General features: G+C 47.0%; 2 protein-coding genes across 4 annotated transcripts in view; both read left to right on the top strand.

Annotated features, from left to right (window-relative positions):
- EIPR1 (EARP complex and GARP complex interacting protein 1) overlaps positions 1-3,081 on the top strand; it is a 21,034-nt gene extending 17,953 nt beyond the window's left edge. For all 3 annotated transcript variants that reach the window (XM_078778152.1, XM_068116999.2, XM_068116998.2), the window contains 2 exons: positions 891-1,067; positions 2,476-3,081. In XM_078778152.1, the coding sequence (XP_078634278.1) occupies positions 891-1,067; positions 2,476-2,644 (346 nt within the window). In that variant the 3' untranslated portion in view covers positions 2,645-3,081. The remainder of the gene's footprint in view (positions 1-890; positions 1,068-2,475) is intronic.
- Positions 3,082-21,975: 18,894 nt separating this feature from the next.
- TPO (thyroid peroxidase) lies at positions 21,976-63,140 on the top strand. Its single transcript, XM_068118455.2, has 10 exons — positions 21,976-22,303; positions 23,245-23,338; positions 25,308-25,474; positions 26,917-27,034; positions 36,995-37,124; positions 37,314-37,517; positions 41,693-42,196; positions 42,296-42,554; positions 60,046-60,213; positions 62,362-63,140. The coding sequence occupies exons 1-10, from the start codon at positions 22,204-22,206 to the stop codon at positions 62,796-62,798; spliced, it is 2,181 nt and encodes a 726-aa protein (XP_067974556.2). The 5' UTR covers positions 21,976-22,203; the 3' UTR covers positions 62,799-63,140.
- The last annotated feature ends 8,949 nt before the right edge of the window (positions 63,141-72,089 follow it).

Here is a 72,089-nt window from a genome sequence, read left to right as displayed (position 1 = left end):
AACAGATTTCCTCAGAACCTTTCCTCAGGATCTTTCCTCAGAATCTTTCCTCAGAATCGTCTTTCCTCAGAATCCCAACGTTAGACATGTTCGTGTTTTCTACAAAAACAGATTTCCTCAGGATCTTTCCTCAGTATCTTTCCTCAGAATCTTTCCTCAGAATCTTTCCTCAGAATCGTCTTTCCTCAGAATCCCAATGCTAGACGTGTTCGTGTTTTCTACAAAAACAGATTTCCTCAGAATTTTCCTCAGAATCTTTCCTCAGAATCGTCTTTCCTCAGAATCTTTCCTCAGAATCGTCTTTCCTCAGAATCGTCTTTCCTCAGAATCGTCTTTCCTCAGAATCGTCTTTCCTCAGAATCGTCTTTCCTCAGAATCGTCTTTCCTCAGAATCGTCTTTCCTCAGAATCTTTCCTCAGAATCGTCTTTCCTCAGAATCGTCTTTCCTCAGAATCGTCTTTCCTCAGAATCGTCTTTCCTCAGAATCGTCTTTCCTCAGAATCGTCTTTCCTCAGAATCTTTCCTCAGAATCGTCTTTCCTCAGAATCTTTCCTCAGAATCTTTCCTCAGAATCTTTCCTCAGAATCGTCTTTCCTCAGAATCGTCTTTCCTCAGAATCTTTCCTCAGAATTTTTCCTCAGAAACTTTCCTCAGAATCGTCTTTCCTCAGAATCTTTCCTCAGAATCGTCTTTCCTCAGAATCGTCTTTCCTTAGAATCCCAACGCTAGATCTGTTCGTGTTTTCCACGAAAACGGATTGATTTTTGTAGATGTTCAGCTGGAACATTTTCACGGTGTATTGTAAATAATACTTGCATAATAAAGGTGGGATGTTTGTTGCGATGTATGAAGATGCAATGGTGTCGTTGTGCGGTGCACTTGCCTGGCAGGGTGTGGAGCGTGCGGTACAACCACGCACACGACCAGCTCGTGCTGAGCAGCAGCAGCGACAGTCGCGTCATCTTGTCCAACATGGCGTCCATATCGTCCGAGCCCTTTGGCCCGGTCGTGGATGAGGACGATGAGGAAGAGGAGGTTACGAGCGAGAAACGCATGGATGAAAAACGGTGGGTATCTCGATCTGCCGGTACCATGGATTTCTTTATATTTTTTTGTATACAAGGTCCAGGCTCATGTAAGAGCTAACATTGATCTCAAAAAGACAAACTGACACATAAAACATAAAACATATGATAAAGGCAGTGGGAGAACAAGATGGAGAGCAGGGACATCGGGAGATCTGTGGGAGGGAGAGGGCTTGGGCAGGGGTGCATGGGAGGGGGGGGGGGTGGAGAAGGAATGGGAATGGGAAGGGGGGGAGGAGGCATGCGAAGTGGGGGGAGGAGGCATGGGAAGGGGGGGAGGAGGCATGGGAAGGGGGGGGGGAGGAGGAATGGGAAGGGGGGGGGGGAGTGGGAGAGGTAAAAACTGCATGGACACTGCTGGGACCTCCAGGAAAGAAGTTGGTATTTAAAAAAAAAAGTGTATCTGGGGTGAATTAACGGGGGTAGAAAAGATCAAGGTTTTGGATGGGGGAAGATAAGAGATGGTGGTGAACAGCTGTTTTAAAGACCTGGAGGGAGGAGTGGGATTGAAGAGAGTGAGGGAGTTTGTTCCAGAGGTGGGAGAAAAGAGTGAAGGTCAATACAATTTCTTGATTTTGGCAATTTCACCAGAAGAGGGTTACTGGCAGTTATTGTGCGACCTGTAGGAATATTTGGGGGACAGAACACAGAGAGAGCTGGGGAAGCAAGGCCGTAGAGGAGTCGGTAGAAGACAGAAAGACCACCAACCTGCCTGCGGTGAGTGAGTGAAAGGCCCTCGGAGATAGCTTCATCGCGGGAGATTCCAATGATTCTGAAAGCTTTGGTTTCAACAGCGTGAAGACGAGCTAGGTGTGAGGCAGGAGCACCAGCCCAGAGGGGGGAACAGTATTCCATTGAGCTGCGGATGAAAGCCTTGTATGTGGTGAAGAGCTCAGGGGTGCCAAGAAAGGACTTCGCACGACGGAGGATGCCCATTCGGCGACTGGCTTTGGAGGCCAGCTTGGAAATGTAGTTTTCCCAAGAAAGATCATGGCAGATAGTGAGACCCAAAAGCTTGAGTTACAGAACTTCTTGGAGAGGATTGTTGAGAAAGTAGATGGGAGGGTTTTCCAGTCGGTCTTTTTGTCAGGATTGAAAGACATGTTCCACTTGTTTGATCAGGCTGTGATTTTGTCCAGGTCTGCAGAGAGTGAGGAAGCTGCAGACTGCCGATCTGAGGGATGAGGAATGGAGCGGCAGAGAGTGGAGTCATCAGCAAAGAGATCGATATAATTTTTCAGAGAGTCGGAGAGATCATTGATGATCTTTGATGTTTTGTGATTCGTTTTTGTGACTTTGTGGGGTCATCATAGTGTTTTATTTATTTATTCCTAAGCAAACGTATTGCCCGAGAGATTGAATAACAACTTAGGACATTGTCTGTCTACAGGGAACCCCTTGCAGACAGCATCATCGCCACATATGAGGAGCATGAGGACAGCGTCTATGCCGTGGAGTGGTCATCTGCTGACCCCTGGCTCTTTGCCTCCCTCAGTTATGATGGACGACTTGTCATTAACCGTGTCCCACGCGCGGTGAAATACAACATCCTGCTTTAGCCCAAACCATTCTGTGTCCCATCCCGTGCCACGGCTCCTTCCTTATTCCTGTTCACTGTTCTTTTTTTTCTTTTTTTTAATACAAGGTTGAGGCTGGCGGAAGAGCTAGAATACAGAGGGGACCAGAACGTACTTAGCATCGTTGGGAAAGATGGGAACACACCGACAGCAGGGTAAATGGACACTTGTAGGAATAATGGGATCAAGGGGGCGGGGGAGGACATATGGAGTGAAGCTGGATACAAGTTCCGGCGCAACAGGAGGAAGGGTAAACGGGATGAAAAATAATTGGAACCAAATAGGCAATGCCCAATATTGCTGTTGTCTTACACTTGTCATTTGTCTACGTATTGATCTTTCTGGCACAGCCATGGTACGAGTTTGTCCGTAAAGGTTACATTTGTGGAATTTGACTGACTATTAAAGGATGAAATTCAGTTATTGAACCCATCTGTTACAGTTCCACACCAAGGATACGAGGCACACAGAAGTAGACAAATGGCCGTAACGGGAACTATGCCCGATTGACATATGTACAGTATAAAGTACGGGAAGTGACAACGATGAATGAGTTGAGTTCTTCTTCCACTTTCCCCTTTATCGTGTGCCAGCATAGCAAACCTGTTGTACATTTTTGATAAAAACACCAAAATTGCACCATAACTAGATAAATGTATTGTCGTGTGATTGCCCTCGGTGAAAACCAGGTAATCATGGATGGAAACGAGCGTTATTCGAGGCGTTGTTCAAATACGGATTTCACTATATGTGCACGGGAGGAAGGGAGGAAGAAGAAGCGGGAAGCTTTTACCTGACACGATCTCGCCGGGCAGTCTTCAAACCTGCAAAGTAATAACTCAAGCGGGAAACGGCTTTTATGTACAAAAATAAACAGGTTTATTACCACGGATGCCGATAATACAAAATAAAACGCGCCGGTCTAATCCCTCTAACTGGAGCGCTCCTATTACAGACACACACACGTACAGATGGGGAGGATATATGAAAAATAAACGTGTGTTTTATCATGCACTTAGCTCTGATCGCTCGGTGCGTCGTCTGCAATCGTCCAGGCCCTCCGTTCCCGCTTGGGGATAAGGCCACAGTCCACTTGGTTCCACGCGCCGCTAGGCCTCACCACGCTCCAGCGGCAAGCAACGCTTGTCCACGCGTCGTTCCTGCCTGGCAAAACTGCCGCTCTCTGTCTGCCAAAACTTGGCACGTCTCCCGGTGGCGTCTCCGATCACTGCCTGGAGCCCGCTGTCTTGATCTCGTTTTCTCGCGAGGTCCGGAACGAGGGACACGAGCCGAGGGCAGAGGACAGCGTCAGGAAGGTAGCAAGAGGAGGAGGGAAGAGCGTCGCACGAGGAAGAGAAGAGGAAGAGTCCAGGGCAAGCCGAAGGTCCAAGCTCAAGAGGGCAGTCCAAAAACCGAGAGAACAAAAGGAGACGTCGATGCTGACATAGCCAAAATGCGACCGCTCGCTATCGGATCCAGCACGAGAAGGAAGAAAATGTCGGCTCGCGGTTCGTGGTGTGGTTCGTCGTCTGACGTCACTGGCCCTTCCTCGACCAATCGTGTGATCTGCCCATCAAACCCTCTTACCAATCCATCGCGAGGTAGGAGTGGCCTCAGCCTGCCTGAGCAATGAGTGTTGCCATGCAGGTTGGTGTTGTAGCTGGCTGCGGCTCTGTTGGCAGTGCCCCGAACTGGCTTCTGGTGAGTTTTCTTAAAAGGGGGGAATTAATTAGTGTTTGTGTGGTGGAACTAGTGGGCCTAACTAATATCTATGGTTTGTTGCCATATGGGACACAGATATGATCACAGAGGAAACGACACACGGGAATTAGCATAATCCATACAACTACTTAACATCCCCCGCCCCCTAGTGGCGGGGACACATCCAACTTATCTGACATCCGGGCTAGACAGGTCCTCTACTTATTTACATTGAGATGGTTCTTGTTCCCCCCGATCATCGGAGCACCTACCTATGCAGATCTACCTAAATCTATATATCTATATATGCCCCTACCCCAAAATTCATAACAGTATAATGAAAATTTTCAGATATTGGAGCATTTGATGTTGCACATGTGTGCGTGTGGCCGATTGCAATCGTCTATCTGAGCTTGGTATAACACATGGTGATGGATATTTCAACCAAGAAGATGTGAGCACAGTTCATAAAGTTGTGAAAAACACAGTTAAATCTGTAAACCGGTATGTAATTATCATTTTTACACGTGTCTCACATGATACATGTTGATTAGTCCCAGTTAGTTGTACTTGAATAGGCCCACGGCATGCAGATGGCCGATCGATCTTCCGGGAGCGACTCAGAGATTCCTCATATCCAAGTTCTTGTGCTCTTGCCTTCATGGAGCCAGGACCACACGGTCTTCCATAATGTGTTTTATTGCGTGTGGAGCGGCTTGGCGGAGATTGTAAGTGTCGTCGGTGGCGTCGTCAAGTCCATCATGTTTGTATTGTCAAAGCTGTTAGGTAGAGTCCACAGCGGAGGTGTGAAAGGTGAACACGATCAGACTTGGGGAGTAATTTATCTGTTGTCGATGGGTGGAGGGTTTAGTGCCCAAGATACTGTTTGGACCGAGGTTGTTGATTGCGTTTAAATTGATAACAAAATTGATATGTGCACATGCACTGTCATTTTAAACAGGAGCAAACATGGTTTAAAACCCCATGGTTTTAGTAATTTTGTCATATGAAGTTAAAGGCCACCAATCAGCCATCTTTGGTCGGATTACAAAACAAAATCTTCTGCATATGTATACTCTCGTGTATTGTCGTTGTGCCAACTTTGAACAAGATCGGTCCATGCATGTCCAATAAATGGTTGGGAACACATTTTAGAAACAAAATGGCTGCCACTCCGCCATATTGGATCTGCCACTCGACATAATTGCTACCACTCAGCCAGAAAATGGCTGCCAAAGTGCATATGTAAGCCGTCATTCATTACATGTGAGCCATGTTTGAACAAGATAGTTAAATGCATGTCCGAGAAATGGTTGAGGACGTGTTCAACCGGGGTTTTTTTCAACTAAAATGGCCGCCAGTCTACCAGTCAGCCATCTTTGATCAGATTGCAAAATAAAGTGAGCTGCACATGTATGCCATCATGTACTGTGCTTGTGACGAGTTTGAACAAAATCGGACCATGCATGTTCAAGAAATGGTTGGGCACAAGTCTAAGTAACAAAATGTCCACCAGTCGGCCATCTTGTATCTGATCTCAAAAATAATGACATGCATAATGCATATGTAAGCTATCATTCATTATCTGTGTGCCAAGTTGGAACAATACCAGAAAATGCAGGTCCGAGAAATGTTTAAGGACATGTAAAAAATAACCGATTTTGAACAACTAAAATGGCCGCCAGTCGGCCATCTTTGATCGCATCGCGAAACAAAATGATGTATGTATGTATGTATACCATCATGTATTGTCTTTGCGCCAAGTATGAACAAAATCGGTCTATACATGTCCGAGATATGATTGCAGACGGACGAGACCCAATCCATAAGCCCCTGTTTTTGGACTATGTCCAATGGGGGCTAATAACCTCGATTTTAGCCTGATGTAACACAGAGGCTCATCTGTAATATAAAAGTGCATTTGTATATTTACCCTGCGCTCGCGAAGCAAAAAGCGGGGTTAAGCATTTACGTACATACGTGTGTGTGCTGTGCGCCGTGTCTGCATTTTTTAAATTAATTTTCTCGGCAACCTTTGGTCCGATTGACATTAAATTTTCAGCATAGGAGGGCCTCCTCCTGTAGAATATTCTAATGATTATTATGACGTCATAGGTCACGTGGTACAGGCTCCATCTTGGAAAAACTTCGCACCTCTATATCTCTGAAACCACTCCATGGAAAAAAATTGAGGCCTGGCTCATTGTCAACTACTCCCCATGGGGAATAAGATATGTTAATGATGATGTCATCGGTGCCTTCGTTATGACGTCATAATTCGACAAATACAACACTTATCCATCGGATCATTATTTAAAAAAATTCAGCAACTGTTGGTCTGATGGACACGAAGTTTTCACCATCGGAGCACCTCCTCCTTTCGTGATGGACACGAAATTGGACCTGGGCTTTCGAATATTTTAATGATAATCATGACTTTGAAGGAGCTGGGGCTCCCACGTCGATCAGAAGAATGGACGCGACAAAAAGCTGGAATTCATCTGAGTTGCTTTATTGAAATCAAACACTCAGGCACTCTGAAAACCCGTTTATCGGTCAGCAATATATATCTATTAACCCAGGGGGTTTGCCCAGGCCCGGCGCCAGGGGGCGTGGCCCAGCGTCCTGGCTGCGGCCTGGCAAGTTGAGGGCGAGCCTGCCCGGGCGTCCTGGACGAGCCCGGCATGGTGATCGCTCCGCGTCCTTGATAGGTGCAAGGCGATTGTGAAACCCCAGCGGCAGCCGCTACACACGTCCCCCCAGAATCGACTTGCACCGGCAGGGTCAACTTGAGGGGGGTCCTGATGACCCGGCCGAAGCGACCCCTGGCGGGTCGTGGGAGGGGGTCCGGTGAGGTGGTGGGCGGTCGAATGGGGGGCCCCGTGGACGGGGGGCGGCCTCGCCGCGGCGGAAGGGCCACCCGTGGTGGGTGGTCGACGTCCACGTGCGCCGGCTTGAGGCGGTCCACTGCAATCCGGTCCGACCTGCCGCCGATGTCGATGACGAACGACTTGTCGTCCCGTCGCAGCACCCGGAAGGGCCCGTCGTACGGCGGCTGGAGTGGCCACCGATGTGCGTCGTGACGCACAAAAACATACTCCGCTGTGCGGAGTGCTGGGGGGACGTAGGACCGGGGGTCACCGTGGTGGGATGTCGGCACGGGGGCAAACCGTCGGGCGGCCTCCTGGAGGTCCGAGCGCTGGTGAGCTGCGGACCAGGGACTGGTAGCGTCGGGCACGAATTCGCCCGGGACGCGTAGCACCTGGCCATAGACCAGCTCGGCGGTGGATGCCTGGAGGTCCTCCTTGGGGGCCGTGCGAAGGCCCAAAAGGACCCACGGCAGCCGGTCGGCCCAACCGCCGTCTTGAAGGCCGGCCATGAGCGCGGCCTTCATGGAGCGGTGGAATCGCTCGCACAACCCGTTTGCTTGGGGGTGGTAGGCCGTAGTACGGTGGAGCTTGACCCCCAGGTTGCGGGCGACCGCGCCCCACAGCTCGGAGGTGAACTGTGGTCCGCGGTCTGACGAGATGTCCGCCGGTGCGCCGAAGCGGGCGACCCAGGTGGCGATGAAAGCCTGCGCCACGTCGGCGGTGGTGGTGGAGACGAGGGGAACGGCCTCCGGCCACCTGGTGGTCCTGTCCACCATGGTGAGCAGGTGTGTGAACCCCCGTGATGGGGGGAGGGGGCCCACCAGATCCACGTTGACGTGGTCGAAACGTCGTTCGGGCACGGTGAAAGGTGCCAGCGGGGCCTGGGTGTGTCGGTGGACCTTGGCCCGTTGGCAGGCCGTGCAGGCGCTGGTCCAATCGCGGACGTCCCGACGAAGGCCGTGCCAGACGAAACGCGCCGACACCAGCTTCTGGGAAGCTTTCCGGCCCGGGTGGGAAAGGCCGTGGAGGGAGGCGAAGATGCGGCGTTGCCAGGTGACGGGCACGATGGGGCGAGGCTGGCCTTGGGAGACGTCGCAGAGCAGGACAGTGTCCGCACAGGGGATGTCGGCCAGGCGGAGGCCCGTGTCCGCCGCCCGGAGGGCTTGCACCGTGGTGTCGGTGGTTTGGTCCGCCGCCATAAGCGCAAAATCCACGCCCAGGTGGACCGCGTTCGCGCTGGCCCGGGAAAGACAGTCGGCCACGGCGTTGTTTTTGCCGGCGACGTGCCGGATGTCCGTGGTAAACTCCGACACGGCGGAGAGGTGGCTCTGTTGGCGGGCCGACCATGGCTCCGTGACCTTGGCCATGGCGTAAATCAACGGCTTGTGGTCGACGAACGCCGTGAAAGGTCGGCCCTCCAGGAGGTGGCGGAAATGGCGGACGGCCAGGTGTAGACCGAGGAGCTCCCGGTCAAACGTGCTGTATTTGAGCTCGTTCGGCCGGAGCTGCCGGCTGAAAATAGCGAGTGGCTGCCAAATCCCGTTCACCCATTGCTCATGGACGGCGCCCACCGCGTAGTCGGAGGCATCCGTGGTGAGGGCGATGGGAGCGTTGAGCACCGGGTGAGCGAGCAGTGTTGCGTCGGCGAGGGCCCGCTTTGAGCTTTGGAAGGCCGCATCCATTGCTGCGGACCAGACGATGTCGTGCTTGGCCGGCTTGCCCCGGAGGGCTTCGTAGAGGGGCCGCATGAGGTGAGCAGCGCGGGGCACGAAGCGGTGATAAAAATTCACCATTCCCAGGAATTCCTGCAGGGCCTTTATGGTGCGGGGACGCGGGAACGTGGTGATGGCCTCGACCTTGGTTGGCAGCGGCACGGCCCCGTTCTTGGTGATGTGGTGGCCCAAAAAATCAACGGCCGTCGTGCCGAAGTGGCATTTGGCCGGGTTGACGATGAGGCCGTGCTCGCTGAGGCGCTCGAACAGTGTTCGGAGGTGGAGGAGGTGCTCGGCCCGGGACGTGCTGGCGACGAGGATGTCGTCCAGGTAAACGAAAAGGAACGGCAGGTCACGCAGCACGCCGTCCATCAAGCGCTGGAACGCCTGAGCCGCGTTCTTGAGACCAAACGGCATCCGCAAGAATTCGAATAAGCCGAACGGCGTGATGACTGCCGTTTTAGGGACGTCGGCCGCCCTGACAGGTACCTGGTGATATCCCCGTATGAGATCAATTTTCGAAAAAATGACCCGTCCCGCCAGACGGGCGGAGAAGTCTTGGATATGCGGGATCGGGTACCTGTCGGGGGTGGTAGCGTCATTCAGACGGCGGTAGTCGCCACACGGGCGCCATCCACCCCCCGGCTTTGGCACGATGTGCAGTGGCGAGGCCCACGCGCTATCGGAGCGCCGCACGATGCCGAGGTGCTCCAACGCGTCGAATTCGGCCTTCGCTACGGCGAGCTTGGCTGGGTCGAGGCGGCGGGCCCTGGCGTAGACCGGCGGGCCCGTGGTTGGTATGTGGTGCTCGATCCCATGCCGTACTGCGACGGCCGAAAACGTCGGCCGCGTGAGGGCCGGGAACTCCGTGAGCAGGCGAGCAAACTCGTTCGCCGCCGGGACGGCGCATGCCAGCTCGGTCGGCGCGGAGCTGCTCAATGTGCATACCAGGGAGCTGAAGGTTTCAGCGTTGATTAAACGACGCCGTTGGACGTCCACCAGCAGTCCGTGTGCGCAGAGGAAGTCGGCGCCTAGCAGAGCCACGGGCACGTTGGCGGTTACAAACGTCCAAGCAAAGCGTTGGCCGCCGAAGCAGAGGGTGACGTTGCGCGGGCCGAAGGTGCGGATAGTCGATCCGTTGGCCGCAACTAAGGAGGGGCCGCAAACCGCGGATTGCCTGTCCTGGTCAGAGGCGGGTATGACGCTCAGTTGGGCGCCGGTGTCGCACAGGAAGCGCCGTCCGGACGCTTTATCCGTGATGAACAGTAAGTTGCCCGTATGGCCGGCGCTCATGGCTGGTAATGAACGCCGGCCCGGCCGTTTCCCGGCCTGCCGAAGGTGCACGGGGGTCGGCATGTCCGGGCCTTTTGTCCGAACCTGGCATGATAGTAACACCACGCTTGGTCGGGTGGAGGTGATCGGCACGGTAGAGCGGCCGCCAATTGCGTCGGCAGTTCGGCCGTCGACCGTGCCGGGTGTTCGGGCGCCATGGTTGTTGCGTCGGACGGCGGTGGGTCCCATGTCGCCGCTGCGATGCGCCGTCCTGCAGCGGAGATCTTGTCGGCTTCTCTGGCAAGGGCCCGGGGATCTGTGATCGTCGTGCTTGCCAGGGCGAGGCGTACCGGGTTAGGCAGCTGACGGAGGAACAGCTCCCGGAACAGGAATGCCGGAGAGTGCTCGCCGAGCAGTGAAAGCATGTAGTCCATTCGCTCGGAAGGGCGCGTGTCGCCGAGCTCAGGCAGTTCGAGCAGGCGCCGTGCGCGTTCCGCCGATGGGAGGGCGAAAGCATCGAGGAGAAGCTGCTTAATCGCGCCGTATTTGTCAGCGGCTGGTGGGCTTTCGAGGAGGCTCAGGGCGCGGGCTGCGGTAGCCGACTCGAGCCCAGCTACCACATGGTGGAAGCGGGTGTCGTCGGCTGTGATGCCTCGCAGGGCGAACAGGGACTCCGCCTGTGCGAACCAAACCGCCGCGTGAGCCTCCCAGAAGGTAGGCAGTTTAAGGGCGACTGCCGTGTCCATGTCGATAGGTCACCAATGAAGGAGCTGGGGCTCCCACGTCGATCAGAAGAATGGACGCGACAAAAAGCTGGAATTCATCTGAGTTGCTTTATTGAAATCAAACACTCAGGCACTCTGAAAACCCGTTTATCGGTCAGCAATATATATCTATTAACCCAGGGGGTTTGCCCAGGCCCGGCGCCAGGGGGCGTGGCCCAGCGTCCCGACCGAGGCCTGGCAAGTTGAGCGCGGGCCTGCCCGGGCGTCCTGGACGAGCCCGGCATGGTGATCGCTCCGCGTCCTTGATAGGTGCAAGGCGATTGTGAAACCCCAGCGGCAGCCGCTACAACTTCATCGGTCATGTGTTACACTTGGAAAAACCGGAAAATGTTGCACCTCTATATCTCCAAAACCGCTGCATGGGAAAAATTGAAACATGGCTCATTTTAAAGAACTCCATATGGGGAATAAGTGTTGTTAACGATTACGTCATTGATGCCATAATTATGACGTCATAATTCGCCAGGGACAACGCTTAGTCTGATCAGTTTGAAATGTATTGAGCGTGATCTATGCAACAATTCTATTAAAGAATATAAATTTATGATGTCATCGCTTACGTGGTCTGGCGGCCATATTGGATCAAAGAAAAAAAAATGTTCAAAAACAGATGAGTTGGCTCGCAACAAGTTGACTGCGTAGGGTAAGTATTCTATGAATATCATCTAGTTCTATATTTGTTTATTTATATATGCTTCAAAAGCTAAAAGAAAAGACCAAAAGTCTAACAGTGGCGTAGCCGGGCTTGTAAAATATTATAAACCACGAACACACATTATTAGCTTTTCAGTCTTTAATGCTGCTTATAACATTAAACAAAGAAATTTGGAGGAATCCCGACATCCGTGAGGTAAGGTTTTCTTGCAGAACTGAAGGAAGATCTACTGTAGTCTATATACCCCCACAAGGGTTGGATTAATAACATGCTATAAAAAAACCAAGGCGAATTCCTTACTTCCGCGGTTGTTAGTACTATACATCGCTTATCATTGATTCATGAACCATACACCGCTTCAATCCATTAACTCTCCATTCACGACATTGGAATTGAAGTGTTATGGTCATATTTACTATTATGAAAACGATACCACTGTAACGATAAACAAATGTATTAAGAAACCTGGGCTTAATTTGTCCGAAGCAGCCCTAAGGTGAGGCATGAAGCCTAAGGCCTATACGTACCGTATTGTTGGAAGAGCCGTAACGTCTATGCTTTCGATATTTGAGTCATTTTAACAATCGGTTTGTTTGTGTTTCACACTGAATGAAAAACGTAAAGGTAGAGCATGGCGATTGTGATATATGACAGGTTCGACGATGTTCGGCCTGAACGAAATTGGAATCAAAATGCCGGAGTGTGGAGAGTCAGCTGCCGTAATGACATCAGATGTAATCACATCACCCTGTCATGTGACCAGATCCTCAGCTCCGATTGGTATACGTTTGAGGGGACATACATACATACATACGGACGGACAAACACTTTTAGACGGCTTTGCCCTAATGGCTACGCCATAAAAAAAAGTCAGCGGTATTGGATGTACTGACCTATAGACTGATATAATTTAATTTCAGAGTTTCTGGCGGCAAGTCAGTGGGATGAACTCCAGAGCGAAGAGGGAATCTGATGTTCTGACTCTACTTGGAGGTAAATGGGTATACCATCAGAGGTGTTTTTTGGTCTTGTGGGGTGACAAAACACCACATGATCAATTTGTGCATCAAAATAGTTCCTTTAGCTTGTGTTTATTAAGTGATAACCTGGTATGAAGGCAATGTGCCCACATTAAAGACATTGTCATATAACCTGTTTGACGCTGTACATCGTCTGACACCATGTTTTCTATCAGAAGTTTGATGGTAATTTTGATCCTGAGATTTGATGTCAAGATCAGTTGCATTTTGCGCATCACTACCTTTGGGCCTGCACAATCTGAATTGGAGGATTATAAATCGGGACTTTTCATTTCATCCAACTGCCCTGTCCTTGGGATTCTTGACTCTTGCTCTCTCGTATAATAGGGTTCATCACCATGAATATACCGGAGTCCATTTTGATTCTTGGGAAAAATGCTTGGGGCATAGAAAAGGCCCCTTAATATGGTATGTGCCATGTGGTAAAGTATAGAAAATAAGGGACATTCCATAGCTTGTAGAAAATGCCAAACAATAGAAAAGAAGGGACATTCTGAAAATCTCATGTGCATGCTGGACTACCCTTGTGTTCTCAGGAGGAACCAAGTAATGCTCTAGAAAAGTTCATATACAGGGGTGCCAATTTGATTCATACACCTGCATGAAGAAGTAAATGTATTTTATTTGCCAGATGGCGGGCACACCTTTAGCATGCACATGAGATTTTTTTGAATGTCCCTTATTTCCTATTGTTTGACATTTTCTACAAGCTATGGCATATCCCTTCTTTTCTATACTTTGCCACATGGCACATCCCCTTATATAAAGGGGTCTTTTCTATGCCCCTGACATTTTCCCCAAGAATATATACATACAATATTTATTAATGTATATATATTTATATGTGGATTTAATTTTAAAGCAAAAACGATGGCACCTTTTATTTTATTTTATTTTTCTTATTTTTTTTCGTATACAAGATCGTGGCTCGTGAAAGAGCTAACATTAATGACAAAAAAACAAACGGACACATGAGACAAAATAAAGGGAGCGGGAGGCCAGATGAGTAGATTGGGAAGCACACAAATACAACATTTGAGAGCTGGGACATCGGGAGATCTGTGGGAAGGAGAGGGCTTGGGGGGAGGAGGCGTGGGAAGGGGGGTGAGAGGTATAAAACACATGGACTTCCGGGAAAGAAGTCAGTATTTCAGAAAAGTGGATCTGGGGTGAATTAACGGGGGTAGAAAAAATCAAGGTTTTGGAAGGGGGAGGATAAGAGATGGTGGTGAACAGCTGTTTTAAAGACCTGGAGGGAGGAGTGGGATTGAAGAGAGTGAGGGAGTTTGTTCTAGAGGCAGGAGAAAAGAGAAATGAAAGAGTGAAGGTGAGCAGGGAGTCTTGATTTTGGCAGTTTCACCAGAAGAGGGTTGCTGGCAGATCGTGTGCGACCTGTAGGAGTATTTTGGGAAACAGAGCACAGACAGGGCTGGGGGGGGGGGGGGGGGGCGGCTAGGCCAGTGAGGAGTCGGTATAAGACAGAAAGACCACCAACCTGCCTTCGGTGAGTGAGTGAAAGGCCCTCGGAGTGAGCTTCATCGCAGGAGATTCCAATGATTCTGAACGCTTTGGTTTCAACAGCGTGAAGACGAGCTAGGTGTGAGGCAGGAGCACCAGCCCAGAGGGGAGAGCAGTATGCCATTGAGCTGCGGATGAAAGCCTTGTATGTGGTGAGGAGCTCAGGTGTGCCAAGGAAGGATTTCGCACGACGGAGGATGCCCAGTCGGCGACTGGCTTTGGAGGCCAGATTTGAAATGTGGTTTTCCCAGGAAAGATCATGGCAGATAGTGAGACCCAAAGGCTTGAGTGACAGAACTTCTTGGAGAGATAGTGAGAGGAGAGATAGATTGAGGTAATATGCAGAATGCATATTACCTCAATGCACAAAGCATTTACTTCTGAAATTTGGAACATATTACCTCAATGCACAAAGCATTTACTTCTGAAATTTGGAACATATTACCTGAATGTACAACGCATTTACTTCTGAAATTTGGAACATATTACCTGAATGTACAACGCATTTACTTCTGAAATTTGGAACATATTACCTGAATGCACAAAGCATTTACTTCTGAAATTTGGAACATATTACCTGAATGTACAACGCATTTACTTCTGAAATTTGGAACATATTACCTGAATGTACAACGCATTTACTTCTGAAATTTGGAACATATTACCTGAATGTACAACGCATTTACTTCTGAAATTTGGAACATATTACCTGAATGCACAAAGCATTTACTTCTGAAATTTGGAACATATTACCTGAATGCACAAAGCATTTACTTCTGAAATTTGGAACATATTACCTGAATGTACAAAGCATTTACTTCTGAAATTTGGAACATATTACCTGAATGCACAAAGCATTTACTTCTGAAATTTGGAACATATTACCTCAATGCACAAAGCATTTACTTCTGAAATTTGGAACATATTACCTGAATGTACAAAGCATTTACTTCTGAAATTTGGAACATATTACCTGAATGCACAAAGCATTTACTTCTGAAATTTGGAACATATTACCTGAATGCACAAAGCATTTACTTCTGAAATTTGGAACATATTACCTGAATGCACAAAGCATTTACTTCTGAAATTTGGAACATATTACCTGAATGCACAAAGCATTTACTTCTGAAATTTGGAACATATTACCTGAATGCACAAAGCATTTACTTCTGAAATTTGGAACATATTACCTCGATGCACAAAGCATTTACTTCTAAAATTTGGAACATATTACCTGAATGTTCAAAGCATTTACTTCTGAAATTTGGAACATATTACCTGAATGTACAACGCATTTACTTCTGAAATTTGGAACATATTACCTGAATGTTCAAAGCATTTACTTCTGAAATTTGGAACATATTACCTGAATGTACAACGCATTTACTTCTGAAATTTGGAACATATTACCTGAATGCACAAAGCATTTACTTCTGAAATTTGGAACATATTACCTGAATGCACAACGCATTTACTTCTGAAATTTGGAACATATTACCTGAATGTACAACGCATTTACTTCTGAAATTTGGAACATATTACCTGAATGTTCAAAGCATTTACTTCTGAAATTTGGAACATATTACCTGAATGTACAACGCATTTACTTCTGAAATTTGGAACATATTACCTGAATGTACAACGCATTTACTTCTGAAATTTGGAACATATTACCTGAATGCACAACGCATTTACTTCTGAAATTTGGAACATATTACCTCAATGCACAAAGCATTTACTTCTGAAATTTGGAACATATTACCTCAATGCACAAAGCATTTACTTCTGAAATTTGGAACATATTACCTGAATGTACAACGCATTTACTTCTGAAATTTGGAACATATTACCTGAATGTACAACGCATTTACTTCTGAAATTTGGAACATATTACCTGAATGCACAACGCATTTACTTCTGAAATTTGGAACATATTACCTGAATGTTCAAAGCATTTACTTCTGAAATTTGGAACATATTACCTGAATGTACAACGCATTTACTTCTGAAATTTGGAACATATTACCTGAATGTACAACGCATTTACTTCTGAAATTTGGAACATATTACCTGAATGCACAACGCATTTACTTCTGAAATTTGGAACATATTACCTCAATGCACAAAGCATTTACTTCTGAAATTTGGAACATATTACCTCAATGCACAAAGCATTTACTTCTGAAATTTGGAACATATTACCTGAATGTACAACGCATTTACTTCTGAAATTTGGAACATATTACCTGAATGTACAACGCATTTACTTCTGAAATTTGGAACATATTACCTGAATGCACAAAGCATTTACTTCTGAAATTTGGAACATATTACCTCGATGCACAAAGCATTTACTTCTAAAATTTGGAACATATTACCTGAATGTTCAAAGCATTTACTTCTGAAATTTGGAACATATTACCTGAATGTACAACGCATTTACTTCTGAAATTTGGAACATATTACCTGAATGTTCAAAGCATTTACTTCTGAAATTTGGAACATATTACCTGAATGTACAACGCATTTACTTCTGAAATTTGGAACATATTACCTGAATGCACAAAGCATTTACTTCTGAAATTTGGAACATATTACCTGAATGCACAAAGCATTTACTTCTGAAATTTGGAACATATTACCTGAATGCACAACGCATTTACTTCTGAAATTTGGAACATATTACCTCAATGCACAAAGCATTTACTTCTGAAATTTGGAACATATTACCTGAATGTACAACGCATTTACTTCTGAAATTTGGAACATATTACCTGAATGTACAACGCATTTACTTCTGAAATTTGGAACATATTACCTCAATGCACAAAGCATTTACTTCTGAAATTTGGAACATATTACCTCAATGCACAAAGCATTTACTTCTGAAATTTGGAACATATTACCTGAATGTACAACGCATTTACTTCTGAAATTTGGAACATATTACCTCAATGCACAAAGCATTTACTTCTGAAATTTGGAACATATTACCTGAATGTACAACGCATTTACTTCTGAAATTTGGAACATATTAACTGAATGCACAAAGCATTTACTTCTGAAATTTGGAACATATTACCTGAATGCACAAAGCATTTACTTCTGAAATTTGGAACATATTACCTGAATGGACAAAGCATTTACTTCTGAAATTTGCAGCCAATTTCGTCCAGTAGAAGCCGAGACAAGAAATGTATATTCAGTCTCCATGTTAAAGCTGCACCCAGAGTAACGATCCCTTATATAAATGGAGGTGTGCTTTGCGCCTCCCTTGATTTGAGGAACGTAGTCCGAAGAAGGTACAACTTCTTCTTATTATAATTCATTGATCCCCAACAAGATGCTCCATCAGACAGCAATGGCGACCTGCAACAACTCTGTCATAAGTTTAAAGGTACAACTACTTAGTCGGTGGCTACCTGCCATTTGTCTTTGTGAAAGTGCATGCACTTCTTGCTTGGTATGATGATAGTTATGTAACACGTTTTAACAAAAACAACATGTACCTGTGTCCCGTGAAGCACAACAAGAGTTCAGTCAAGCTGAGGGCTAAAAGTACACCTGATCATCGCACTGCATCACATCGAGAGGTAAAGGACGACCAGGAATCCCCCAAAAAGAAAACAAAAACCTTTTAGAGCTTCAGCGAGTGCCGCATGTCGAGTGCAGGTAAATACGAGTGTTTTACCTGCAGATTGAAGGTGCGTGTCCATCCCATAGAAACGGCCCTTATCCGACCTCTCACAGACACACAAACGTCTTGATGACCGAGGCCGAGGTGATGTACACTCTCTTTGACATTCATGGTTACCTGGACATGTACCTACACAAGGTGCACCGATCCGTGCGATTCAAACCTCAGTGCTGTCCGTGCACGTGGCTCGTTCACGTGTAAAGGATGAACGTCACGTGACGAAGGAAAGACAAATAGGACTCGAATTCATGATGATTTTAAAATAGTCAAAACATTCAGGTAACCAGCGAAATCGATTATGATATCCAGGAAAATCGATTATGATATCAAAGGAAAATCGATTATGATATCAAAGGAAAATCGATTATGATATCAAAGGAAAATCGATTATGATATCAAAGGAAAATCGATTATGATATCAAAGGAAAATCGATTATGATATCAAAGGAAAATCGATTATGATATCAAAGGAAAATCGATTATAATATCAAAGGAAAATCGATTATGATATCAAGGGAAAATCGATTATGATATCCAGGAATATCGATTATGATATCCAGGAATATCGATTATGATATCAAAGGAAAATCGATTATGATATCCAGGAAAATCGATTATGAAATCAAAGGAAAATCGATTATGATATCAAAGGAAAATCGATTATGATATCCAGGAATATCGATTATGATATCAAAGGAAAATCGATTATGATATCCAGGAAAATCGATTATGAAATCAAAGGAAAATCGATTATGATATCAAAGGAAAATCGATTGTGATATCAAAGGAAAATCGATTATGATATCCAGGAAAATCGATTATGAAATCAAAGGAAAATAGATTATGATATCAAAGGAAAATCGATGATGATATCAAAGGAAAATCGATTATGATATCAAAGGAAAATCGATTATGATATCAAAGGAAAATCGATTATGATATCAAAGGAAAATCGATTGTGATATCAAAGGAAAATCGATTATGATATCAAAGGAAAATCGATTGTGATATCAAAGGAAAATCGAATATGATATCCAGGAAAATCGATTATGAAATCAAAGGAAAATAGATTATGATATCAAAGGAAAATCGATTATGATATCAAAGGAAAATCGATTATGATATCAAAGGAAAATCGATTGTGATATCAAAGGAAAATCGATTATGATATCCAGGAAAATCGATTATGAAATCAAAGGAAAATAGATTATGATATCAAAGGAAAATCGATTATGATATCAAAGGAAAATCGATTATGATTTCAAAGGAAAATCGATTATGATATCAAAGGAAAATCGATTATGATATCAAAGGAAAATCGATTGTGATATCAAAGGAAAATCGATTATGATATCAAAGGAAAATCGATTATGATATCAAAGGAAAATCGATTATGATATCAAAGGAAAATCGATTATGATATCCAGGAATATCGATTATGATATCAAAGGAAAATCCATTATGATATCAAAGGAAAATCGATTATGATATCCAGGAAAATCGATTGATATCAAAGGAAAATCGATTATGATATCAAAGGAAAATCGATTATGATATCAAAGGAAAATCGATTATGATATCAAAGGAAAATCGATTGTGATATCAAAGGAAAATCGATTATGCTATCCAGGAATATCGATTATGATATCAAAGGAAAATCGATTATGATATCCAGGAAAATCGATTATGATATTAAAGGAAAATCGATTGTGATATCAAAGGAAAATCGATTATGATATCCAGGAAAATCGATTATGATATCAAAGGAAAATCGATTATGATATCCAGGAATATCGATTATGATATCAAAGGAAAATCGATTATGATATCCAGGAAAATCGATTATGATATCAAAGGAAAATCGATTATGATATCAAAGGAAAATCGATTATGATATCCAGGAAAATCGATTATGATATCAAAGGAAAATCGATTATGATATCCAGGAATATCGATTATGATATGAAAGGAAAATCGATTATGATATCCAGGGAAATCGATTATGAAATCAAAGGAAAATCGATTATGATATCAAAGGAAAATCGATTATGATATCAAAGGAAAATCGATTATGATATCAAAGGAAAATCGATTATGATATCAAGGGAAAATCGATTATGATATCAAAGGAAAATCAATTATGATATCAAAGGAAAATCGATTATGATATCAAAGGAAAATCGATTATGATATCCAGGAATATCGATTATGATATCCAGGAATATCGATTATGATATCAAAGGAAAATCGATTATGATATCAAAGGAAAATCGATTATGATATCAAAGGAAAATCGATTATGATATCAAAGGAAAATCTATTATGATATCAAAGTTACGTTTATAATTCATTAATTCACAAGATCGAACCAGGATGATCCTGAATCCATTTATGAGTGATTGAGGTGAGGATGTGATTTATGGGTGATTCAGGTGAGGATGTGATTTATGGGTGATTGAGGTGAGGATGTGATTTATGGGTGATTGAGGTGAGGATGTGATTTATGGGTGATGGAGGTGAGGATGTGATTTATGGGTGATGGAGGTGAGGATGTGGTTTGTGGGTGATGGAGGTGAGGCTGTGATTTATGGGTGATAGAGGTGAGGTTGTGGTTTATGGGTGATGGAGGTGAGGATGTGATTATGGGTGATGGAGGTGAGGATGTGATTTATGGGTGATGGAGGTGAGGATGTGGTTTATGGATGATGGAGGTGAGGATGTGGTTTATGGGTGATGGAGGTGAGGATGTGATTTATGGGTGATGGAGGTGAGGATGTGGTTTATGGGTGATGCAGGTGAGGATGTGATTTGTGGGTGATGGAGGTGAGGATGTGGTTTATGGGTGATGGAGGTGAGGACGTGGTTTTATGGGTGATGGAGGTGAGGACGTGATTTATGGGTGATGGAGGTGAGGATGTGATTTATGGGTGATGGAGGTGAGGATGTGATTTATGGGTGATGGAGGTGAGGATGTGGTTTATGGGTGATGGAGGTGAGGATGTGGTTTATGGGTGATGGAGGTGAGGATGTGGTTTGTGGGTGATGGAGGTGAGGATGTGATTTGTGGGTGATGGAGGTGAGGATGTGGTTTATGGGTGATGGAGGTGAGGATGTGATTTGTGGGTGATGTAGGTGAGGATGTGATTTGTGGGTGATGGAGGTGAGGATGTGGTTTATGGGTGATGGAGGTGAGGATGTGGTTTGTGGGTGATGGAGGTGAGGATGTGATTTATGGGTGATGGAGGTGAGGATGTGGTTTGTGGGTGATGGAGGTGAGGATGTGATTTATGGGTGATGGAGGTGAGGATGTGGTTTGTGGGTGATGGAGGTGAGGATGTGATTTGTGGGCGATGGAGGTGAGGATGTGATTTATGGGTGATGGAGGTGAGGATGTGATTTATGGGTGATGGAGGTGAGGATGTGGTTTATGGGTGATGGAGGTGAGGATGTGATTTATGGGTGATGGAGGTGAGGATGTGATTTATGGGTGATGGAGGTGAGGATGTGATTTATGGGTGATGGAGGTGAGGATGTGGTTTATGGGTGATGGAGGTGAGGATGTGGTTTGTGGGTGATGGAGGTGAGGATGTGATTTATGGGTGATGGAGGTGAGGATGTGGTTTGTGGGTGATGGAGGTGAGGATGTGATTTATGGGTGATGGAGGTGAGGATGTGGTTTATGGGTGATGGAGGTGAGGATGTGATTTATGGGTGATGGAGGTGAGGATGTGATTTATGGGTGATGGAGGTGAGGATGTGATTTATGGGTGATGGAGGTGAGGATGTGGTTTATGGGTGATGGAGGTGAGGATGTGGTTTATGGGTGATGGAGGTCAATCCATGTTCATATTGTACAAGTTTATGAAGGTACACACACCTGCAATATACACACACGGTAAAATAATGATGAAGTTAACATTTGTGTAACACGATGCGCAAAAACCATTACATGCACGAATGTGGGTACCAACGTCGTCTACAAGTACGTAGGACAACCTGAGGGTACACGTCATCAGGTAGCACTTTTGGGGAAGGTCCCACTTGAAGGTGCACACAAGTCACACAAACGGTGCTGCAGACCGAGAGATTCTCTGTGTCGCTGACATTCGTGGTGCGATCGGTGCACAGGTAACATTACCTGATTATTTCACATCACTCGTACCTAAAGGTGCTTACTTTGTACTTTAGACCGTTCCACCAAAGCACGGCCGTTGAACGGATTTCGAGTTCCTTCTCTACCGCACGAACGTGTTCGTTCACCTGGCGGGTTCGATTCCGGACGCTGTTCATGATGAACCTTCGAATGAAGGTGCTCGCAACGGCGTCCACCTTGACCTTTGTGTGCCTGGTCTTATTTTACGAGTACGTCGATGTGGAACTCGCCCACGGTGAATATACGTGCACATATACATGTATACATACACATATACATACACATACATACATACATATATACACATATACATACATACATATATACATATATACATACATATACACATATACATACATATATACATATATATAGATACACATGTACACATATATACACAAATACATACATATATACATATATATAGATACACATGTACACATATATACACAAATACACACGTACACATATATATATATACAAATGTACACATATACATACACATAGACACATATAAATACATACATATACACACATATAAATACATACATATACACACATATAAATACATACATATACACATATAAATACATATATATACACATATACATACGCACACATATATACACATATACACGCGTACACATACATACACACATATATATATATATATATATATATATATATATATATATATATATATATATATATATATATATATATATATACACATGTACATATACATAACCTTCCCTTGTACTTTCAGGCCTATTGTGCTTAACTTCTCATTCAAAACGAAATCTGAAAACTTTTAAACTTTTCTACAAACATTCACATCCATCTTAAAAATGTGAATGAATAATAAAATAAATATATAAAAATAAAAACCCTCTCTAAGGCTGTAAGCACTACAGCACCAATTTCAATGCGTTTAATCACCCCCGCTAAGTGGTACTTTGTGGTACTTTACCACAAGCACCACAACTGTATCCTTCGGGTGGTGCTTTACCATAAGCACCACATCTGTACACTTTGGCCTTATTGGGAAAATTATATACAGGGTGTCCATAAAGTCCTTGTTCAACTTTTAACCTTTGTAACTTTTGATGTACACATGATACAAAACAAACCGTCAGTGTACAAATGCAATAACCGATGTATGTACCTCTTCTCAAGGTTCACATTCATGTCCATCAGACCCGCTAATGCTGGCGGTCTTCCAGAATGCAACCCGCATGGTCACCGAGGCCCTTCAGAGAAGCAAACTCAGGTAAATTGGTATGTGTCAGATGTGAGTACCGGTTGTGCATACCTATTTTAAGCAATAGGTAATGTCGGATGTGAGTACCGGCTGCGCATACCTATTTTAAGCAATAGGTAATGTCGGATGTGAGTACCGGCTGTGCATACCTATTTTAAGCAATGGGTAATGTCGGATGTGAGTACCGGCTGTGCATACCTATTTTAAGCAATAGGTAATGTCGGATGTGAGTACCGGCTGTGTGTACCCATTTTAAACATTGGGCAATGTCAGATGTGAGTACAGGCTGTGCATACCCATTTTAAATAATGGGTAGGTGTTGGATGTGAGTACCGGTTGTGTGTACCCGTTTTAAACATTGGGTAGTGTCGGAAGTGAGTACTAGTTGTGTGTACCCGTTTTAAACATTGGGTAGTGTCGGAAGTGAATACCAGCTGCACATACCCATTTTAAACAATGGGTATGGTCGGATGTGAGTACCGGCTGCGCATACCTGTTCTAAACAATGGGTAATGTCGGATGTCAGTACCAGCTGCGCATACCTGTTTTAAACAATGGGTATGTGTGGATGTGAGTACTGGCTGCACATACCCATTTTAAACAATGGGTATGTATCGGCGGTTCTTTGTTGTGGTTGAAGTATTCACAAACAATTGAAAGGGATCGATATGTCATTGGATGAGGCAACTGATCGCAATTGAAAGTGAAATTGTATCACTGAATGAAACGGACACAGCCATGGATGGGTCATTAAAATGACGGATTAATATTTTTATTTTCATTGTTAATTCACTTATGATCAACACCAGGTAAGCTTGTTGGGTGCTGATCTTACCTTTGAGGTGTTATCTCCTGGGTCCCGAATATGACAGAAACACCTCCGTTGTGTTCCGTGACCATGGATGTCTCTCGGAGGAGATGTAAATCTGGCCGTCCCTTCTGAAAGTATTTGTACTGTACCTCTCGGTAGATACCACAAGACTGGGTCTATCCGTACCATAAAGGGGAGGGAGATGAGGATGGCAATGAGATATGGAAAGGAGGGAAGAGTAATCCCTCTGTCACATCGCTGCGTTCTTAAGCTACCATTTTGTTTCGCAGATTCAAACATGCCTTGCCTTGGAAACACGATCTACTCTCACGGACAAATTAAAGTATATAATCAAAATCTGCATTCAGATTTGAAGATCAAATCCCTTACACTAAATAAGTATTGAAACCTGGAGTGAAATCTGAAAAAAGGAAGACGTTAGTGATTCTAGTAACCAAGTGTATATCTTACAACTAAGCTTTAAGCAAGGCTGTCGTTCTTCCTTCTCCATAGTGCCAAAGCATTAAACTTAACTTTTTCTACTGTTTCAACAATTATATTGAGTGAGGAAAATATTAAGGAATGTATCCAAAGTGTGACTTAATTGAGCAAAGTGAAGAAAATTAACTAGCAGGATCGACGTGAAGGCTTCCTCAGTCACACCTTGGTACTCCATGGGGGGAAAAAATCGCTGGAGTTAGGAATCCCTCTTTCCCCCACCCCTCTCCCTCCCCTTACCCTGCTGCATCCCCCTCCCCTTCCACTCACCTCCTCACCCTCCTCCCTCCCTCTCTGTCACTCTCCCACCTCATCTCCTCTCTATACTTCCTCTCCCCTCCCCCTTCTCTTTCTCCCTTCCCCATCCTTTAATATTCTCATCACAAAGTGACTGTGTGTTGCCCGGCAACATCTACCTTTGTTAGTTACCGTATTAAAATGAACTACAGATTGTGCTTCCCTTATGCATGTCCTCCCTTCCATACACCTTATGTGCAGTACCTGACCAGGTACTTATCGATATTTAAACATGGATTCATGACGACGTCGCAGCGCCATCGACTCCATAACACAAGGTCAGGAGGAAAATGTTGTTGTGATTGAAAGTGATGGTTTTGTAAATATAACGAAAGGTTTCTAATGGCAACCATCAAAACTTTCCCTTTGCAGGAGTTCAAAGGTCATGGGCAGCTCCCCTGAGAATCTGTTATATTTCCTCAAAAAGCCTGATCCAGGAAGTGAAATCATTGCAAGTGCAGCAGAAGTATTCGGATTAACAATGGAACTTGCGAAAAATACATTCATTCAACGGAAAAAACGCTCTTCTGCTGCCAAAGGTAACTATGTCATTGTATGAAGGTTTAAAAAAACCTGAATGAGTGAAAGAGCATGAGGGTCAGAGGTCGGCAACAGAGTTGTTTAATCATCGGGGATCGTCACAAACGGAATCTTTCCCTTAATCTACCCTCATTACCGTTAAACGTTGGAAGTAAAATATACCCTAATTAAGGCATTCATCCTTGTTCTCATGGTAAACGCCAGTTACATGTATTATGTACATATATGATATTGTCGTGTCATCGGAGATTAAGACCGCTGGATGAGGGATTGCCGAAACAGTTTTACTCCCAAGGCGGCAGCCCGAAAAATGGCGGTATTTTTGTCGGGCGCGGAATGAAGGAAAGTGAAGCGTTTATCTGAAGGGAACACACAGATGTATTCCGAAACCACAAACAAGTAAACACGACAAGGGAAATTCAATAATGATTTAATAAAAATGAAACAAGAAATAAAATGAATGCTGAGGTAAAACGAATTCCTATCTGAGGTACCTCCACATACGGACTCAAAAACAGACAAGGGGAAAGACAATAAAAATAAAATGTGTTCTTTTCAGTGCCGGCACTTATCTCAGGCCTCACGAGTTCCTCTGTGAGGTTGGCAGCTGGGGACGAGGCTCAGAGCTGGATGTCCTTCCGGCAGGAAGCTCAAAATGGCGACAGCGCCGCGTGTCAAAGGTCGCCCTGATATGGCGATGTAGGACGCCGCGTGTAGAGGGCACCGTGGGCACCCGGGGATGAGGCTTTCTCCACACACTGTTTATCCTTGCAGAGGACAGCGTGACCTTCAGCTCCCTGGCAGAGCACCACCGTCAAAACCTCCTCAAAACGCCACACAATTGTCCTGATCAAGATGATAAAGATGGCGTGGCCTCCTTGTCCAAACCGAGAGAGGGAGAGGGAGAGAGGGAGAGAGGGAGAGAGGGAGAGAGGGAGAGAGAGGGAGAGAGAGAGAGAGAGAAAGAGAGAGAAAGAGAGAGAGACAGAGAGAGAGAGCGAGAGTGAGAGTGAGAGTGAGAGTGAGAGTGAGAGTGAGAGTGAGAGTGAGGGAGAGAGAGAGAGAGAGAGAGAGAGAGAGGGGGAGAGGGAGAGAGGGAGAGAGGGAGAGAGGGGGAGACGGAGAGAGAGACTCTCTCCTCTTCTTCACTAGGTCAGCCAATCATGTCGTTCGCCTCCCAGTTCGCCCCTCCCACAACCTCTGGGCTAATCATGTCCCTCAGGGGCAATTCAGCTCCATTTAATCTCAAAGATCCAGGTGTATATCGTTGGTTAAATGGAAGGTTTTTACACAAATATGCAAAACATCAATGAATTCATTCACAAGTGCAAACATTTCTACATTTACAATTTACACAAGTTTACTGAATCACCATATTGTGTCATTGTGATGGTTTATTTATTTATTTATTTAATCTAATGGCGATGAACGACACCGTCAGACGTTTGGAGGCTGATGGAGAGAGAGTCCGGTTGTTCGTTGCACTCACAGCCCATCAAGTGTCCAATGGAAGGAGTCCAAAAGGAATATCGCACGATGTCAGGGATTTGTAACAACAGGTGAGTCTGAGAGACAAATATACCTGCACTAGATTGCAAATGATGTTACGTTACCTTTGATATTTGGCTGGATTTATAGGGCATTGAGAGGTTAACGGTGATTCTATGTTGCGTTTTCTGCAGTTGGGATACAGTAACACCCTGTGGTAACCAGGAACACCTTGTATGGATGTAGTCATGGACATACGCATACATACATCATCATCATCATACAAAATTGGCAAATTGGTGTCTGTCTTTCTGTCTGACCACGATACATTCGGCCGTTACTTATCCAATCTCAACCAAACTTGCCAGGGGGACTATGGGTCACACGACGGAGGTTGAAGCGACTTAACTTGCCCCCCTCCCCAAAGGGGTTTTCCGTCTTGGACGGACTCCATGTTAAGGTGTATAAATAGCTCAGCGTGACATTTCGTGGAGCACACCTACAAGACGTAATAATTCTTATCATACTGTAGGAGCCGTGCTCCCACGTAATCGGAAGAATGGACGCGACAAAAAGCTGGAATTCGTCCGAGTTGCTTTATTGTCACAAAACAACTCGGGTACTCTGAAAAGCCCGTTTATCGGGCAGCAATATATATACACACATTATCCCGGAGCGTTTGCCCGGGAAAGGCGAGAGGGGGCATGGCCGGGCGTCCTGGCCGCGGCCTGGCAAGTCGAGGGCGGGCATGCCCGGGCGTCCCGGACGCGGCCTGGCAAGTCGAGAGCGGGCGTGGCCGGGCGTGCCCGGGCATGCCCGGGCGTCCCGGCCGAGGCCTGGCAAGTTGAGCGCGGGCCTGCCCGGGCGTCCTGGACGAGCCCGGCATGGTGATCGCTCCGCGTCCTTGGTAGGTTCAAGGCGATTGTGTAAACCCAGCGGTAGCCGCTACACACGTCCCCCCAGAATCGACTTGCACCGGCAGGGTCAATTTGAGGGGGGTCCTGATGACCCGGCCGAAGCGACCCCTAGCGGGTCGTGGGGGGGGGGTCCGGTGTGGTGGTGGGCGGTCGAGTGGGGGGCACCGTGGATGGGGGGCGGCCTCGCTGCGGCAGAAGGGCCAACCGTGGCGGTTGGTCGATGTCCACGTGCGCCGGCTTGAGGCAGTCCACCGCAATCCGGTCCGACCTGCCGCCGATGTCGATGACGAACGACTTGTCGTCCCATCGCAGGACCCGGAAGGGCCCGTCGTACGGCGGCCGGAGTGGCCCCCGATGTGTGTCATGACGCACAAAAACGTACTCCGCTGTGCGAAGCGCTGGGGGGACGTAGGACTGGGGGTCACCGTGGTGGGATGTTGGCACGGGGGCAAACCGTCGGGCGGCCTACTGGAGGTCCGAGCGCTGGTGAGCTGCGGACCAGGGACTGGTAGCGTCGGGCACGAATTCGCCCGGGACGCGTAGCGCCTGGCCGTAGACAAGCTCGGCGGTGGATGCCCGGAGGTCCTCCTTGGGGGCCGTGCGGAGGCCCAAAAGGACCCACGGCAGCCGGTCAGCCCAACCGCCGTCTTGAAGGCCGGCCATGAGCGCGGCCTTCATGGAGCGGTGGAATCGCTCGCACAACCCGTTGGCTTGGGGGTGGTAGGCCGTAGTACGGTGGAGCTTGACCCCCAGGTTGCGGGCGACCGCGCCCCACAGCTCGGAGGTGAACTGCGGTCCGCGGTCCGACGAGATGTCCGCCGGTGCGCCGAAGCGGGCGACCCAGGTGGCGATGAAAGCCTGCGCCACGTCGGCGGTGGTGGTGGAGATGAGGGGAACGGCCTCCGGCCACCTGGTGGTCCTGTCCACCATGGTAAGCAGGTGTGTGAACCCCCGTGATGGGGGGAGGGGGCCCACCAGATCCACGTTGACGTGGTCGAAACGTCGTTCAGGCATGGTGAAAGGTGCCAGCGGGGCCTGGGTGTGTCGGTGGACCTTGGCCTGTTGGCAGGCTGTGCAGGTGCTGGTCCAATCCCGGACGTCGCGTCGAAGGCCGTGCCAGACGAATCGCGCCGACACCAGCTTCTGGGAAGCTTTCCGGCCCGGGTGGGAGAGGCCGTGGAGGGAGGCGAAGATGCGGCGTTGCCAGGTAACGGGCACGATGGGGCGAGGCTGGCCTTGGGAGACGTCACAGAGCAGGACAGTGTCCGCGAAGGGGATGTCGGCCAGGCGGAGGCCCGTGTCCGCCGCCCGGAGGGCTTGCACCATGGTGTCGGTGGTTTGGTCCCCCACCATAAGCGCGAAGTCCACGCCGAGGTGGACCGCGTTCGCGCTGGCCCGAGAAAGACAGTCGGCCACGGCGTTGTTTTTGCCGGCGACGTGCCGGATGTCCGTGGTAAACTCCGACACGGCGGAGAGGTGGCGCTGTTGGCGGGCCGACCACGGCTCCGTGACCTTGGCCATTGCGTAAACCAACGGCTTGTGGTCGACGAACACCGTGAAGGGTCGGCCCTCCAGGAGGTGGCGGAAATGGCGAACGGCCAGGTGTAGACCGAGGAGCTCATGGTCAAATGTGCTATATTTGAGCTCGTTCGGCCGGAGCTGCCGGCTGAAAAAAGCGAGTGGCTGCCAAACCCCGTTCACCCATTGCTCATGTACGGCGCCCACCGCGTAGTCGGAGGCATCCGTGGTGAGGGCGATGGGAGCGTTGAGCACCGGGTGAGCGAGCAGTGTTGTGTTGGCGAGGGCCCGCTTTGAGCTTTGGAAGGCCACGTCCATTGCTGCGGACCAGACGATGTCGTGCTTGGCCGGCTTGCCCCGGAGGGCTTCGTAGAGGGGCCGCATGGGTTGAGCAGCGCGGGCCACGAAGGGGTGATAGAAATTCACCATTCCCAGGAATTCCTGCAGGGCCTTTATGGAGCGGGGACGCGGAAACGTGGTGATGGCCTCGACCTTGGTTGGCAGCGGCACGGCCCCGTTCTTGGTGATGTGGTGGCCCAAAAAATCAACGGCCGTCGTGCCGAAGTGGCATTTGGCCGGGTTGACGATGAGGCCATGCTCGCTGAGGCACCCGAACAGTGTTCAGAGGTGGAGGAGGTGCTCGGCCCGGGACGTGCTGGCGACGAGGATGTCGTCCAGGTAAACGAAGAGGAACGGCAGGTCACGCAGCACGCTGTCCATAAAGCGCTGGAACGCCTGAGCCGCGTTCTTGAGGCCAAACGGCATCCGTAGGAATTCGAATAAGGCGAACGGCGTGATGACGGCCGTTTTAGGGACGTCGGCCGCCCTGACAGGTACCTGGTGATATCCCCGTATGAGATCGATTTTTGAAAAAATGACCTGTCCTGCCAGACGGGCGGAGAAGTCTTGGATGTGCGGGATCGGATACCTGTCGGGGGTGGTAGCGTCGTTAAGGCGGCGGTAGTCGCCACATGGGCGCCAGCCGCCCCCTGGTTTTGGGACGATGTGTAGTGGCGAAGCCCACGTGCTATCGGAGCGCCGCACGATGCCGAGGTGTTCCAAAGCGTCGAACTCGGCTTTGGCCACGGCGAGCTTGGCTGGGTCGAGGCGGCGGCCTCTGGCGTAGACCGGCGGGCCCGTGGTTGGTATGTGGTGCTCGATCCCATGTCGTACTGCGACGGCCGAAAACGTCGGCCGCGTGAGGGCCGGGAAGTCCGTGGGCAGGCGAGCAAACTCGTTCGCCGCCGGGAGGGCGCATGCCAGCTCGGTCGGAGCGGAGCTGCTCAATGTGCATAGCAGGGAGCTGAAGGTCTCGGCGTTGATGAGGCGATGCCGTTGGACGTCCACCAGCAGTCCGTGTGCGCAGAGGAAGTCGGCGCCTAGCAGAGCCATGGGCACGCTGGCGGTTACAAAAGTCCAAGTAAAGAGTTGGCCGCCGAAGCAGAGGGTGACGTTGCGCGGGCCGAAGGTGCGGATGGCCGATCCGTTGGCCGCAACCAAGGAGGGGCCGCAAACCGCGGACTGCCTGTCCTGATCGGAGGCGGGTATGACGCTCAGTTGGGCGCCGGTGTCGCACAGGAAGCGACGTCCGGACACTTTGTCCGTGATGAAAAGTAAGTTGCCCGTGTGGCCGGCGCTCATGGCTGGTAATGAACGCCGGCCCGGCCGTTTCCCGGCCTGCCGAAGGTGCATGGGGGTCGGCATGTGCGGGCCTTCTGTCCAAACCTGGCATGATAGTAACACCACGCTTGGTCAGGTGGAGGCCCGGTCGTCGTGCTGGAGGTGGTCGGCTCGGCGTTGCGGCCACCAATTGCGTCGGCAGTTCGGTCGTCGACCGTGCCGGGTGCTCGGGCGCCATGGGCGTTGCGTCGGACGGCGGTGGGCCCCAGGTCGCTGCTGCAATGCGTTGGCCTGCCACGGAGATCTTGTCGGCTTCCCTGGCGAGGGCGCGGGGATCCATGATCGTCGTGCTCGCCAAGGCGAGGCGTACCGGGCTAGGCAGCTGACGGAGGAACAGCTCCCGGAACAGGAATGCCGGAGAGTGCTCGCCGAGCAGCGAAAGCATGTAGTCCATTCGCTCGGACGGGCGCGTGTCGCCGAGCTCGGGCAGGTCGAGCAGGCGCCGTGCGCATTCCGCCGATGGGAGGGCGAAAGCGTCGAGGAGGAGCTTTTTAATCGTGCCGTATTTGTCAGCGACTGGCGGGCTCTCGAGGAGGCTCAGGGCGCGGGCCGCGGTGGCTGAACCGAGCGCTGCTACGACATGGTGGAAGCGGGTGTCGTCGGCCGTGATGCCTCGCAGGGCGAACAGGGAGTCCGCCTGGGCAAACCAAACCGCCGCGTGAGCCTCCCAGAAGGTAGGCAGTTTAAGGGCAACTGCCGTGTCCATGTCGGTAGGTCACCAATGTAGGAGCCGTGCTCCCACGTAATCGGAAGAATGGACGCGACAAAAAGCTGGAATTCGTCCGAGTTTCTTTATTGTCACAAAACAACTCGGGTACTCTGAAAAGCCCGTTTATCGGGCAGCAATATATTTACACACATTATCCCGGAGCGTTTGCCCGGGAAAGGCGAGAGGGGGCGTGGCCGGGCGTCCTGGCCGCGGCCTGGCAAGTCGAGGGCGGGCATGCCCGGGCATGCCCGGGCGTCCCGGACGCGGCCTGGCAAGTCGAGAGCGGGCGTCCCGGCCGAGGCCTGGCAAGGTGAGCGCAGGGCCTGCCCGGGCGTCCTGGACGAGCCCGGCATGGTGATCGCTCCGCGTCCTTGGTAGGTGCAAGGCGATTGTGTAAACCCAGCGGTAGCTGCTACAATACTAATACGCCATTTGTGTCTGTCCGTCTGTCTGATGAATTTTTGATGCCAATACATTCCGTCGATACTTATCCAATCTCAACCAAACTTGACAGGATGACGAAGGGTTACATAATGAAGGTTGTAGCACATTCATCTGTCCCCCTCCCAAAGGGGGTTTTCACACCCCGAGCGGGTTTTCCCTGCCAATGCCATAAATGGGGTTGCACATTGAGGTGTATATAAATGTTAAATTAGCTTTATCATGGCGTTTTTCCAAAGACGTTTTTAACAGCCGGCAAAGCCAGTGTTGTGAATCAACGCGTACGTATTATGTTGAAAAGCCAGATTTTGCTGGATCCCTTGAGAATTTCGAAGCTTTGACGCACCAAATCGCTCAATGGAGGCCGCCATCTTGCGGATGCGGAAGTATGCATAACAAATTGAAAAAAGTTCAATCGGAGTTTGTTTCACCCGTCATTTTTTGATTCACAATCTTATGCACCTTTAATTTGTAATTAAAATACTTTAAGACCAACCTCGGCTCGCACGGGCCTGGTTATCTTCAACGAAAATCGTCACCAAACACCGGAACCAATGAGATTCGAGCATTTGAAAAAATATTTCAAAAACCAAATCACTCAATGGAGGCCGCCATCTTCCGGATGCGGAAGTATGCATAAAAAAATTGCGAAAAAGTTCAATAGGAGTTTGTTTCACCCGTATTTGTTTGATTCACCTTCTTATGCACCTCTAATTTGTAATTAAAATACTTTAAGACCAACCTCGTTCCCCGGGCCCACACGGGCCCTGGTTATCTTCAACGAAAATCGTCACCAATTACCGGAACCAATGAGATTTGAGCATTTCAAAAAATATTTCAAAAAAGCTTTTTACCACATTTCGGACGCTGAAAACGGCGTCAAATATTCTAAAATTGACAAAGAATTATTTTTTAGAAATCTCGCGGCCGTATGGGATAGTTTTCACGTCCGGAAATATCCGAAGTTGAGACGGAATTCACCGAATTAATCAAGAAGGAAATTTTATAAATTTTAATCTCATCCAGATGCAAATGGTGTCATTTTGAACTAGGTACGGTACCTACTACACCTACCTACTACCAACTACCTAACCTACTGATGGCATAGTGATGGGTAAAATAGTGGCAAGAGGCTTTGGCTTCGCCGGCTCATTGCGGCTTTGCAGTCGGGTACTAGTAACAAAATTAATGATAATCATTCCTTCGGGATTCCTTCGGATAATCAGTCGGGCCTTCTCCCGACTCCTCTCTGGCCTTGCCCCCCCAGCTCTCTCTGGGCTCTGTCCCGCAAATATTCCTACAGGTCGCACAAGATCTGCCTGCAACCCTCTTATGGTTAAACTGCCAAAATCAAGACTCTCTGCTCACCTTCACTCCTTCACTCCTCTTTTCTCCCGCCTCTGGAACAAACTCCCTCACTCTCTTCAATCCCACTCCACCCTCCAGGTCTTTAAAACGGCTGTTCACCACCATCTCTTATCTTCCCCCATCCAAAACCTTGATCTTTTCTACCCCCGCTAATTTCACCCCAATTCCACTTTTTTGAAATACCAACTTCTGTCCTGGAAGTCCTTGGTCTCCTTGTGTTTTATACTTCTCCCTCCCCCCACCCCCCCCCTCCCTTCCCACGCCTCCTCCCCCCAAGCCCTCTCCCTTCCACACATCTCCCTGCTCTCAAATGTTGTGTTTGTGTGCTTCCCCTTTTCTCCCCATCTTGTCTTCCGCTCCCTCTTTTTATATATTTTGTTTGTCTGGTTGATTTGTTTGTGAAGTAAATGTTAGCTCTTTCACGAGCCTCGATTCAGTATACAAAAAAAAAGAAGAAAAAAGAAAAAAAGAATCGCATATTGTTAATGTTATTACAAAACAATATTAATAATGATAATGTCCCACTTCCCCAAAGCGTTTTTCCTGCAGTGATAATGTGTATAAATAGCTATTAGAGTTATAATGGCGTTTCTGTGGGAGCAACGGCTTCTACAGGAAGTAAAAATATTATAAACCACAAACACGTATGATTCGCTTTTTAAACAGTCGCTAATGCTCTTTATAACACTAAATGAAGAAATTTGGAGGAATCCCGACATCCGTGAAGTAAGGTTTACATACAGAACTGAGCGAAGATCTACTGTACTCTATATAACCCACAAATGTTTGGTTAATAACATGGCCGTTTCTGCCACTACCGTGGCATTTTTCGTAGCAAACTTTTGAAACTCGCTCCTGCTGTTTCATACGAAACTGAAAGGTAGAAGGTCGGGTTGTGCTCCTTTACCAAGCAGCCAGCTAGCGCTTGCCAAGCCAGCCGTTCCTTAACGGTTTTGAATGGAGTGTTTGCTCAAATGCTTAAACCACTTGGCGATCTCTCCACAAGAAACTTGGTAAATGAACACACACCCAATGTTCTTGAGACCCACCCAAAGATCGACTGTAATCTATATACCCCAAAGAGGAATGACCCTTCCTGCCCCTCCCGGAGTCTGCGGGTGTGCTAATCTCTCTTAAATTGGGAAAAGTTGTGTGTTGCTGGGAAACAGGATGCATGAAGGGATTTCCAGAGTTTGGAAGTGCGTAGGAATTTTTTTTTATAGAGGAATATCGTATTGTGTTGACCTTAGAAACATAGACAGTGTGGGGTGTGCAGAGGTTACCAATATAATCTGATGGCTAGAAAATCAGACAGGTTATGGGATTCATCATTCATGCGTAAAAACTCATTTGAACACGTTTATTAGCTAAAGATCATCGACGCCCATCTAGAGGCCTAGCAAGTCGAGATGTCTCTGATCCGTTCGTCTGTGGGGGATGCGATAAGCTTACAATGCCTTAAGCACGTCCGGCTTCCTCCAAACTTCTTCCAGTTTATTAGCGCCTGTTTAAAAGGATAATCGTACGTTGGACAGAATTATCTGAAACATTTTTGGTTACTAGTGCACCCGCAGACTCCGGGAGGGGCAGGAAGGGTCATTCATCTTTGCAATGCGAAGCTCTTGTCTGATTATGGTAAAAATGCTGTCAAAAAGGTTGATAATTTCCAACAGACATTGGGATGGGTGGACGTGTTGCCGAACTAGATATATAAGCGACGCATATCTAATAACACGATTAATTACTTCACGCTTACTCTGGACATTCATTTTACGGAAATAACTGCTCTGTAATTAGCATTATTAGCCGCTCGGAGCCATTTCCAATGCAGTATTTTACTTTCATGAACCAAGGGAAACCTGTGATCCAACGCAGCAATAAAGCTATGCCGGTGGACCCTCTAATGGTCTAGGCGGGCATCAGAGGAAGGCTTGATCACGTCCAGATCTATGAAATGAGCCCAGAGGTCTGAAATGAGTATCGCCAAATCAAGGCCAGAGATGTAAAGACCTTCACAATGGAGTTCCTGGAGATGATGTAACAATAGTTAGCTATTTTACCAAGCCTGAGTTCCAAGTGGGCCACCTTCTGTTGTGCAGTGTGTCGCATGGCAACAGGAACATCTTCTCCTTCATCTGCAAGGCACCGAAGGGGCAATTGATTTGTCCTTTCCCATGTGAAACCACCAATGAGGAAATATGAAAAGTTTGGACCGAGGGAAAGAATGTCCTGAAGATTTTGTCACCGGTTCTCGAAAGATGCAATTGTTTCATGCTTCTTGAGGCTCCATAGCTTGGCAGAGAGAAAGCAGAAATGGTCCACTTCACTGACGGAAAATCGCAGGTTGAGTTGACGTTATCAACTCGCCAACAGGAAAGAGGATCAGCTGGGAACATCAACGAGGTCTCTGGTAGCACAAACTAAGTTTAATCATGAAGTGGTCAAACTGAGAACACGATGAAGAAGATAAACCAGGCCCATAGCAACAGCGAGCGGCAGGCCAGGAACACGATGAAGAAGAGAAACCAGGCCCACAGCAACACATAGCGGCAGGCCGGGAACACGATGAAGAAGATAAACCAGGCCCACAGCAACACATAGCGGTAGGCCAGGAACACGATGAAGAAGAGAAACCAGGCCCACAGCAACACATAGCGGCAGGCCAGGAACACGATGAAGAAGAGAAACCAGGCCCATAGCAACAGCGAGCGGCAGGCCAGGAACACGATGAAGAAGAGAAACCAGGCCCACAGCAACACATAGCGGCAGGCCGGGAACACGATGAAGAAGATAAACCAGGCCCACAGCAACACATAGCGGTAGGCCAGGAACACGATGAAGAAGAGAAACCAGGCCCACAGCAACACATAGCGGCAGGCCAGGAACACGATGAAGAAGAGAAACCAGGCCCACAGCAACACATAGCGGCAGGCCAGGAACATGACGAAGAAGAGAAACCACGCCCGCAGCAACACATAGCGGCAGGCCGGGAACATGACGAAGAAGAGAAACCAGGCCCACAGCAACACATAGTGGCAGGCCGGGAACACGATGAAGAAGATAAACCAGGCCCACAGCAACACATAGCGGCAGGCCGGGAACATGATGAAGAAGAGAAACCAGGCCTTCAGCAACACATAGCGGCAAACACCCAAACTAACATACAATGTCCTTGACGCCAAGTGATCTATGTTTTGACCAATGACCCTAAAACCTTCAAAACGGTAGAGGGTAATGTTAGGATTTCTTCTTTAATACGACTTTGTGTTCAACACGTGAAATTAAAAAAGATAATTATTTAAAACTTTATTAAAGTAAATCCTATTTGTTAACATCGAAAAATAGTCATGCAAACATTTGATCTGGACTTTAGGTCAACTTGTCCTCCCTTGCACCAGGTTCCACCCCCTTTGGGGATCCGCAAACTCAGCCCTTGAGCGCTGGCTGGATGCAGATTATGAAGATGGTCTTCATGAACCAAGGGGCTGGAACGCAGGCCGGGCATACCACGGTCATACACTTCCACTGGTAAGGTACAACATGGTAAATAATTAAACATTTGATCTGATGGTAGAACTGGGGAAAAAAAAACTTTTCCCAATAGTTGAGCACACACCAAGTGCAGAGAGAAGTACCCTTACGTGAGGAGGAGAAAGACAAATACATTATAATTTGGGAAAACTTTCTATACAAGTCCAGACGTACACTTGCTTTCAGGTAACTCGCTTGTCTAACGAGCTTCTCGGAGGTGAGGACAACCCGCTCAGCGACCATGAGCTATCACACATGATCGTGGATTGGGGACAGTACATTGATCATGACATCGCTCGGACCCCAGAAAGCGTGAGTCGAGTCCCCTTTGGTGGAGGATCAGATTGCAACGACAGCTGCCATTACAACAGCCCTTGCTTCCCGATACAGGTGATCGTTTCACGTCCTTCCCTGACTTGAACGTAAATGCATCAACGTCAACAATATCCCTGATGTACGATTGTCCGATCCGGTGTTGTGCTCCATGATCGGAGATGACGTGCTGACCAAACAGTCGAAGGGCCGAGGCACTTTGCCTACCCAGAAGCAGTCAGGGTAGGCCGGTAAGGATTTGCAACTTGGATAGAGTAAAGGAGCACTTGAATAAGGCCGTTTCAAATGAATATCGAGATTTTTAATGTCTGGCATCAGGTTTCAACAGATAGAGAAACCGACTTAAAATGCCAATCTATCTATCCATGTACTATAATAAATAGAGCTTGTGTGACTGTAGCTATGTCACCAATATTCACTGGTCGATTGGGCATGGTGCTGGCGAATTGGGTTTTCCCGTGTTTCCCTTAACTCATCGATTGGTCACGGCAGAGACCAATTGGGTATGCCTATTTTTCCCCAGTATCGTTCTTCATGTCTTTGAATGTGGGCACTCCGGCCCGGAGACAAACCATTAAGAATGAAATTAATTAATGATATATGATGAAATGTTTAAGAACATGTTTTTGTTTCCATTGGCGACGTTTGTGTCAGCAGAAAACGTCATCACAATGGATGTCACGAGAGTGTGTTGCAAGCTTCAAAAATTATAAATATGGAATATATGCTGTGAGCAACAAAATTCCTTTCAAAAATGACAAACATAAAGTGCATTTCTAGAAATGTGCTGCAGCACATTGCCCACCAGAGGTGGGCCGAGAAGGGTACTCACACCCAAAGGGACCGAAGGTGGGTTGAGAAGGGTACTCACACCCAAAGGGACTGAAGGTGGGCTGAGAAGGGTACTCACGCCCAAAGGGAACTCACACCCAAAGAGACCGAAAGTGGGATGAGAAGAGTACTCACACCCAAAGGGCCGGAAGGTGGGATGAGAAGGGTACTCACACCCAAAGAGACCGAAGGTGGGATGAGAAGGGTACTCACACACAGTGGGACTGAAGGTGGGATGAGAAAGGTACTCACACCCAAAGGGACCGAAGGTGGGCCGATAAGGGTACTCACACCCAAAGGGACCGAAGGTGGGCTGAGAAGGTTACTCCCACTCAAAGCTAGGGCTGAGAAAGATACTCCAGCCTGGAGGGTGGGAGAGCACACTAGTAGCTGAGTAGATAGACAGAACGTGTGTTTGTGTGTACATTGCATGAGAAAGAATCAAGGGATCAGTTGCGTGTGTAATTGTATGCACAGGAAGCTCGCCAGCCGTGAGGAGTGCAGATGAGGTTGGAATAAGGTGAGTGGTTCCGTGTGGTTGAGGCGACGCCATGGCCAGCGAGGTGTGGTGTTTTGGGGTCCTGGAGCGATAAACCACATGTGCAATGAACTTGATGCAATGTAATCGAACTAAAATTAAAACCAAAGTGTAAATAAAATGCGTATAAATTATTGGTAGATGTTGTGTACTTATCAGGTCGTGTAAAATAAACTTATGCAGAAATAAAAGAAAGTGGCCGTTTGGTTGTGGCGCACGATTCGAACCAGCTTTTGGCGCAATTATTCAAATGAGCTGACATAGGTGGCGTGCGTTCACAGGACACGCCACGCAGCCTGTCCAGACGATAAATAATTTACAATTACCCTGAAGAAAAGGGAAGAAAAGGGGGAAAACCTATCTACCCTTCACCAACGCATTTTATTACACAAGTACACCTGCTCACTACAGTTATTATCCTTATTATTATTGCCAATTATTATTAATATTACTTATGTTAGATCAGGTCATTCAAAAGAAATCAGACTGTGCCTCACCATTCTAAATTTCCGATAATTAAATTTACTTCCGTAAGAGTGTCAGAGTTGGAGTGTCGGGGGGGGGGGGGGGAGGGGGCAATATCGCAAGTCACAAAACCCCTTGGGGAGTGGGGATATTGCTTTGTGATATCATTAATATTATGCTATTTATCACAAGTGTTATTACTTTTGTAATAAGAAGCGGCTTTGGGAAAACACCACGAAAAACTTCTTGGAAGAACTCCACGTTAGCAACAGGAAGGATCATGTTATTAACCATTGTGGGGTATCCAGACTACAGTAGATCTTTCATCAGATGCATTCGTCGACGTATTAAGCACAGACTAATGTCCGGAACAGCATTAGTGACTGTTTAAAAAGGTAATCATATATGTTTGTGGTTTATAATATTTTTTACTTCTCACAGAGGTACTCCCACGGAAATGGCACGATAAGCTGTTATACACGTTACCACGGCATCTGTTCAATGAGGAAACGCCCTTTGGGAAGACGTGATATTATTCGTATTAATTTTGTTTTGTACTAACATTCATATGATGATATTATCATTCGTTTTGTTATGAGAAGTGCCCTTGGAAAAACGGCACGATAAAGCTTTCTTATCATGGATATACAGCTCAACACACATCCCCATTGGCAGAGAAAACCTCCTTGAAGAAGGGAGCAGAGGAATTCGCTACAACCTTCATTGTGTGACCTTCAGTCGTCCTGTTAAGTTTAGTTGAGATTGGATAAGTAACAACCGAACGCATCACAGTCAGACAGACACCAAATTGCATGTTTTAGTTTGTGTATATATACATGATACATCGTATAATATTGTTATGTTTGTGGAGTAGTGATATGTAGAGTCAGGTAGATTTGTATAGGTAGGTGCTCCGATGATCGTGATAAGAACCATCACCATGTAATTTTTGTTTAGCCGAATGTCGGATTAATGTGTATATCTGTCCCTGTCACGAGGGGGTGGGACATGTTATTTAGCTTAGGGAATAAGGATAAATTATCCCTGTATGTCTTACCCTATGTGATTTATCCTTTGTCCCTTATGGCACCGCAATAGACACTAGCGCAGGAAGTGCCCATTGGAATTACAGTAAATAACAATAAAAACCAACGGAAGCCAGTTCTGAGCACGGCCATTTGGATGCACCAGCTACATCGCCACGGTCGACAGGCAGGCCGAAGACACACCCCGAGGAGCCGTGATTGGCCAGGGCGGAGCAAGAAGCAACTCACTATTGGGCAAGAGTTGACCAACAGGAAGGCAGGAGCAAGAAGCTACCAGCTGATTGGTAGAGGGAAGGCCGAGGAGGAAGCAGCGCGCCGATAGGCAAGGACCACCGATGATGTCAGAGGTGGACTGCGTGCTGATAGGTGGAGAGCTGGACAAGGTAGTGGTGACCTGCGGGCGTTGGTGGAGAGGGCAGATGACGTCACGAGACGGCTAATAAAATAACTCTCTGGCCGGCATTTTGCTCTCTTTGGATCCTCCTTTTTTTGTCCTCGTGTACTCTGCCGCTTGTCTCTTGTGTGCTGACGATTCCATCTTGTGCCTGCTTAGTTCCGGACTTTGGTGGGAGACGGCTGTGCGCTGACATTTCTCTATTCATTGTCTTCATCGCCGCGGCCGTGTTCCAGGACCTTGCTGGTTGTCGCAAAGAGGCAGAGCACCAAGAACGAAGAGCCGCGGTTTCCGTGCCGAATTTGTGAGGACAGGCACGGCTGGGGAGCGGGCTGCACGCCTGCTCGTTCGCTTTGCACGGGAGGCCTTCATCGAGGCCTTCTACCCGCCAAGGCAGGAGCGGCGTCGGGCCTGCGCGCTCCGGGACCCGTTCGCAGACTGACGAGACCCCACAAGCTGATCTAAGATAAGTACCACTAAATAAACACACATCTTTATTTTATCCAGTTTACCTTTCCCGGTGTCCTTGTTTCAAGTCTGGTGTGGGGGATGTCCCAATTTAGGACATTATTTATTATCACGTGTTTTATTCTGTATTACCGGAATTCCGTAAAATAAAGCCGGCATTTTTGTACATTCTAATTCCCGTCTTTGTTTGAGTTTATTTTCCGCAGGTTTGAGGACTGCGGCGGGACCACAGGGAAGCTCTTCAGCTTCCTCTTCTTCTCTTTCTTCTTCCCGCACATAAATAGTAAAATCCACATTTGAACATCGCCTTCGGAGTTAAAAGCTCGCAAATGGCCATTTGTGATCCCTGTGGTGTTCACCTGGGGAATCACACGACAATATAATAGATAGATAAATGGAGTATTTTTCTGTAACTTGTCTATTTGTTGTATTTTTGTGATGTAAACTGTTATCAAATCATTTACTGACCTCTCTCGGCTCCATAATTAAGACTCTACAGAAAGGATCCCGGTCCAGTGGCCATGACTGTCTTCAATTCATCCGCTCCGCTTCTGCCTGTCCATCCGTCTCTCCTTCGGGGACATTCCTCCCGGTTCGTCAGCAGCTCAATGCCTTCACCAGTTTCATCGACGCCACGACACTGTATGGCAGCTCCGAGGGTCTCGGCCTGGAGCTGCAGAACCTCGGTAGTGATGGAGGCCTCCTGCGAAGCAACATGGAGTATACTGATGGCGGGCGAGAGCTGTTACCCTTTGTGAGGGACAACTTACCTTCGCCGTGCATCCAGGTTCCAGGAACCGAGGACGCTTTCAGAGTCGAGTGCTTCTTGGCAGGAGATAGTCGAGTTAACGAGGTACTCACCCTCACCGCGATGCACACCCTGTGGTTGAGGGAGCACAACCGCCTCGCTCGCTCTCTAAAGAAGCTCAACCGCCATTGGAGTGCAGAGATCTGCTACCAAGAGGTCCGCAAGATCGTCGGAGCACTTCATCAGGCATGCACCTCTTTCTGTACATCTGTAATACTTTTTGTCTTGTTTGTCTATTTGTCTTGTTTGGTTATTACTCACGAGTGTTTCTTTCTGTTCTTTCAGGTAATAACAATGAGGGATTATGTGGCCAAAATTATTGGCCCAGGTGCGTTTGAGAAGTACGTGGGAAGGTACAAAGGCTACAACAAATCCATCAATCCGAGCGTGTCGAACGTCTTCACCACGGCGGCATTCCGCTTTGGACACATGAGCGTGTCCGCACACCAGTACCGGTTAGATGAACAATTCCAAGACCATCCGGACTTCCCATCATTACCTTTGCATGAGGCCTTCTTTGTACCCTGGAGAATTATAAGGGAAGGTAAAGTATGGTTTTGTGTATTATTATATCACATCACAGTGCACACACAGCTACAAAATGTCATCCCGGTATTTCACAGGTAGAGTGATTGATTCATCAATGTGTGTGCCGTCCTTCGGATGCACGTTAAACTGGATGTACTGTCTGCCGACATTGGTTGCTAGTGACACATCCACGGCCTCAGCCTATGATGTTACCCCGCAGCCTTGTGCTGCATACAAACAGAAGAATCACAATGCTTGATGACATTATCAGGTGAAAGATCACCATTTGTTACACATTTTGCAGAAAACTCAGGAGGTTAACTTGGCGAAATACAACAAAATTAATTTCGCATCATATTCACAAAGTATCAGATTTATATAATTTAATCAAACAGAAATTAGATTAAAATAATTAAATAATATAGCTTAAACCTATCGTGTAATTCAACATATATGAGGTTATAATGATTAAATAAAATAAATTAAAGTCATCGAGTAATTAAACATAAATGAGGTTATAATGATTAAATAAAATAAATTAAAGTCATCGAGTAATTAAACATAAATGAGGTTAAAATGATTAAATAAAATAAATTAAAGTTATCAAGAAATTCAACATAAATGAGGTTGTAATGATTAAATAAAATAAATTAAAGTCATCGAATAATTAAACATAAATGAGGTTATAATGATAAAATAAAATAAATGAAAGTCATCGAATAATTAAACATAAATGAGGTTATTGAAGGAGCTGCGCTCCAACGCGAGTCGAAAGAATTGACGCGACCAAAGACGGAATTCGTCCGAGTTGCTTTATTGAAACAAAACAGCTCAGGTATTCTCACAAGCCCGTTTATCGGGCAGCAATATATATGCACATTTATGCCGGGGCGTTTGCCCGGGAAAACCGAGACCGGGCATGCCCGGGTGTCAAGGGCGAGTCCTGGAAAGGCGAGTCTGGACATGCCCGGGCGTCCTGGACGCGGCCTGGCAAGTCGAGGCTGGGTGTGCCCGAGCACTCTGGGCGAGCCCTGGAAAGGCGAGAGCGGGCATGCCCGGGAGGTTCGGGCGTGCCCGGGAACAGCGAGTCCGGGCATGCCCAGGAGAGGCGCGTCTGGGCCCGTCCGGACGAGCCCGGCATGGCGATCGTGCCCTGGCCGCGTCCTGGCAGGTGCAAGGCGATTGTGTACATTCAGCGGGAACCGCTACATTATAATGATTAAATAAAATAAAATAAAGTCATCGAATAATTAAACATAAATGAGGTTATAATGATTAAATAAAATAAATTAAAGTCATCGAGTAATTAAACATAAATGAGGTTATAATGATTAAATAAAATAAATTAAAGTCATCGAATAATTAAACATAAATGAGGTTATAATGATTAAATAAAATAAATGAAAGTCATCGAATAATTAAACATAAATGAGGTTATAATGATTAAATAAAATAAATTAAAGTTATCGAATAATTAAACATGAATGAGGTTATAATGATTAAATAAAATAAATTAAAGTTATCGAGTAATTAAACATAAATGAGGTTGTAATGATTAAATAAAATAAATTAAAGTAATCGAATAATTAAACATAAATGAGGTTATAATGATTAAATAAAATAAATTAAAGTTATCGAATAATTAAACATAAATGAGGTTATAATGATTAAATAAAATAAATTAAAGTTATCGAGTAATTAAACATAAATGAGGTTGTAATGATTAAATAAAATAAATTAAAGTAATCGAATAATTAAACATAAATGAGGTTATCATGATTAAAGAAGATAAATTAAGGTTATCAAGTAATTCAACATAAATGAGGTTGTAATGATTAAATAAAATAAATTAAAGTAATCGAATAATTAAACATAAATGAGGTTATAATGATTAGAGAAGATAAATTAAAGTCATCGAATAATTAAACATAAATGAGGTTAGAATGATTAAATAAAATAAATTAAAGTTATCAAGTAATTCAACATAAATGAGGTTAGAATGATTAAATAAAATAAATTAAAGTTATCAAGTAATTCAACAAAAATGAGGTTATAATGATTAAATAAGATAAATTAAGGTTATCAAGTAATTAAACATAAATGAGGTTATAATGATTAAATAAAATAAATTAAAGTCATCGAGTAATTAAACATAAATGAGGTTATAATGATTAAATAAAATAAATTAAAGTTAGTGAATAATTAAACATAAATGAGGTTATAATGATTAAATAAGATAAATTAAAGTCATCGAATAATTAAACATAAATGAGGTTATAATGATTAAATAAAATAAATTAAAGTAATCGAATAAAAAAAAAAAAAAAAAAAAAAAAAAAAAAAAAACCTTTAGAGGCCATTTTTCACCGCAAGCGGGGGTTGGCCTTTTTCGGGAACCGTGGTAGTTGTTGTTTTTCGGTCCCCTTTTTGAAGCAATGTTTTACGGCCGGATGCCCTTCCTGACGCCAACCGTTTTTGCCGCCTTTAACGACAAGCAGGGAATTACCAGTGAACTGGTACTCAATTAGCCGACCTCGGAAGGATGACAGGCTGAGTCAACCCCCCTGGCGTTAATTCAGCGATCGACCGGGTTTCGAACCCAGGATCCTAGGATCCTAAGCTGACACCCTAGCCGCTAGACCAACACCGAATAATTAAACATAAATGAGGTTATTGTAGCGGTTACCGCTGGATGCACACAATCGCCTTGCACCGGCCAGAACACGGCCAGACGCACCTCTCCCGGGCATGCCCGGACTCACTGTTCCCGGGCACGCCCGAACCTCCCGGGCACGCCCGGTCTCGTCTTTCCCGGGCATGCCCGCTCTCGCCTTTCCAGGGCTCGCCCAGAGCGTCCGGGCATGCCCGCTATCGCCTTTTCAGGGCTCGCCCAGAGCGTCCGGGCATGCCCGCTATCGCCTTTCCAGGGCTCGTCCAGAGCGCCCGGGCACGCCCAGCCTCGACTTGCCAGGCCGCAGCCAAACACGCCCGGGCAGGTCCAGACTCGCCTTTCCAAGGCTCGCCCTTGACACCCGGGCATGCCCGGTATAGCTTTTGCCGGGCAAACTTCCCGACATAAATGTGTATATATATTGCTGCCCGATAAACGGGCTTGTCAGAATACCTGAGCTGTTTTGTTTCAATAAAGCAACTCGGACGAATTCCGTCTTTGGTCGCGTCAATTCTTTCGACTCGCGTTGGAGCGCAGTTCCTTCATTGGTGACCTTCCGACATGGATACGGCAGTGATGCTTAAACTGCCTACCTTCTGGGAGGCTCACGCGGCTGTTTGGTTCGCTCAGGCGGACTCTCAGTTCGCCCTGCGAGGCATCACCGCGGACGACACCCGCTTCCACCATGTTGTGGCGGCGCTCGGTTCCGCCACCGCGGCCCGCGCCTTGAGCCTCCTCGAGCACCCGCCGGCTGCTGACAAATACGACGCGCTGAAGACACTCCTCCTCGACGCTTTCGCCCTCTCACCGGCAGCACGCGCACGGTGCCTGCTCGCTCTGCCCGAGCTCGGCGACACGCGCCCGTCCGAGCGCATGGACTATATGCTCTCGTTGCTCGGTGAGCACTCTCCGGATTTTCTGTTCCGCGAGCTGTTCCTTCGCCAGCTGCCTCATCCGGTACGCCTCGCCCTGGCTGGCACGTTGATCACGGATTCCCGCGCCCTCGCCAGGGAAGCCGATAAGATCTCCTCGGCGGGCCAGCACATCGGCGCGGTTACCTGGAGCCCGCCGCCGTCCGAGGTGACGCCCACGACACCCGAGCGCCCTGCGCGGTTGGAGGCCGAACTGCCGGTGCAACTGGCGGCCGCCACGCCGCACCGCCCGCTTCCGACACGACGGCCGGGGCCTCCACCTGACCGGGCGTGGTGTTATTACCACGCCAGGTTCGGACACAAGGCTCGGACGTGCCGGCCCCCGTGCACTTTCGGCAGGTCGGGAAATGGCCGGGCCGGCGTTCATTCCCAGCCATGAGCGCCGGCCACTCGGGCAACTTGCTGTTTATTCGGGACAAAGCGTCTGGGCGGCGTTTCCTGTGTGACACCGGCGCCCAACTGAGCGTCATACCCGCCTCCGAGCAGGACAGGCGGGACGCCGTTTGCGGCCCCTCTTTGGTCGCTGCTAATGGCTCGGCCATACGCACTTTCGGCCCACGCGTCGTCACCCTCTGCTTCGGCAGCCAGCGTTTTCAATGGACTTTTGTGACCGCCTGCGTCCCCATGGCTTTGCTGGGCGCCGACTTCCTCTGCGCGCACGGGCTGCTGGTCGACGTCAAACGTCGTCGCCTTGTCAACGCCGAGACCTTCAGCTCCCTGGCGTGCACGATGAGCAGCTCCGCGCCGACCGAACTGGCGTGCGCCCTCCCGGCAGCGAACGAGTTCGCTCGCCTGCTCACGGAATTCCCGGCCCTCACGCGGCCGACGTTTTCGGCCGTCGCGGTGCGGCACGGGATCGAGCACCACATACCACTACGGGCCCGCCGGTCTACGCCAGGGCCCGCCACCTCGACCCGGCCAAGCTCGCCGTGGCGAAGGCCGAGTTCGACGCGTTGGAGCACCTCGGCATCGTGCGGCGCTCCGATAGCGCGTGGGCCTCGCCACTGCACATCGTGCCAAAGCCGGGGGGTGGATGGCGCCCGTGTGGCGACTACCGCCGTCTCAACGACGCTACCACCCCCGACAGGTACCCGATCCCGCATATTCAGGACTTTTCCGCCCGTTTGGCGGGACGGGTCATCTTTTCGAAAATTGACCTGATACGGGGCTACCACCAGGTACCTGTCCGGGCGGCCGACGTCCCGAAGACGGCCGTCATCACGCCGTTCGGCCTGTTCGAATTTTTGCGGATGCCGTTTGGCCTCAAGAACGCGGCCCAGGCGTTCCAGCGCTTGATGGACGGCGTGCTGCGCGACCTGCCGTTTCTTTTCGTCTATCTGGACGATATCCTCGTCGCCAGCACGTCCCGCACCGAGCACCTCCTCCACCTCCGAACACTGTTCGGTCGCCTCAGCGAGCACGGCTTAATTGTCAACCCGGTCAAATGCCACTTCGGCGCGACGACCGTTGACTTTTTGGGCCACCGCATCACCAAGACTGGGGCCGTGCCGCTGCCGACCAAGGTCGAGGCCATCACCACGTTCCCGCGTCCCCGTTCCATCAAGGCCCTCCAAGAGTTCCTCGGCATGGTGAATTTTTATCACCGATTCGTACCCCGCGCTGCTCAGCTCATGCGGCCCCTTTACGAGGCCCTCCGGGGCAAGCCGGCCAAGCATGACATTGTTTGGTCCGCGGCCATGGACGCGGCCTTCGCCAGCGCCAAACGGGCCCTCGCCGACGCAACGCTGCTGGCTCACCCGGTGCTCAACGCGCCCATCGCCCTCACTACGGACGCCTCCAACTACGCGGTGGGCGCCGTCCATGAGCAATGGGTGGACGGGGTTTGGCAGCCACTCGCCTTTTTCAGCCGGCAACTCCGGCCGAACGAGTTAAACTACAGCACGTTCGACCGCGAGCTGCTCGGGCTATTCCTGGCCATTCTCCATTTCCGACACCTCCTGGAGGGCCGCCCGTTCACGGCTTTCGTCGACCACAAGCCGTTGGTCTACGCAATGGCAAAGGTCACGGAGCCGTGGTCGGCCCGCCAGCAGCGCCACCTCTCCTCCGTGTCAGAGTTCACCACGGACATCCGGCACGTCGCCGGCAAAGACAACGCCGTGGCCGACTGTCTTTCTCGGGCCAGCGCGAACGCGGTCCACCTCGGCGTGGACTTCGCGCTCATGTCGGCCGACCAGACCACCGACGCCTCGGTGCAGGCACTCCGTGCGGCGGACACGGGCCTCCGCCTGGCCGACATTCCCTTCGCGGGCACCGTCCTGCTCTGCGACGTCTCCCAGGGCCAGCCTCGCCCCATCGTGCCCGTTTCCTGGCAGCGCCGCATCTTCGCCTCCATCCACGGCCTTTCTCACCCGGGCCGGAAAGCTTCTCAGAAGCTGGTGTCGGCGCGTTTCGTCTGGCACGGCCTTCGACGAAACATCCGCGACTGGGCCAACGCCTGCACAGCCTGCCAGCGGGTCAAGGTCCTCCGCCACACCCAGGCCCCGCTGGCACCTTTCGCCGTGCCTGAACGGCGTTTCGACCACGTCCACGTGGACCTGGTAGGTCCCCTGCCCCCCTCGCGGGGGTTCACCCACCTGCTCACCATGGTGGACAGGACCACCAGGTGGCCGGAGGCCGTGCCCCTCGCCTCCACCACCACCGCCGACGTGGCGCAGGCGTTCATCGCCACCTGGGTCGCGCGCTTCGGCGCACCAGCGGACATCTCGTCCGACCGCGGCCCACAGTTCATGTCTGAGCTTTGGGGCGCGGTCGCCCGTTCGTTGGGGGTCATGCTGCACCGCACCACGGCCTACCACCCCCAAGCCAACGGGTTGTGCGAGCGGTTTCACCGCTCCATGAAGGCTGCACTCATGGCCGGCCTTCAGGACGACGGTTGGGCCGACCGGCTGCCGTGGGTCCTTTTGGGCCTTCGCACGGCCCCCAAGGAAGACCTCCAGGCGTTAGCCGCCGAGCTCGTCTACGGCCAGCCGCTCCGCGTCCCGGGCGAATTCGTGCCCGACGCTACCAGTCCCTGGTCCGCCGCTCGCCAGCGCTCGGACCTCCAGGAGGCCGCCCGACGATTTGCCCCCATGCCGACGTCCCGCCACGGTGGCCCCCAGTCCTACGTCCCCCCGGCGCTTCGCACAGCGGAGTACGTCTTTGTGCGTCATGACGCGCACCGGGGGCCACTCCGGCCGCCGTACGACGGGCCCTTCTGGGTCCTGCGACGGGGCGACAAGTCTTTCATCGTCGACTTCGGCGGCCGGCCGGACCGGATTTCTGTGGACCGCCTCAAACCGGCGCACATGGACGTCGACCGACCACCACGGTTGGCCCTTCCTCCGCGGCGAGGCCGCCCCCCGTCCACAGTTCCCCCCGCTCGACCACCCACCACCACGTCGGACCCCTCCCCACGACCCTCCAGGGGTCGCTTCGGCCGGGTCATCCGGACCCCCCTTAAATTGACCCTGCCGGTGCAGGTCGATTCTGGAGGGGCGTGTGTAGCGGTTACCGCTGGATGCACACAATCGCCTTGCACCGGCCAGAACACGGCCAGACGCGCCTCTCCCGGGCATGCCCGGACTCACTGTTCCCGGGCACGCCCGAACCTCCCGGGCACGCCCGGTCTCGTCTTTCCCGGGCAAGCCCGCTCTCGCCTTTCCAGGGCTCGCCCAGAGCGTCCGGGCATGCCCGCTATCGCCTTTCCAGGGCTCGTCCAGAGCGCCCGGGCACGCCCAGCCTCGACTTGCCAGGCCGCAGCCAAACACGCCCGGGCAGGTCCAGACTCGCCTTTCCAAGGCTCGCCCTTGACACCCAGGCATGCCCGGTATAGCTTTTGCCGGGCAAACTTCCCGACATAAATGTGTATATATATTGCTGCCCGATAAACGGCCTTGTCAGAATACCTGAGCTGTTTTGTTTCAATAAAGCAACTCGGACGAATTCCGTCTTTGGTCGCGTCAATTCTTTCGACTCGCGTTGGAGCGCAGTTCCTTCATTATAATGATTAAAGAAGATAAATTAAAGTCATCGAGTAATTAAACATAAATGAGGTTATAATGATTAAATAAAATAAATTAAAGTCATCGAATAATTAAACATAAATGAGGTTATAATGATTAAATAAAATAAATGAAAGTCATCGAATAATTAAACATAAATGAGGTTATAATGATTAAATAAAATAAATTAAAGTTATCGAATAATTAAACATGAATGAGGTTATAATGATTAAATAAAATAAATTAAAGTTATCGAGTAATTAAACATAAATGAGGTTGTAATGATTAAATAAAATAAATTAAAGTAATCGAATAATTAAACATAAATGAGGTTATAATGATTAAATAAAATAAATTAAAGTTATCGAATAATTAAACATAAATGAGGTTATAATGATTAAATAAAATAAATTAAAGTTATCGAGTAATTAAACATAAATGAGGTTGTAATGATTAAATAAAATAAATTAAAGTAATCGAATAATTAAACATAAATGAGGTTATCATGATTAAAGAAGATAAATTAAGGTTATCAAGTAATTCAACATAAATGAGGTTGTAATGATTAAATAAAATAAATTAAAGTAATCGAATAATTAAACATAAATGAGGTTATAATGATTAGAGAAGATAAATTAAAGTCATCGAATAATTAAACATAAATGAGGTTAGAATGATTAAATAAAATAAATTAAAGTTATCAAGTAATTCAACATAAATGAGGTTAGAATGATTAAATAAAATAAATTAAAGTTATCAAGTAATTCAACAAAAATGAGGTTATAATGATTAAATAAGATAAATTAAGGTTATCAAGTAATTAAACATAAATGAGGTTATAATGATTAAATAAAATAAATTAAAGTCATCGAGTAATTAAACATAAATGAGGTTATAATGATTAAATAAGATAAATTAAAGTCATCGAATAATTAAACATAAATGAGGTTATAATGATTAAATAAAATAAATTAAAGTAATCGAATAATAATAATAAAAAAAAAAAAAAAAAAAAAAAAAACCTTTAGAGGTCATTTTTCCCCGCAAGCGGGGGTTGGCCTTTTTCGGGAACCGTGGTAGTTGTTGTTTTTCGGTCCCCTTTTTGAAGCAATGTTTTACGGCCGGATGCCCTTCCTGACGCCAACCCTTTTTGCCGCCTTTAACGACAAGCAGGGAATTACCAGTGAACTGGTACTCAATTAGCCGACCTCGGAAGGATGACAGGCTGAGTCAACCCCCCTGGCGTTAATTCAGCGATCGACCGGGTTTCGAACCCAGGATCCTAGGATCCTAAGCTGACACCCTAGCCGCTAGCCCAACACCGAATAATTAAACATAAATGAGGTTATTGTAGCGGTTACCGCTGGATGCACACAATCGCCTTGCATCGGCCAGAACACGGCCAGACGCACCTCTCCCGGGCATGCCCGGACTCACTGTTCCCGGGCACGCCCGAACCTCCCGGGCACGCCCGGTCTCGTCTTTCCCGGGCATGCCCGCTCTCGCCTTTCCAGGGCTCGCCCAGAGCGTCCGGGCATGCCCGCTATCGCCTTTTCAGGGCTCGCCCAGAGCGTCCGGGCATGCCCGCTATCGCCTTTCCAGGGCTCGTCCAGAGCGCCCGGGCACGCCCAGCCTCGACTTGCCAGGCCGCAGCCAAACACGCCCGGGCAGGTCCAGACTCGCCTTTCCAAGGCTCGCCCTTGACACCCGGGCATGCCCGGTATAGCTTTTGCCGGGCAAACTTCCCGACATAAATGTGTATATATATTGCTGCCCGATAAACGGGCTTGTCAGAATACCTGAGCTGTTTTGTTTCAATAAAGCAACTCGGACGAATTCCGTCTTTGGTCGCGTCAATTCTTTCGACTCGCGTTGGAGCGCAGTTCCTTCATTGGTGACCTTCCGACATGGATACGGCAGTGATGCTTAAACTGCCTACCTTCTGGGAGGCTCACGCGGCTGTTTGGTTCGCTCAGGCGGACTCTCAGTTCGCCCTGCGAGGCATCACCGCGGACGACACCCGCTTCCACCATGTTGTGGCGGCGCTCGGTTCCGCCACCGCGGCCCGCGCCTTGAGCCTCCTCGAGCACCCGCCGGCTGCTGACAAATACGACGCGCTGAAGACACTCCTCCTCGACGCTTTCGCCCTCTCACCGGCAGCACGCGCACGGTGCCTGCTCGCTCTGCCCGAGCTCGGCGACACGCGCCCGTCCGAGCGCATGGACTATATGCTCTCGTTGCTCGGTGAGCACTCTCCGGATTTTCTGTTCCGCGAGCTGTTCCTTCGCCAGCTGCCTCATCCGGTACGCCTCGCCCTGGCTGGCACGTTGATCACGGATTCCCGCGCCCTCGCCAGGGAAGCCGATAAGATCTCCTCGGCGGGCCAGCACATCGGCGCGGTTACCTGGAGCCCGCCGCCGTCCGAGGTGACGCCCACGACACCCGAGCGCCCTGCGCGGTTGGAGGCCGAACTGCCGGTGCAACTGGCGGCCGCCACGCCGCACCGCCCGCTTCCGACACGACGGCCGGGGCCTCCACCTGACCGGGCGTGGTGTTATTACCACGCCAGGTTCGGACACAAGGCTCGGACGTGCCGGCCCCCGTGCACTTTCGGCAGGTCGGGAAATGGCCGGGCCGGCGTTCATTCCCAGCCATGAGCGCCGGCCACTCGGGCAACTTGCTGTTTATTCGGGACAAAGCGTCTGGGCGGCGTTTCCTGTGTGACACCGGCGCCCAACTGAGCGTCATACCCGCCTCCGAGCAGGACAGGCGGGACGCCGTTTGCGGCCCCTCTTTGGTCGCTGCTAATGGCTCGGCCATACGCACTTTCGGCCCACGCGTCGTCACCCTCTGCTTCGGCAGCCAGCGTTTTCAATGGACTTTTGTGACCGCCTGCGTCCCCATGGCTTTGCTGGGCGCCGACTTCCTCTGCGCGCACGGGCTGCTGGTCGACGTCAAACGTCGTCGCCTTGTCAACGCCGAGACCTTCAGCTCCCTGGCGTGCACGATGAGCAGCTCCGCACCGACCGAACTGGCGTGCGCCCTCCCGGCAGCGAACGAGTTCGCTCGCCTGCTCGCGGAATTCCCGGCCCTCACGCGGCCGACGTTTTCGGCCGTCGCGGTGCGGCACGGGATCGAGCACCACATACCCACTACGGGCCCGCCGGTCTACGCCAGGGCCCGCCGCCTCGACCCGGCCAAGCTCGCCGTGGCGAAGGCCGAGTTCGACGCGTTGGAGCACCTCGGCATCGTGCGGCGCTCCGATAGCGCGTGGGCCTCGCCACTGCACATCGTGCCAAAGCCGGGGGGTGGATGGCGCCCGTGTGGCGACTACCGCCGTCTCAACGACGCTACCACCCCCGACAGGTACCCGATCCCGCATATTCAGGACTTTTCCGCCCGTTTGGCGGGACGGGTCATCTTTTCGAAAATTGACCTGATACGGGGCTACCACCAGGTACCTGTCCGGGCGGCCGACGTCCCGAAGACGGCCGTCATCACGCCGTTCGGCCTGTTCGAATTTTTGCGGATGCCGTTTGGCCTCAAGAACGCGGCCCAGGCGTTCCAGCGCTTGATGGACGGCGTGCTGCGCGACCTGCCGTTTCTTTTCGTCTATCTGGACGATATCCTCGTCGCCAGCACGTCCCGCACCGAGCACCTCCTCCACCTCCGAACACTGTTCGGTCGCCTCAGCGAGCACGGCTTAATTGTCAACCCGGTCAAATGCCACTTCGGCGCGACGACCGTTGACTTTTTGGGCCACCGCATCACCAAGACCGGGGCCGTGCCGCTGCCGACCAAGGTCGAGGCCATCACCACGTTCCCGCGTCCCCGTTCCATCAAGGCCCTCCAAGAGTTCCTCGGCATGGTGAATTTTTATCACCGATTTGTACCCCGCGCTGCTCAGCTCATGCGGCCCCTTTACGAGGCCCTCCGGGGCAAGCCGGCCAAGCATGACATTGTTTGGTCCGCGGCCTTCGCCAGCACCAAACGGGCCCTCGCCGACGCAACGCTGCTGGCTCACCCGGTGCTCAACGCGCCCATCGCCCTCACTACGGACGCCTCCAACTACGCGGTGGGCGCCGTCCATGAGCAATGGGTGGACGGGGTTTGGCAGCCACTCGCTTTTTTCAGCCGGCAACTCCGGCCGAACGAGTTAAACTACAGCACGTTCGACCGCGAGCTGCTCGGGCTATTCCTGGCCATTCTCCATTTCCGACACCTCCTGGAGGGCCGCCCGTTCACGGCTTTCGTCGACCACAAGCCATTGGTCTACGCAATGGCTAAGGTCATGGAGCCGTGGTCGGCCCACCAGCAGCGCCACCTCTCCGCCGTGTCGGAGTTCACCACGGACATCCGGCACGTCGCCGGCAAAGACAACGCCGTGGCCGACTGTCTTTCTCGGGCCAGCGCGAACGCGGTCCACCTCGGCGTGGACTTCGCACTCATGTCGGCCGACCAGACCACCGACGCCTCGGTGCAGGCACTCCGTGCGGCGGACACGGGCCTCCGCCTGGCCGACATTCCCTTCGCGGGCACCGTCCTGCTCTGCGACGTCTCCCAGGGCCAGCCTCGCCCCATCGTGCCCGTTTCCTGGCAGCGCCGCATCTTCGCCTCCATCCACGGCCTTTCTCACCCGGGCCGGAAAGCTTCTCAGAAGCTGGTGTCGGCGCGTTTCGTCTGGCACGGCCTTCGACGAAACATCCGCGACTGGGCCAACGCCTGCACAGCCTGCCAGCGGGTCAAGGTCCACCGCCACACCCAGGCCCCGCTGGCACCTTTCGCCGTGCCTGAACGGCGTTTCGACCACGTCCACATGGACCTGGTGGGTCCCCTGCCCCCCTCGCGGGGGTTCACCCACCTGCTCACCATGGTGGACAGGACCACCAGGTGGCCGGAGGCCGTGCCCCTCGCCTCCACCACCACCGCCGACGTGGCGCAGGCGTTCATCGCCACCTGGGTCGCGCGCTTCGGCGCACCAGCGGACATCTCGTCCGACCGCGGCCCACAGTTCATGTCTGAGCTTTGGGGCGCGGTCGCCCGTTCGGTGGGGGTCACGCTGCACCGCACCACGGCCTACCACCCCCAAGCCAACGGGTTGTGCGAGCGGTTTCACCGCTCCATGAAGGCTGCACTCATGGCCGGCCTTCAGGACGACGGTTGGGCCGACCGGCTGCCGTGGGTCCTTTTGGGCCTTCGCACGGCCCCCAAGGAAGACCTCCAGGCGTTAGCCGCCGAGCTCGTCTACGGCCAGCCGCTCCGCGTCCCGGGCGAATTCGTGCCCGACGCTACCAGTCCCTGGTCCGCCGCTCGCCAGCGCTCGGACCTCCAGGAGGCCGCCCGACGATTTGCCCCCGTGCCGACGTCCCGCCACGGTGGCCCCCAGTCCTACGTCCCCCCGGCGCTTCGCACAGCGGAGTACGTCTTTGTGCGTCATGACGCGCACCGGGGGCCACTCCGGCCGCCGTACGACGGGCCCTTCTGGGTCCTGCGACGGGGCGACAAGTCTTTCATCGTCGACTTCGGCGGCCGGCCGGACCGGATTTCTGTGGACCGCCTCAAACCGGCGCACATGGACGTCGACCGACCACCACGGTTGGCCCTTCCTCCGCGGCGAGGCCGCCCCCCGTCCACAGTTCCCCCCGCTCGACCACCCACCACCACGTCGGACCCCTCCCCACGACCCTCCAGGGGTCGCTTCGGCCGGGTCATCCGGACCCCCCTTAAATTGACCCTGCCGGTGCAGGTCGATTCTGGAGGGGCGTGTGTCGCGGTTACCGCTGGATGCACACAATCGCCTTGCACCGGCCAGAACACGGCCAGACGCGCCTCTCCCGGGCATGCCCGGACTCACTGTTCCCGGGCACGCCCGAACCTCCCGGGCACGCCCGGTCTCGTCTTTCCCGGGCAAGCCCGCTCTCGCCTTTCCAGGGCTCGCCCAGAGCGTCCGGGCATGCCCGCTATCGCCTTTCCAGGGCTCGTCCAGAGCGCCCGGGCATGCCCAGCCTCGACTTGCCAGGCCGCAGCCAAACACGCCCGGGCAGGTCCAGACTCGCCTTTCCAAGGCTCGCCCTTGACACCCAGGCATGCCCGGTATAGCTTTTGCCGGGCAAACTTCCCGACATAAATGTGTATATATATTGCTGCCCGATAAACGGCCTTGTCAGAATACCTGAGCTGTTTTGTTTCAATAAAGCAACTCGGACGAATTCCGTCTTTGGTCGCGTCAATTCTTTCGACTCGCGTTGGAGCGCAGTTCCTTCATTATAATGATTAAAGAAGATAAATTAAAGTTATCAAGTAATTCAACATAAATGAGGTTAGAATGATTAAATAAAATAAATTAAAGTTATCAAGTAATTCAACAAACAATGAGGTTATAATGATTAAATAAGATAAATTAAGGTTATCAAGTAATTAAACATAAATGAGGTTATAATGATTAAATAAAATAAATTAAGGGGGTTTTTTGGGTTTTTTTTTTGTATACTGAATCGAGGCTCCTGAAAGAGCTAACATTTATTTCACAAACAAATCAATCAGACAAACAAAATATATAAAATGAGGGAGCGTAAGACAAGATGGGGAGAGAAGGGGAAGCACACAAACATAACATTTGAGAGCAGGGAGATGTGTGGGAGGGAGAGGGCTTGGGGGGAGGAGGTGTGGGAAGGGGGGGGGGGGGGTGGGAGAAGTATAAAAGGTTATCAAGTAATTAAACATAAATGAGGTTATAATGATTAAATAAGATAAATTAAGGTTATCAAGTAATGAAACATAAATGAGGTTATAATGATTAAATAAGATAAATTAAGGTTATCAAGTCATTAAACATAAATGAGGTTATAATGATTAAATAAAATAAATTAAGGTTATCAAGTAATTAAACATAAATGAGGTTATAATAAAATAAAATAAATTAAAGTCATCGAATAATTAAACATAAATGAGGTTAAATTATTAAATAAAATAAATTAAAGTCATCGAGTAATTAAACATAAATGAGGTTAAATTATTAAATAAAATAAATTAAAGTCATCGAATAATTAAACATAAATAAGGTTATAATGATTAAATAAAATAAATTAAAGTCATCGAGTAATTAAACAGAAATGAGGTTAGAATGATTAAATAAAATAAATTAAAGTCATCAAGTAATTAAACAGAAATGAGGTTATAATGATTAAATAAAATAAATTAAAGTCATCGAGTAATTAAACAGAAATGAGGTTATAATGATTAAATAAAATAAATTGAAGTCATCGAGTAATTCAACAAAAATGAGGTTATAATGATTAAATAAAATAAATTAGTCATTGAGTAATTAAACAGAAATGAGGTTTTAATGATTAAATAAAATAAATTAAAGTCATCAAGTAATTAAACAGAAATGAGGTTATAATGTTTAAATAAAATAAATTAAAGTCATCGACTAATTAAACAGAAATGAGGTTATAATGATTAAATAAAATAAATTAAAGTCATCAAGTAATTAAACAGAAATGAGGTTATAATGATTAAATAAAATAAATTAAAGTCATCGAGTAATTAAACAGAAATGAGGTTAAATTATTAAATAAAATAAATTAAAGTCATCAAGTAATTAAACAGAAATGAGGTTATAATGATTAAATAAAATACATTAAAGTCATCGAGTAATTAAACAGAAATGAGGTTAGAATGATTAAATAAAATAAATTAAAGTCATCGAATAATTAAACATAAATAAGGTTATAATGATTAAATAAAATAAATTAAAGTCATCGAGTAATTAAACAGAAATGAGGTTAGAATGATTAAATAAAATAAATTAAAGTCATCAAGTAATTAAACAGAAATGAGGTTATAATGATTAAATAAAATAAATTAAAGTCATCGAGTAATTAAACAGAAATGAGGTTATAATGATTAAATAAAATAAATTGAAGTCATCGAGTAATTCAACAAAAATGAGGTTATAATGATTAAATAAAATAAATTAGTCAGTGAGTAATTAAACAGAAATGAGGTTTTAATGATTAAATAAAATAAATTAAAGTCATCAAGTAATTAAACAGAAATGAGGTTATAATGTTTAAATAAAATAAATTAAAGTCATCGAGTAATTAAACAGAAATGAGGTTATAATGATTAAATAAAATAAATTAAAGTCATCAAGTAATTAAACAGAAATGAGGTTATAATGATTAAATAAAATAAATTAAAGTCATCGAGTAATTAAACAGAAATGAGGTTAAATTATTAAATAAAATAAATTAAAGTCATCAAGTAATTAAACAGAAATGAGGTTATAATGATTAAATAAAATAAATTAAAGTCATCGAGTAATTAAACAGAAATGAGGTTATAATGATTAAATAAAATAAATTAAAGTTATCAAGTAATTAAACAGAAATGAGGTTAGAATGATTAAACATAAATGAGGTTAAATTATTAAATAAAATAAATTAAAGTCATCGAGTAATTAAACAGAAATGAGGTTAAATTATTAAATAAAATAAATTAAAGACATCGAGTAATTAAACAGAAATGAGGTTATAATGATTAAATAAAATAAATTAAAGTTATCAAGTAATTAAACAGAAATGAGGTTGTTATGATTAAATAAAATAAATTAAAGTCATCGAGTAATTAAACAGAAATGAGGTTATAATGATTAAATAAAATAAATTAAAGTTATCAAGTAATTAAACAGAAATGAGGTTGTTATGATTAAATAAAATAAATTAAAGTCATCGAGTAATTAAACAGAAATGAGGTTATCTATCTATAATTCCAGTAATCTCTGTGTGTATGTATGTATGTATGTATGTATGTATGTATGTTTGTCTGTGACCGCTGTTTCTCGACAACCACGGGTCCGATATACTTGAAACTTGCCAGGTATATTGCTGGGGACCCGAGGATGTGCCTTTTCAAGGTTTCATATTAATCGGACAAGTAGTTACCGAGCTATGTCCAAAAAACGATTCAACCAATCAGAGAGCAGCGAGTTATCACGTGTGCCGAACGTGGCGAACAGACTCTGCCTCGGACGGCACATTTGAGAGCGTATTCATTTATTTCACGTTGGCAAACTATGTTGGCGTTAAACTATGTTTTAAAACTAATTAAAACTAATTTGCGATTCTTTCGCTTTCCTGCGCGTTTGTGCACGCTATGGCGATTTCTTTACCAAACTCCGCAAGCCGTTCGCTTTGGACCAAACCATTTCATGTAAATAGAGGGGGGGGATTGTCACCGTACTCGCAAGCCGTTCGCTTTGGACCAAACCATTTCATGTAAATAGAGGGGGGGGATATAATTTTAGATATAGATATAGTACGGGCATGCCCTAGTAATGATTAAATAAAATAAATTAAAGTTATCAAGTAATTAAACAGAAATTAGGTTAGAATGATTAAACATAAATGAGGTTAAATTATTAAATAAAATAGATTAAAGTCATCGAGTAATTAAACAGAAATGAGGTTAAATTATTAAATAAAATAAATTAAAGTCATCGAGTAATTAAACAGAAATGAGGTTATAATGATTAAATAAAATAAATTAAAGTCATCGAGTAATTAAACAGAAATGAGGTTAAATTATTAAATAAAATAAATTAAAGTCATCGAGTAATTAAACAGAAATGAGGTTATAACGATTAAATAAGATAAATTAAGGTTATCAAGTAATTAAACATAAATGAGGTTAGAATGATTAGACGAAATACTCCACCACACGAAATACTCAGGAAACTCAACCATCTGTCCATGATGTACACAGAAGTGATATTGTTTGTGATGTAGAGAAATGTGATGCTGTCCAGGATGTACTCCGAAGACTCCTGTGTGTGTGTTAACAGTGGGAATTGTGAGATCCCATGGGATGAGATTGATGAAGACAGTTTTCTGCACACAGGCGGAGTGGACCCCTTGCTGAGGGGGATGCTGGCTACTCCGGCGATGCGACCTTTCCCAGGACAAATGACCCCGGAGCTTCGGCTTAAGCTCTTTGGTTTAAACGAGGTGAAGCCGTTGGACCTGGCAGCGATCAACCTACAAAGGGGCAGAGACCACGGCCTCCCAGGTTAGGTCTGCTCTTGTATGTTTGACATGCAACATGCACCCATCATGTGTATGCTTTCAATAAGAGATCAATGAATTGTTTGGTTATGACAACTCATGAAGGCCATCCTCAAAAGGAAAGATTCTTGTCGAAGTTAAATAATCCAGATGTTTATACCTCCACCACTGAAGGTGGATTGAGGTTATGTTTTCACCCCTGTCTGTTTGTCTGTTTGTGAACAGGATATCTCAAAAAGTTATGGACAGATTCAGACAAAATTTGGTTTGGAGGTTGGGTATGTGACACGGACGAAATGATCACATTTTGGTGAAGATCTGAATCGGATCCGAGAATTTATAAAATTATAAGTGATTCTTCCCATTGAATTGATAGGGCCATTGATTGCGCCATTGATAGGGCCATTGATAGGGCCAATGATAGGGCCAAAGACAGTGTGTCTCAAAATCTCAAAAAGATATCTCAAAATAGATATCACGATATCTCAAAAAGTTGTGGACAGATTATGACAAAACTTTGTGGATGAGTTGTTTCGGTCACAAGAACAAGCTGATTAGATTTTGGTTCAGGTCCGAATCCAGATCCGGCCTATCAGCGGGATACAATTCTGGGGTGAATTTGGGGTTTCCTCATGCGGTGTTCCTATTTGGGTTTATGTGGATTCCATTTTGGGGTTAATCTGGGTTTCCTGACATGGTGTTCCTATTCAGGTTCACTATGGATTCCATTTTAGGGTGAATTTGTAGTTTCCTGGCATGGTGTTCCTATTTGGGTTTATGTGGATCCCATTTTAGGGTGAATTTGTAGTTTCCTGGCATGGTGTTCCTATTTGGGTTTATGTGGATTCCATTTTAGGGTGAATTTGTAGTTTCCTGACATGGTGTTCCTATTCAGGTTCACTATGGATTCCATTTTAGGGTGAATTTGTAGTTTCCTGGCATGGTGTTCCTATTTGGGTTTATGTGGATTCCATTTTGGGGTTAATCTGGGTTTCCTGACATGGTGTTCCTATTCAGGTTCACTATGGATTCCATTTTGGGGTGAATTTGGGGTTTCCTGGCATGGCGTTCCTATTTGGGTTTATGTGGATCCCATTTTAGGGTGAATTTGTAGTTTCCTGGCATGGTGTTCCTATTTGGGTTTATGTGGATTCCATTTTAGGGTGAATTTGTAGTTTCCTGACATGGTGTTCCTATTCAGGTTCACTATGGATTCCATTTTAGGGTGAATTTGTAGTTTCCTGGCATGGTGTTCCTATTTGGGTTTATGTGGATTCCATTTTAGGGTGAATTTGTAGTTTCCTGACATGGTGTTCCTATTCAGGTTCACTATGGATTCCATTTTAGGGTGAATTTGTAGTTTCCTGGCATGGTGTTCCTATTTGGGTTTATGTGGATTCCATTTTGGGGTTAATCTGGGTTTCCTGACATGGTGTTCCTATTCAGGTTCACTATGGATTCCATTTTAGGGTGAATTTGTAGTTTCCTGGCATGGTGTTCCTATTTGGGTTTATGTGGATCCCATTTTAGGGTGAATTTGTAGTTTCCTGGCATGGTGTTCCTATTTGGGTTTCTGTGGATTCCATTTTGGGGTGAATTTGGGGTTTCCTGGCATGGCGTTCCTATTTGGGTTCACGTGGATTCCATTTTAGGGTGAATTTGTGGTTTCCTGGCATGGTGTTCCTATTTGGGTTCACGTGGATTCCATTTTAGGGTGAATTTGTGGTTTCCTGGCATGGTGTTCCTATTTGGGTTCACGTGGATTCCATTTTAGGGTGAATTTGTGGTTTCCTGGCATGGTGTTCCTATTTGGGTTCACGTGGATTCCATTTTAGGGTGAATTTGTGGTTTCCTGGCATGGTGTTCCTATTTGGGTTCACGTGGATTCCATTTTAGGGTGAATTTGTGGTTTCCTGGCATGGTGTTCCTATTTGGGTTCACGTGGATTCCATTTTAGGGTGAATTTGTGGTTTCCTGACATGGTGTTCCTATTTGGGTTTCTGTGGATTCCATTTTGGGGTGAAACCAGTCAGGGGTTGCCAACTTCGCGCTTTGCATGGCCTGGTTGACATAGGTGGCACATTGCATTGTTGGAGCTATGATGAACGCATAATTTCTAGCATTTCCAAATCTATCCACTTATTGCGTGCAGGTTATAATGACTGGAGGGAATTCTGTGCTTTGCGGACGGTCCACACCGACAGCGACCTACAGGAAATCATATCAGACCAGCAGCGTGTTCAGAAGCTCCTCAAGGCTTATGGACACCCGGGCGACATGGACGTGTGGCTGGGCGGCATCTCGGAGGATCCGCTGCAAGCGGGGCGGGTAGGCCCCCTGTTCGCTTGCCTCATCGGGCGGCAGATGAAGGTTCTTCGTGATGGAGATCGATTTTGGTGGGAGAACCCAAGTGTTTTTACGGCAGGACAACGTGCAGAGATCGCCCGTCACTCCCTCTCTCGCATCATCTGTGACAATAGCGGTCTAAAACAGGTGCCCAGAGATGCGTTCCGCCTGGAAAGGTCTCCACATGCTTTTGTCCCATGCACGCAAGTTCCAGGTCTCAATTTGAGTGCTTGGAAAGATTAGTCCCAAGGGGTCATCAATACAATCTTTTACAAAGTTGTGGTTTCTCAAAATACACAAATAAAAACTTTGGCAGGAACCGATCAGAAAAATTTCGCCAAATCTGTCCAAATTCCCAAGTCCAAATGTCCCCCCCCCCTCCCCCCAAGCCCTCTCCCTCCCACAGCTCTCCCGATGTCCCTGCTCTCAAATGTTGTACTTGTGTGCTTCCTCTCTATCCCCATCTTGTCTCCCGCTCCCTTTATCTTATGTTTTGTGTGTCCGTTTGTCTTTTTGTGATCAATGTTCGCTCTTACACGAGCCTCGATCTTGTATACAAAAAAAGAATAATAAATTGGACTTCACAAGAAAGATGTGGAATTTCTAACAAAACTATAAGTTTATATGAAACCAACACAAACAAGCGTTACACCTCGGTCCCCCGTCGGTGAAGTGATGCGAGTTGACAAAGTGGAAGACGCAAGGCGGCCATCTTGGATTTTGACGTGGCGACCCAATATTCAATAGCGTTCTTCCTTATGCCTGCTGTTTGATGTTCATTTCAACAATATTGATAGATAAAGGTGATATAATATAACAAATATCATGAAACATTTACATTTTGTAGTCCATTGTATAATTTAAATAAACATAAATGCAAATTTCACATGTGGAAAAAGTAAGTGCACCCCTACATTTATCACTGCTTCAAATACCTAAAATTAGAATCAGGTGCACCAGCTCAGGTGCAAATGATTAGAACATCGTCAGAGAGGATCTTGGAGGAACCTGTCTTATTTAAACCTCAGACATTTAGTTTGGTTTGCTCTTTGTTGTTGAAGTGTGCAGCGTCACCATGCCGAGATCAAAAGAGCTCTCTGAGGCCTTCAGAAAGAAGGTGAAAGATGCCTACGAGTCTGGGAAGGGATTTAAAAAGATCTCCAAACAATTTGAAATCAGTTATTCGACTGTCCGGAAGATCATCTACAAGTGGAGAAGATTCTAAACAACTGCCAACTTGTTCAGGCCAGGCCGCCCCAGCAAGTTCAGCCCGAGAGCAGACCGCAATATGCTGAAAGAAGTCTCTAAGAACCCCATAATGTCATCATGGGACCTGCAGGTAGCTCTTGCCACTGTTGATGTCAAAGTGCACGAGTCTACCATTAGAAAGAGGCTGCACACATTTGATCTACATGGGAGGTGTGCCAGGAGGAAACCTTTGCTGTCCAGAAAGAACATCAGGGCAAGACTAAAGTTTGCCAATGAACACCTAGGCAAAGACCAGCACTTCTGGAACATTGTTCTCTGGACAGATGAGTCAAAGGTAGAGCTATTTGGCCACAGTACCAGAAGACATGTTTGGTGAAAACCAAAGACAGCATTTGACCACAAGAACCTGATACCAACTGTAAAGCATGGTGGTGGAAATATTATGGTTTGGGGCAGCTTTGCTGCATCAGGGCCTGGGCAGCTCACCATCATAGAATCCACTATGAATTCTTCATTGTACCAGAGGGTGCTTGAGGATAATGTGAGGCCATCTGTCGGAAAGTTGAAAGTTGCGAAAGTCGCAAAGTTGCAACATGACCAAGGGTGTGCTTACTTTTTCCACATGCGAAATTTGCATTTACGTTTATTTAAATTATACAATGGACTACAAAATGTAAATGTTTCATGATATGTGTTATATTATATCACCTTTATCTATCAATATTGTTGAAATGAAGATCAGATAGCTGTATGTTGAGATATGTTGAAAAATTCAAAACTTTACATGGGGTGTACTTACTTTTTCACGTGACTGTATATGTAAGTCCTCACAAACATCCACCAATCAGAGCTGAGGATCTGGTCACATGACGGTGGGGCAGCATTTCGTAACGATTGCAGTTGCATATTTTACGATAAGGAAATATAATAACCTGTGGAATGTTTTGGGGTCCCAGCGGGTGTGGTAAGGTAGGTAGGAGGTTTCAGGAATTCCTCAATGCAATCATGATTTTGAAATGCGATCGACACGGACCTTGCTCCCTTGAATTGAACCGATGATGACGGTTCGCTGGTTTGATATCTCAATACAATCGTGATTTAACATATTTTGATATTCCAATTTGTGATTGGAATGATAAACGATGCTGTTTGGAATGAATATATAGAGATATTGAGTTTAAAGCAGAATGAGGAAATGACGTAAGTGTTTCCATCCGTGACATTCGCGGATTCCCCATTTGCAGTTTCACCATTGTTTGGATATAGAAGCTTTCAGATTGGGTACGTTTTTTTTGTCCAAGTCCTTCACGAACCTGATGTCAATGCCTGACGTTCGACTGAAGGTGGCACAGGAATGTGGAGTTTATTTTTAAAAATTGAATACATTATTTGCTAACTGGTAACTCGTATCCCCACCCAGGTAATTCTGTCTTGTTCAATAAAGTATCAAACAAGCCCAGCTACACGTAAAGCCCGGCTATGGCTACGGCTACGAACATTGAACTATTTTTCGATAAATTCCAAAAGCAAGACCGTTTTGTTCATTCATGTGATATTTTCTTTTGATTATACGGATCTACATACGTGCAATAAAACACTCTGATAACCTGATGGTAGGATCGGTGATATTGATGGGGAGGACTCACAATGCCACGACTTCACCGCGACACAAGCGATGCCCTCGGATGGTGAGACCACGACCCAGGATGCCAGATTGTTCAGGTAAGTCAGAATCACATTGACTTGGTGAGACTGTTACTTGACTACAACATGTGATCATTCCCCCAGCTAACTTACCAATCCCCAGATGTTCATAAGACTGTTCATTGTCTGGGTTGCCATTGTCGTGTTCATGCTACGTTGGTTATTGTGAAACAAACAGTTTCCATTATTGCTTTTGGTTGTTTGAGTAACTTATAATTAATTAAGTTTTGAACTATAATTAAACTTATAATTTAGACTATAATTATATAACTAAATTAAACGATTAAATTATTAAATTATAATTATTACTTATTACTAATTAAAATTATTATTACAAATTATGAACTTAATTATTAATTATAATATTAAATTATTACTTACCAGCAACGGTACCCGCCCTATGGGCGGGGCTTCAATTGGGAGGCCCAAATGAAAAGGCAAAATATCAGAAATTGAAGGTTTATTTTTATTTTAAACGATTCATATAAACATCCGTTAAATCATATCACACACAAATCATCAAAATCTAAACAGTATTTGTAGAATTTCAATAAAAGTCACATCACTGTTCATAATGGTAAATATTATTCCATCGTGTTTGGAAAAACTGGAAAATTGGGGGAAAAAAATGGAAAAACAATATGGCCTATTTTACTCCAGGGAGTCCCAGGATTACCCACCCAAAATTTTGTTGCTATTGGTTCAGCTGTTTTTGCGGTACCTGGGAACGGACAGACAGACATTTGGTGAATTATAGTAAGATTACTTATTTAAATTACTAATAATTACTTAATTAAATTATTAAATTAAACTTATAATTAAACTTAGACCTATAATTATATAACTTATAGTTGATTAAAACTTGTTGTTTGGAATGGCCTGGTTGTAGTTCTGTTTGAACATAGTTCCGTTTTGTTCAAAAGTTTTGAACGTAGTTCCGGGGAGCTTATGCAATGGCACGCCGTCCGTCCGTCATTCCGTCAGTCTGTAAACACTTGCAACTTCTCCGAAACCGCTGATGGGATTGTGACCAAACTTGGCACAAATGATATTTGGAATGTTGTGACTAAAGTTTGTTCACGGCATGAAAAACAATGGTAATAAATCGGGCCCTAAGGTAGTCTACGAGCCGGTTGCTCCCCCAAAATACACATATGATTTCTTCTCAGAAACTACACACACAATTCCGATGAAACTTGACCACAACCTTCATTACCCGTGATGTACCTACGTTTGAAAAGATATGGAATATGAATGGGTGACGATGTGAAACTGCGATGACTAGGGATTTGAAAGTAGTCAACAGAAGAACGCGATTGGACAGACTCAGGAAGATAATTACACAGTGAAGAGAAGAGGGGGATAAAGAGCCTGGGGTTGGGAAGGGTAACAAGATTTGAGTTGCAGAAAGACCATGTGCGGCCTAGTCAGACTCATGAGTAAAACATATGTCCAGATTAGGCCCTGACGGAACACGTCTCATTTAGACACGCAAGACACCATCATGGTCTCATTTTATATTTTTTTACTTTCTTTTTGATTATGGCCACAGATGACGTCAAACAATCTTATAGAGGGACGTTTACTGTTCACAGACAATCGGGTATTTCTCAAATAACTTTACGACCCTCTTGCTCACGTACAAGTCGATAAAATTCTTGAAAGTTAGGTCACAGTGGCAGAATACTCTTAAAAGGTTCCTGAGGCCATCGAGTCGAGGAAAAGTATCAAATGCCAATAAATAATCTTACAACATATGCTCAAGCCAAAATACAAGTTCCAGTGTGTATTCCACCAATCAGTGGTGGGCAAAAGGACATTGGACTTTGTGCCACACCCGCCGATCTGAAAGTCCAGGAGAGTGTGGGCCGAGTCTACCTCCCTCGTCAAAATGTGTAACGCACATTTATCAGATGTAAAAGAAACACTTTTAAATTATATTACAGTTAACCGGTGGCTTGTTGTCGCTCAAATCACAAAAGAAAAGGCAAAACCAACGAGCTCGTGTGTTTGAAAACTTTCCCATCAGACGAGTGTTCTTTTCGAGCACATCGACAATTTCCGTTGGAATAATCGTCAACTTATTCATTCGGTATTATTGGAATAAAACTCAATGCAACTCCCCCCAAACTAAGGACTTTTAAATGCTGAAAACTACAAATAAACTCCCTTTTAATGAATCCATTCTACGCGAGGCAAAGTCCACCGCCTTTAATGGACACCAGGAACCCCGATGGACGCACCCGAGCGGGTCCGGTCAAAAAAGGTCGATTCATCAAATGCTGCAAATGACTTCATATTCAATACGGAGAGTAATCCAGTAATTGACAGCAATGAAGCCTTGAAGGTAAACAGCATGATTCAGTGCCAGACCTGAGATGAGCGCGTGTAAGACCGCAAGTGCAGAGGTCACCACCATGAGTAGGCAAATGTATGACCGCACGTGCAGCAGTCACCCCACCATGTGAGCAGGACTGACTAACTCCATTTCACAGATTTGTGGAGGGAATAAAACAGATTACGCCTTCAGTTGGACGAGTTAAGACTATATTACCAAAAGTAACGGGGCAGCACATCCAAGCTTTAACCTTCCCAATGTACACGTTCAAGTTTTCCCCACAATGCAAAGCAACGCCTGCTTTATAATGGTTTCTCGTTGTGACATTTGGACAAACATGCACCTTTGACACCATACTACCAGTATGAAAAGCACCGAGAACAAAGCACACCATGTAGTTACCCGAACCTTGCACCCGCTGTGAAGGAGGAAAGGTGTAACATCAGTCTGATATCACATATACCAACATTTGGAGCAGTTAGCGGGGGGCAACTCCCTATTGCGGAACGAATTCATAACCCTACATGTTCACTGTCCCATCACTCTAGGTTAGGTGGTACGTGTGCACGGAAAGAGCAACAGTTGAAAAGCAAATGTTATGGAAAGGTTTCACGAACGGCTGCTCAGCATTATCGTGGTAATCGACGGGAAGGCGAGAAACAAGAACAGCTGTAGTGTTTGAAGAACAAATTGAGTGAAAACAAATCAAGATTTTCCTCCTTTTGGGTCCTGGCTCGATTAAACAATTACAGCAAGTCGTCAATTTACGTCATCAATGTGTTCCTAAAAAAACGCGACGCTATACGAAACGACGTTATTCGGTTACGATTTTCCACATCGTGTTATAATGGGGGATGTGTACCCAGGGAAACATGTTTGTCACCCTAGCTTAACTCGATCTTCATTTAAGTACATATCAGACATTCTTAAGTATGTACCTAAGTATTCACCACAGGGCGAAACAAGTGAGACTGGGAGATAAAGTGACGTGGCATCCACTGTTCGATTGATATGTTGTCGCTTCTAGACTGTCGGGACGACACGATACAGTTGTCGGTTGCAGTTGTCGGTTCTACACTGGCAGACGGCGCGCTACTGTATTAAAAACTAGAGCAATGAGACTGCGTCGCCAATATGCCTCCACGTAGTCCCTGCCCATGACAATGGGTAGATGCCCTCGTTGACTCAAAAAAATAAACAAGTTTGATTTAAATCCCTTCAGCTATTCTCAAGTATCACATTTTTACCAGACATGACGGGTTTCACATTGATTGGTGAAGCGGTTTTGGAGAAGGTTTTTAAAATATCGGCTTTCAAGCTAATATGGCTGCCAAAGCACGTGACATATGACATCAAAAATGTACACTCTGCATATTTATGAGTAGGGGATCACGTTTGTGAAGTTTCATGTATATCGGATAAGGTTAGTTTTTCTATTCAAAATGGCTGCCAGACCATGTGACCTACGGCGTCATCATTTTCAAACTATACGCAACAATGATGTTAGATGACATTTGTAAAACTTCGCATCGATAGGGTGAGCGGTTTTAGAGATATAATTATTTAATATTTTCCTTCAATCCAATATGGCTGCCACACCATGCTGCCACACCACCTTCGGGGCCGGAGGCATAAAAACTCGCAAGGCGCACTACAGTACTGTCCTTAAAATTTTCGATTGTCGGACGGGCATGACTTAAATCGAGTATCGTCTCAATCCGTTAACGACGTCCTATCAAAACAACGCAAACATATTCGAGCTTCTATTAATTATAGAACATTCTCTTTACTCATTACTTCTGCCACCGAAGGTAGGCGGGGTTAAATGTTTCCACCTCTGTCTGTTTGTCTGTCTGTCTGTGAACAGAATATCTCAAATGTTATGGATGCGGACTTGGACGAAATTTGGTAGAGAGTTTGGGTGTGTGACAAGGATTAAATGATTAGATTTTGGTGAAGCCCTCTCCCTCCCACACTTCTCCCTGCTCTCAAATGTTGTGGTTGTGTGCTTCCCCTTCTCTCCCCATCTTGTCTTCCGCTCCCTCTTTTTGTATATTTTGTTTGTCTGGTTTGTTTTGTTTGTTTGTTTGTGAAATAAATGTTAGCTCTTTCACGAGCCTCGATTCAGTATACAAAAAAAGAAAAAAAAGACGTAATTCGGCGACCTACAGTACGGATTCACATTGAGGGCCATTTGAAGGAAACGGTGACAGCGAACATGTCTTTGTAAAACCTCTCGATTCATAGTCCATGGGCATGAGCCATTGAGCCAAGTACCTGGAGCACACCTGCCATTTTTGAATCCTCAACAAGAGGAACATTCCTCAAATTTACTCTTTGCAGCACATTCATTTCTTTTATTTATTTATTTCCATGGAATTCCCCAATTTCAGGAACTTTTAGCCAGATGAGTTAAATTATCATTTCCTTTTTGATCCCTCGTTTCTTCCACCCAAATCAATGGAAAATTTCCCCTTCTCCATAATTTGCCATTAAAATCAGAAATATTTTGCCCAAAGTGGATTCAATGGCAGGTGTGTCAAGCAGTGAAACAAGGTGTGGTTCTTTATTAGAACCACGTTTACTGTGGCTTCACTGTGGTTTTACGGAAGAAGTTCACATGAGATGGAAATTAATATAAACTCGTAACCTTCCTCAGCACAACCTGACGCTCACAACTACTCGGCCGTTCAGATACAGAACAAATCAAAATTCCCAAAAGAGGATAGTAAAGACGATGTGCAAAACGGCTGTATGAGAGAAGACACTGTTGGGATAAGGATCAATCAAGGGGAGAATGTAGGGATGAGGGATCAAATGAGAGGAGAATGGTAGGATGAGGGATCAAACGTGGAGAACGTGTTGGGATGAGGGATCAAATGAGGGCAGCGTGTTGGGACGATGGTTTAAGCAAGTGGAGGATGTTGGGATGAGGTATCAAACGAGTGGAGGATGTTGGCATGAGGGATTAAACGAGGAAAGTGTGTTGGGATGAGGTGTCAAATGAGGGTAGAATGTTGGGATGAGGTATCAAACGAGGAGAGCATGTTCGGATAAGGAATTAAACAATCGGAGGGTGTTGGGACGGTGTTGGGACGATGGTTTAAGCAAGTGAGCATGTTGGGATGAGGGATAAAACGAGGGGATAATGTTGGGATTATGGATTAAACAAGTTCAGCATGTGGGGATGAGGTATTAAACAAGTGGGGATGTTGGAATGAGGTATCAAACAAGGGGAGCATGTTAGGATGATGGATTAAACAAGTTGAGGATGTGGGGATGAGGTATTAAACAAGTGGAGATGTTGGAATGAGGTATCAAACAAGGGGAGCATGTTAGGATGATGGATTAAACAAGTTGAGGATGTGGGGATGAGGGATTAAACAAGTTGAGGATGTGGGGATGAGGGATTAAACAAGGAGAGCATGTTAGGATGATGGATTAAACAAGTTGAGGATGTTGGGATGAGGGATTAAACAAGTTGAGGATGTGGGGATGATGGATTAAACAAGGAGAGCATGTTAGGATGATGCATTAAACAAGTTGAGGATGTGGGGATGAGGGATTAAACAAGTTGAGGATGTGGGGCAGAGGTATTAAACAAGTGGGGATGTTGGAATGAGGTATCAAACAAGGGGAGCATGTTAGGATGATGGATTAAACAAGTTGAGGATGTGGGGATGAGGGATTAAACAAGTTGAGGATGTGGGGATGAGGGATTAAACAAGTTGAGGATGTGGGGATGAGGGATTAAACAAGTTGAGGATGTGGGGATGAGGGATTAAACAAGTGGAGGATGTTGGGATGATGGATTAAACAAGGAGAGCATGTTAGGATGATGCATTAAACAAGTTGAGGATGTGGGGATGAGGGATTAAACAAGTTGAGGATGTGGGGCAGAGGTATTAAACAAGTGGGGATGTTGGAATGAGGTATCAAACAAGGGGAGCATGTTAGGATGATGGATTAAACAAGTTGAGGATGTGGGGATGAGGGATTAAACAAGTTGAGGATGTGGGGATGAGGGATTAAACAAGTTGAGGATGTGGGGATGAGGGATTAAACAAGTGGAGGATGTTGGGATGATGGATTAAACAAGGAGAGCATGTTAGGATGATGGATTAAACAAGTTGAGGATGTGGGGATGAGGGATTAAACAAGTTGAGGATGTGGGGATGAGGGATTAAACAAGTTGAGGATGTGGGGATGAGGGATTAAACAAGTTGAGGATGTGGGGATGAGGGATTAAACAAGTGGAGGATGTTGGGATGATGGATTAAACA

Source organism: Myxine glutinosa, chromosome 5, assembly GCF_964187855.1.
Source record: "Myxine glutinosa chromosome 5, kmMyxGlut1.1, whole genome shotgun sequence".
Classification (NCBI taxonomy): Eukaryota; Metazoa; Chordata; class Myxini; order Myxiniformes; family Myxinidae; genus Myxine; species Myxine glutinosa.
The sequence above is the reverse complement of the archived record's forward strand: the minus strand, read 5'-3'. Positions and strand labels throughout refer to the sequence as shown.

What these genes read in the sequence shown, in the direction of transcription:
- TPO (XM_068118455.2), top strand. Translation starts at nt 22,204, where the DNA reads ATGATGAACCTTCGAATGAAGGTGCTCGCAACGGCGTCCACCTTGACC. An exon ending in ACGGTCATACACTTCCACTG is followed by an intron (nt 37,125 to 37,313) that starts GTAAGGTACAAC and finishes ACTTGCTTTCAG; the next exon opens with GTAACTCGCTTGTCTAACGA. An exon ending in CAGAGACCACGGCCTCCCAG is followed by an intron (nt 60,214 to 62,361) that starts GTTAGGTCTGCT and finishes TATTGCGTGCAG; the next exon opens with GTTATAATGACTGGAGGGAA.